Raw genomic sequence first — 72089 nt, 5'->3', positions numbered from 1 at the left:
GGGGGGGAGGAATGAGTGGCAGTTCTGAGGGAGGGGGGGGGTAAGAATTAAGTGGCAGTGCTGGGGAGGGGAGGATGGAATCAGTGGCAGTGCTTGGGGGATGGGGTCAGTGGCAGAACTGGGGGGGGGGGGGTGGAATCAGTGGCAGTACTGAGGGGGGGGGGTGTGATGAATGTCGGGGGAGATTGGATGTGATCAGTGTGGAGGGTAGGATGGAATAAATGGCAGTGTGGGGGGATAGGATGAGTGACAGTACAAGAGGAGGGTGAAATGACTGGTAGTGCTGGTTGGTTGTTGGGATGAGTGGCAGTGCTGAGGGGGATGAGATCAGTGGCAGTACTGGGGGGGATGGAATTAGTGGCAGTGTTGGGGGGGGGTTGGAATTAATGGCAGTGCTGGGGGGGATTGTATGGGATCAGTGGCAGTGTGGAGGGATGGTGGGATCAGTGGCAGTGCAGGGGGGGATAGGATGAGTGACAATACATGGAAGGTGGAATCAGTGGCTGTGCGGGAGGACGAGATGAGTGGCGGTGCTTGGGGGAATTGAATGGGATCAGTGACAGTGCTTGGGGAGTGGGATGAGTGGCAGCGTGGAGGGAGGGGATGAGAGGAGTGGCAGCGTGGAGGGAGGGGATGGGAAGAGTAACAGCGTGGAGCGAGGGGAGGAGTTGCAGCATGGAGGGGAGGGGAGGGGAGGCAGTGTGGAGGGAGGCAGCATGGAAGGAGGGAGGAAAGGGGAGTAGTGTCAGTGTGGACGGAGGGGAGGAGTGGCAGCGTGGAGGGAGGCAGTATGGAGGGAGGGAGGAAAGGGGAGTAGTGTCAGTGTGGAGGGAGGGATGGAGGGGATGGGATAAGTGGCAATGCTGGTGGTGGGATGGGATCAGTGACAGTGTTGGGGGGGGGTCAGTGGCAGTGCTGGGGGGATCAGATCAGTGACAGGGCTGGGAGGGAAGGATTGGATCAGTGACAGGGCTGGGGGGGATCGGATCAGTGACAGGGCTGGGGGGGGAGGGATCGGATCAGTGACAGGTCTGGGAGGGATGGATCGGATCAGTGACAGGGCTGGGGGGGGGATTGGATCAGTGAAAGGTCTGGGAGGGAGGGATCGGATCAGTGACAGGGCTGGGGGGGGGGGGTCGGATCAGTGACAGGGCTGGGGGGGGGATCGGATCAGTGACAGGTCTGGGAGGGAGGGATCGGATCAGTGACAGGTCTGGGGGGGGATCGGATCAGTGACAGGGCTGGGAGGGATCGGATCAGTGACAGGTCTGGGGGGGGATTGGATCAGTGACAGGGCTGGGGGGGATCGGATCAGTGACAGGTCTGGGAGTGATCGGATCAGTGACAGAGCTGGGAGGGAGGGATCGGATCAGTGACAGGTCTGGGGGGGATCGGATCAGTGACAGGTCTGGGAGGGATCAAATCAGTGACAGGTCTGGGAGGGATCGGATCAGTGACAGGTCTGGGAGTGATCGGATCAGTGACAGAGCTGGGAGGGAGGGATTGGATCAGTGACAGGTCTGGGGGGGATCGGATCAGTGACAGGTCTGGGAGGGATCGAATCAGTGACAGGTCTGGGAGGGATCGGATCAGTGACAGGGCTGGGAGGGATCGGATCAGTGACAGAGCTGGGAGGGAGGGATCGGATCAGTGACAGGTCTGGGGGGGATCGGATCAGTGACAGGTCTGGGAGGGATCGAATCAGTGACAGGTCTGGGAGGGATCGGATCAGTGACAGGGCTGGGAGGGAGGGATCGGATCAGTGACAGGTCTGGGAGGGATCGGATCAGTGACAGGGCTGGGAGGGAGGGATCGGATCAGTGACAGGTCTGGGAGTGATCGGATCAGTGACAGGGCTGGGGGGGATCGGATCAGTAACAGGGCTGGGGGGGGAGGGATCAGATCAGTAACAGGTCTGGGAGGGATCGGATCAGTGAAAGGGCTGGGGGGGATCGGATCAGTGACAGGGCTGGGGGAGGGATCGGATCAGTAACAGGGCTGGGGGGGAGGGATCGGATCAGTGACAGGGCTGGGGGGGATCGGATCAGTGACAGGGCTGGGGGGGGATCGGATCAGTGACAGGGCTGGGGGGGAGGGATTGGATCAGTGACAGGGCTGGGGGGGATCGGATCAGTGACAGGGCTGGGGGAGGGATCGGATCAGTGACAGGGCTGGGGTAGGGGGATCGGATCAGTGACAGGGCTGGGGATCGGATCAGTGACAGGGCTGGGGGGATCGGATCAGTGACAGGGCTGGGGGGGAGGGATCGGATCAGTGACAGGGCTGGGGGGGATCGGATCAGTGACAGGGCTGGGGGAGGGATCGGATCAGTGACAGGGCTGGGGTAGGGGGATCGGATCAGTGACAGGGCTGGGGATCGGATCAGTGACAGGGCTGGGGGGATCGGATCAGTGACAGGGCTGGGAGGGAGGGGGGGATCGGATCAGTGACAGGGCTGGGAGGGAGGGAGGGATCGGATCAGTGACAGGGCTGGGAGGGAGGGAGGGATCGGATCAGTGACAGGGCTGGGAGGGAGGGAGGGATCGGATCAGTGACAGTACTCACTCAGGGAATTCAATGTCCATTCTAGGATCTTGGGATCTTCAAGGCTGAGGCTCTCATGGCAACTTTACAGCTAAACAACTTCTTCTTCCCAAGATCCTAGTGAGCTTCAAAGTGGGACACAACGTTGTTGTAGAGGCTAATCTGTGTGACTGACTGTCAAAATAGGGATTATTTTTTGCAGCTGGTGGCAATGTGGCATAATAGTCACTCAGTCACTTCACTTACCTTGCAGGACAGGGCAGGCCTTGGGGTGGTGCGGCGCCTGACACTGTTCCTTCCTTCCCGCCATCAAGCACTGTGCAGAACTCAGAAGGGGTCTCCTCTAGCTCCACCCCCTTCCTTCACAGACAGTGACGAGACTCACGACAAGTCACCTGCTGACCTGACCCCTCGTTTCCAATTCCACTGTGGTACGGTCCACCCCTCCTGACTGGGCTGCCTAGAGAAGGCTGGATGGCTGCGGAGCCGGCCGCAGTGAGCGGCGCTGGGCTCAGCATCAGCCCGGCTGCTCAGTGGGGAGTGGACTGTCACTGGGACATACCCGGCCGGCCACAACAATATGCGGCCGCGGCCCTCTCCGCGGAATCGGCCGCGGAGAGGCCAGCGGCCGGCAGCAAGTGATCGGGAATCAGAGGAGGGACGGTCACGGAAGTGAGAGTGACATGCGGTGCGGGCGGCCCACCGGGCATATGCCCGGTCTGCCCAATGGTCAGTCCGGCCCTGATCTTACTTTCAAGAACATTTCCTTTCAAGTGTCTGTCATCTACCATCTCCACCCAGTCTCTTCAGCCTATCATCACTGTGTTACTATATACATAAGTCACTCTAGGAAACATCTTATTGAGTGTGTGTATTTACTTGCTGAATTGAGATCATCCACACATGATGAGTCATTGAGAGTTGGGATTGGTGTCTCAGCGTTTCTCTACATGACTACTGAAGTGGAATATTTCTGCAGCTGAAAATCCACATCATACGTAAAACGCAGGAGCGTTACAGATTGAACGAACCACAAATGGATTCAGCAGAAATAACCACTCAGATGACACAATTAAAACAGCAAGTAACTGCGTTAATACACACACTTGCTGAATTAAAAGAAGACAATCAGGCTCTGTCGCAGCAGGTAATTAGACTGACACAACTTACCACTGCTCAGTCCCCTGAACCCAAAATAAATCCTCCTTTGGTATTTACAGGCGATCGCAAAAAATTTCGCGAATTTAAAAACGCATGTGAGTTACTTTTCTTGCTAAAACCCCGTACCTAACCTTACTGATCACATTAAGGTTTGTACTATTATTTCTTACCTAACAGGCGATCCTCGGGCCTGGGCAGACTCTCTTTTTGAGAAAAGCGATCAGCTTCTCACCTCCTATGCCCAGAAGACGATCTGGTAATCTCTGCTTGTACTGTGCATCCCCGGATCACAAGATAAACGTCTGTCCCCTAGTCTACAAAAAGAAGGGTGAGTGTTCACATGTCCTCCTAGGGGGATTGACAACTTCAATCACTAACCCTTATCTTTCTGTTTGCTTAACATTACAGTGGGACCAGAACAGGATTACTACTAAGGCCATGATTGACACAGGATCTTGTGGAAATTATATTGACATACGTTTTGCTGCTTTAAATAAAGTTCCTATTATTTCTAAACTTAAATCTGTCTCAGTGAGTCTTATTAACGGTGTTCCTTTATCCTCTGGTCCGATCACTGATCAGACACAGGCACTCCTAGTCACTACTAACGGGTCTCATATGGAGACCACTACCTTCGATCTAATACCTTCACCCCACTTTCCCATTGTTTTGGGACTTCCCTGGTTGCACACACATCAACCAACCATAGATTGGAAGGAACGGACCCTGACCTTCCTCTCTTGCTATTGCGAGGGTACGTGTAACCTCCCGTCTTTCGGGAAGATCCTGTCTGTGGTGACAGATGAGATTGCACCACTATGTTATCAGGATCTCTCTGAGGTTTTTCTTAAGAAAAATGCTCAAGCACTACCTCCCCATCGAGACTATGATTGTAGCATTGATCTACTCCCAAATAGCAAATTGCCGTTCGGTCATGTTTATCCTCTTTCACAGGATGAACTTTCCCATCTCAAAGACTATTTGGATGAGAATTTGGAAAAAGGTTTTATTAGACCTTCCACTTCTTCCAGCAGCAGGACTCTTTTTTGTCCGCAATAAGGACTCAAGTCTCAGGCCTATCATCGACTATAGGCAATTGAATGGTATTACAATAAAAGATTGCTATCCTCTACCGCTTATCCCTGAGCTCATTGAGCAGGTGCGTGGAGCTACCTATTTTTCAAAATTGGACCTGAAAGGAGCATACAATCTCATTCGAATCCGTGATGGACACGAGTGGAAGACTGCATTCAGAACCAGATACGGATTGTTAGAATATCTTGTAATGCCATTCGGGCTATGCAACGCCCCTGCAGTTTTTCAACGATTTATAAACGATATTTTCAGAGACTTACTAGATGTCTGTGTTGTGGTATATCTGGACGATATACTTATATATTCACGATCCCTGTCTGAACACATAAGACATGTAAGACTAGTATTATCGAGATTGCTTGCACACAACCTTTATGTGAAACTGAAAAAATGCTTGTTTCATAAAGAAGAGGTACTGTTTCTAGGCTACATCATATCCAAAACAGGAATCGAGATGGACATGAGTAAGATATCCTGCATTCAGGATTGGCCTACACCAACCACACGCAAGGCGCTACAGCGATTCCTTGGATTTTCGAATTTCTACAGGAAGTTCATTAGAAACTTCTCTGCCATTGTGAGACCCCTCACACAGCTCACTAGCATTAAAAAAACATTCAAATGGTCAGATGAAGCAAATAAAGCTTTTCACCTGTTAAAGACAAGGTTTACTTCTGCTCCCATACTACGCCATCCAGACCCATCCCTCCAATACATTCTGGAAGTAGATGCGTCAAACATGGCAGTAGGAGCAATACTCTCCCAACGACCAACTCACACTTCACCACTTCATCCAGTCGCCTTTTTTTCTAAATCCCTAAGCAGTCCAGAGATAAATTACCCCGTGGGTGAAAAGGAACTGCTTGCTATAAAATTGGCTCTGGAGAATTGGCGACATCTACTCGAAGGCACCCAATTACCAATACTTATATACATGGACCATAAAAATCTCCAATATCTTCAGACTAGCAAGACTCTCTCGCACCGACAGGTACGATGGTCACTATTCTTTCTAAGGTTTAACTTCCTAGTGACCTACACACCTGCAGATAAGAACAAAAAGGCGGATGCACTATCACGACTAACTGAAGAAAACTACTTCGAAATCCCTTCCGTTCCTATAATACCTCACAAACGCATTATTGGAGTTGTCCGTTCCTTGAAGGAAGAGGTTTTGCATGGTATAAGTTTGGATTCACCCCCACCACAACTAAATACTGATGCAGAAGGCTTCCTCTACTACAACGACAAACTTTACATACCACCTACCATACGCACCAATATCTTGGAATTATCGCATGATGTGCCTATGGCAGGACATATGGGTATGACAAAGACTCTTAATCTGATTACCAGGCAATTCTGGTGGCCTGACATGAAAACATCTAAACAAAAATTTGTCTCTTCATGCAATGTCTGTGCCAGGTCCAAAATTGACACTACGAGACCATCCGGTCTACTATGCAGTCTACCAATACCCCAAACTCCATGGGAAGTTGTGTCCTTGGACTTTATAGTGGAATTGCCTCCTTCCAAAGGATTTAATACCATCTTAGTGTCAGTGGACCATCTGACAAAAATGGCACATTTCATTGCTATTCGCAGACTACCTTCGTCTAAACAAACGGCAGAACTCCTGATGAAACATGTCTTTAAGTTACATGGTATCCCAAAAACACTTCTGTCTGACCGTGGATCACAATTTATTTCCAAGTTCTGGCAAGAACTATGTCACATACTACGGATCGAGCGCAAGCTCACTTCTCCTTACCATCCGCAGACCAACGGACAGACTGAAAGAGTCAACCAATGCATCGAGCAATATTTACGTTGTTACACTTCTTACCAACAGGATGATTGGGTGGATCTTCTCCCTCTGGCAGAATTTGCCTACAACAACGCAACCCACAGTACGACCAAGCAGAGTCCGTTCTACTTGAACTATGGGTTTCATCCCTCTATTCTTCCACCACGCATCCTTCATTCAAATAACCCAGTAGCTTCAGACTATCTTACCCAAATAAAGGACTCTCTGGGTTTGCTTAATACTACCATTGCACACGCTCATAGTCAACAAAAGAAGTACTATGATCTTCGCAGAAGACCTTCTCCTCAGTACGCTATCGGGGACCTCGTTTGGCTCTCAACAAAAAATTTAAGACTGAAAATCCCTAGCAAAAAGCTTGGACCTCTGTTCTTGGGACCTTTCCCAATCAAGAAACTTATTGGAAAAGCTGCAGTACAGCTTACATTGCCAATAGACCTCAAAATACATCCCATTTTCCATGTGTCACTACTGAAGCCCCATGTTCCTGACCAAGGAATAAGGCCTACTATCCCACCTCCTCCTCCTGTACAAGTTGAAGGTGGAGAAGAATATGAGATAAAAGAGATTCTGGATTCTCGTATCCACAGAGGAAGACTTCAGTACTTGGTTCGATGGAAGAACTATGGGCCCCAAGACGACACCTGGCTAAACACCTCTGACATACATGCCTCTAGATTAATTCGCAATTTTCATGCGAAGTACCCAGACAAACCAGCTCCAGAGGCCTTCAGGAGCCGGCCTTAATGGGGGGGTACTGTAATGTTCTGGTACCTTTGGGTACCCTAATTACTCTTTCATAAGTGTATGCGCCCCACCATTCTCTTTTGGTAAGGTGCGCATACACCTTTAAGACTGATGCTGTCATCACTGAGCGCCGGACTGGATGGCTATTTAGATCGCCGGCTCTCACTCACATGTGTTCGTTCAAACTGCTTTGTGCCTTGATGCTAACCTGTCTTGAAGCTCTCGTGCTTGCAAGCATACCTCGCTGTCGGAACCACGCTGCGCTGATCCCTGTATCCCGCTACCGGATCATCCGCTCTTGCCGAACCTCTCCTTTGCTACATTGCTATTAGTGATAAGTACCCCACAGGGGAAACCTCTATAACCTTTATACTAAAGCTTACACTATCTAGCTCTGCATACTAAGGACTATTACTACATCTGCATTATCTAAGATTGCTAGCTCTTGAGCCTACTACCACCTGTTCTTGCACTGGGTTGATCTCTCTTGTATGTCCACCTGCTACTCTGTCATCTACTAGCATACATGATTGCTAAACCTATCTGCATCCCATCTGCTACTATCTTACTTTCAAGAACATTTCCTTTCAAGTGTCTGTCATCTACCATCTCCACCCAACCTGTCTCTTCAGCCTATCATCACTGTGTTACTATATACAAAAGTCACTCTAGGAAACATCTTATTGAGTGTGTGTATTTACTTGCTGAATTGAGATCATCCACACATGATGAGTCATTGAGAGTTGGGATTGGTGTCTCAGCGTTTCTCTACATGACTACTGAAGTGGAATATTTCTGCAGCTGAAAATCCACATCATACGTAAAACGCAGGAGCGTTACAGTGACACCCTAAAGTCAAAAATGTCAAAAATTCTATCTTCAAATTAGAGGTGTGGCAATGGGGGCAAAATTTGCCCCAAGCATGGGCAATTTATTTATGGCCAAGTGGGAGGAGGATGTCCTCTATGCTGCCGGGAGGTCCGAATTCATCTTCTGGGGCAGGTATATAGACGACGTCCTCCTCCTATGGAATGGCGACTTGCCATCCTTGACCTTTTTATAGAACAACCTAATAACAATTCCCTCAGAAATTTTCTCCAATTTGAGGCCAGTCACACACATCTTCATGTTCTGGATCTCAATATTGAAATTAAAGATGGGTCCATTGTCACCTCAACTTTTTTCAAACCCACGGACCGTAACGGTTTCATTGGTCAGGGTAGCTGTCACCACCCTACCTGGCTTAGGTCAGTACCTAAGAACCAGTTTTTCAGGTTAAGGCGGAACTGCACCTCAAGAGATGACTTTTTAAAACAAGCAGCCACCATGAAGAAAAAGTTTCAAGATAACAACCCTTATCTTGAAACTTTTTCTTCATTGCGGCTGCTTGTTTTAAAAAGTCATCTCTCGAGGTGCAGTTCCGCTTTAACCTGAGAAACTGGTTCTTGGGTACGGACCTAAGCCAGGTAGGGTGGTGACAGCTACCCTGACCGATGAAACCGTTACGGTCCGTGGGTTTGAAAAAAGTTGAGGTGACAATGGACCCATCTCTAATTTCAGAGAGTGCCTTGGATTCAGTTATCTATGAGGTAGGGCAGAAAGATAGAAGTGAATTATTAACAACAATGAACAACAAGGGTTAAAAGTGATACTGCTTCAGATCATAATTTCTCCTTGGTTACTTCTTATTCACGTCAACACAATGCCATCAAAATAATTATATCCAAACATTGGAATGTTCTCAAAAACAGCAAAGTTTTGGGACCTAGTTTACCATCTAAACTTAAAGTAATCTTTAGGGGGGGGTTACACCTTTGCAGCTCTTTGTCGCCCACAACGTTTTGGATGCTTCTAAGATAAAAGATTCCTACTTTCAACATCAAAAAAGCTTCTTTCCTTGCCGATGCTGTAACATCTGTAAAATCAATAAGATCAAAGACAAAAAGATTTCCCATTTCAAATCCAAGACCAATGCTAGGGAGTTCGAGATCAAATCTTTTAAAACTTGTTCATCACAAAATGTAATCTATATGCTCACGTGCCCATGTGGGCTCCAATACGTAGGGAGGACTGTGAGAACCCTACATGTTAGGCTAGGGGAGCATGTAGCCAATATTAAAAAGGTGTTCCCAAAACACAGCGTTTCCCGCCATTACGCTGAGTGTCATAATAAAGACCCAACGGGTACCTCTTTTATTGGGATTGACAAGTTTACCCCACAATGATGGGGCAGCCATATTCGACGCAAAATATCCAGACTAGAAAGCCGCTGGATCTTTGACATCCAGAGTTACGTCCCCCATGGTCTCAACATCGACTGGGACATTAACTATTTCATCAACAACGGTCGATAGGTATCCAGATTAAGAACTTTTTCATCCATATTTTCCCTAATAAATGTAGGAGCTCCGGGGGAATTCATTGCTTCCGGATAGCTGAGTGGTCCCCGCCTCCTGTTCAGATGTCCAGCAAAGCTATTGGAGATGACTTTGCTCCTTTCTGCCTGTAGAGCACATCTCCGCCTCTTCCTGTGGTGCTGGCTAACAGAGGGAGTGACACTGTGTATGATGTCAGGTGACGCGGTTTACACCCCTGAGTCCTTTCCTACTTGTGGAGCACATCCCTGCCCCTTTCCTTAATAGTGGCTAGCAGAGGGAGGGATGCTATGCATGTTACCAGGTGACGCGCTCTGTGTCCCTGAGTGTCAAATCCACTTCCTATAATAGGCGTGCCTACACTGTAGGAGGGTACCTCAGACCATGGTTCATTGGCCAAAATGCGTCAGCTGACCCTCTTGCAGTTCCTGGGACACGCCATAGAGTCTAACACCGCAGATTTTCGATTGTGAACCTACTGTTTTTATTGGATATACATGTAAGTTACTATAATAAATGTGCTTTTATTAAGTATACTGCTCTATGAGCCTATTCTCTTTTTGGGAAGTGAACTGAATCTACTGTCAACTCCATCGTTATCTGATGCGGTTTGGGATGAGAACTCAATCTCCCTGTATATGAGGATTCAGCTGTCCTTTACCATCTAGACTATTCGCTCCAAAATCAGCGTGCCTGCTGATCACCACTGCCAGGATTGTCTGCTTCAACAATAGTGTGTCTGGTAAGCAGTTCATTTGGACACACTAAGGTGTGGAGTGTTTCCATCTGCACGGCTTCTGCGCGGTGGTGGTTTCTCTCTATTAACCATATTTATGCTGTGAATACTACATTATGTGTTACATTCATTTTTCTTTGATAACATGCCGAGTCTTTCAATTCTGGCATCTGGTCTGTGCTGACTGCTTGTGATAAGAATCCAGTTAGTCGGATGAAATATATATCCATCTACATTGTTTGCAAGCATATTGTGTATGGTAAGCAGCCTGTTAGGACATAACCAGGTGTTGTGTGGTTTTCAAACGGGTTCTTGGTGGTGTCCTCTCTGGATTAATTTACATTTACCAAATATACTACACCATGAGATGCCTTTTTGTTTTTATGTTATTCCACATGCGTCGCTTTCTTCGCTGAGGCGATACAGCTGATATAAAGAGCACCAACACCAGCTTTATTTGATGACAGGCTTGTTATTTCTTTCCTTCTGGTAAGCAGCTTGGATTGCACCTTTCTATGGAAATTGATTGATATTTAAGCGCTGCATGCAAATCCTTTTTTACCACTTTAGACTTACAGAGGAGGTCTGCTGCAATAATTACTGCCCTCGACCTGACATTAACGACGATACCTCACATGCATGTTACAATTGCTGTTTACATATGACACTAGACCGACGCTTGCGTGCGCACTTGCGTGCAAACATAGGGGGACAGGGGTGCTTGAAGTTTTTTTTTTTTAAATATTTATTTAGCTTTTTTTTTTTATTAAACACAAAATTAAGCAGCGCTAGCACTCAGGTGATATGATTAAATAGTACTATTTTTTCAATTTAAATATATGAATAACACTCTAATAATGTATGTGCTCAATTGTGTGATAAAAAAATCCTCATAAAAAAGAAATAATCATAATAAAAACTCCATTCGTAAATCACAATCTAGTGGTGGTAAAGTGAAGTGTTATATAGGAAGTCCATGAAATAAATTAAGTATATAATAGTGTCCTTATGGTGATCCAAAGGTAAAGTGCTCCAGTGCTGATATACAATATAGTGCTCCAAACGTGATAGGTGCCCCTCTCGGTTCCCCACTCACCAACATTTGGAAGCCTTGATATTATTGCACATAAGCCCTTGACACCAGGATCTTTAAACCAGATTCTCCATACGCCCTTCAATATATATGCATGGGTCCGCTTCCGCATCCACCATTAAGAATAAAAAAGGCCATACATAGTGAAGTATGTATATACAGTTTAATCTCGCTGCATAGCCAAAAACATACTTACAGCATAGAAATAGTGTATGGGCATGTACAACACAAAACCTCGTGGTTACGCCGCTCGGCGTGCGTTCCACGGGCAGGAAGTAGCCAACCGGAAGTGACGTGCCGCTCCGTGCGTGGCAGGAAATACGTCTTTCCTGCCACGCACGGAGCGGCACGTCACTTCCGGTTGTCTACTTCCTGCCCGTGGAACGCACGCCGAGCGGCGTAACCATGAGGTTTTGTGTTGTACATGCCCATACACTATTTCTATGCTGTAAATATGTTTTTGGCTATGCAGCGAGATTAAACTGTATATACATACTTCACTATGTACGGCCTTTTTTATTCTTAATGGTGGATGCGGAAGCGGACCCATGCATATATATTGAAAGGCGTATGGAGAATCTGGTTTAAAGATCCTGGTGTCAAGGGCTTATGTGCAATAATATCAAGGCTTCCAAATATTGGCGAGTTGGTGAGTGGGGAACCGAGAGGGGCACCTATCACGTTTGGAGCACTATATTGTATATCAGCACTGGAGCACTTTACCTTTGGATCACCATAAGGACACTATTATATACTTAATTTATTTCATGGACTTCCTAAATAACACTTCACTTTACCACCACTAGATTGTGATTTACTAATGGAGTTTTTATTATGATTATTTATTTTTCATGAGGATTTTTTTATCACACAATTGAGCACATATATTATTAGAGTGTTATTCATATATTTAAATTGAAAAAATAGTACTATTTAATCATATCACCTGAGTGCTAGCGCTGCTTAATTTTGTGTTTAATATTCTTTCTAAGATTTTCTTAGTGTGCAGCAGCTGCACTCTATATACACATTTGTTTACACATTTCTTTATATATATATATATATATATATATATATATATATATATACTTTTCACACATCCTAATTGAAGTTTATAATTGAGTGATTCACCTGAGTATCCATAAGCGCGGGTTATAAATTAGTTTTTTACATAGCTTTTTTTTTTGATTGGCCAAAGTATGCACTCTGACCTTATGCTTTGGCAAATCAAATGATCAGGCTGCCTTTAGCCAATCATGGCTCAGGGGCCAAGTACACGCCCGACACTACATAAAGGCTGCCCGCGCAGTCGCAGCGTGTAGTGTGATTGTGCAGGTGAGGAGACACTGAGAGGAATGCGTTTGAGGCAGGGAGAGAGTAGCTTTTTTTGGAGTTTGTCAGACAGTGCAGAGAGACATTCCTAGAAGGGCAGGGAGGGCCAGGAACGTGTTTGAGGCAGGTAGAGAATCATTTCTTTGCAGTTTGTAAGACAGTGCAGTGCCAGTGAGACATTCCTAGCAGGGAGGGAGAGAGATTTGTGCCTTTTACAAGTTCAGAGATCAGATAGTGAGAAGTATATTCAGTAGTGCATACTATAGACCATATACCATACATAGATCTCTATATATAGGGCTATCAATTACATTATATCAGGTCATTGCGTATACTGTATACCCATTGCATCTTTCCCTATCTATAGGGCTATTGATTACATCATATCAGTGAGAGTATTGTTAATCGGACACTTGCGTACATCCTATAACCAGCACATCTCATCTATAGGGCTATTGATTACATCATACCAGTGAGAGTATTGTTAATCGGTCACTTGCATACAACCTATAACCAGCACATCTCATCTATAGGGCTATTGATTACATCATATCAGTGAGAGTATTGTTAATCGGTCACTTGTGTGCATCCTATAACCAGCACATCTCATCTATAGAGCTATTGATTACATCATATCAGTGAGAGTATTGTTATTCGGTCACTTGCGTACATACTATAACCAGCACATCTCATCTATAGGGCTATTGATTACATCATATCAGTGAGAGTATTGTTAATCGGTTACTTGCGTACATCCTATAACCAGCACATCTCATCTATAGGGCTATTGATTACATCATATCAGTGAAAGTATTGTAAATCGGTTACTTGCGTACATCCTATAACCAGCACATCTCATCTATAGGGCTATTGATTCGATCATATCAGTGAGAGTATTGTTAATCGGTCCCTTGCGTACATCCTCTAACCAGAACATCTTTCCTTATCTATAGGGCTATTGATTACATCATATAAGTGAGAGTATTGTTAATCGGCCACTTGCGTACATCCTATAACCACCACATATTTCCCTATATATAGGGCTATTGATTACTTCATATCAGTGAGAGTATTGTTAATCGGTAACCTGCATACATCCTATAACCACCACATCTTTCCCTATATATAGGGCTATTGATTACATCATATCAAGTGATAGTTAGAGTATTTTAATCACTCACTTGTGTATACCCTATTCCCTTCACATCTCTATCTATATATAGGGCTATTGAATACATCCTATCAGGTCATTGAGTATCTATCGGTCAGTTGCGTATACCCTATATTGATCTGCATCAGCATTGTGTCCGAAAGGCCGACAAGGAGAGGCAGATGCTTACAGGCCACGAAAAGAGGGCAAGCAGCCTCTGTGTCCATTGTGAAAAGTGGTGGTCACAGTTGACACAGTGCATCCTCTGCAGGCGGGGCACGCCCGTCCTTTATTTCCTGTGCTGCCCGTGTTATTCAGCCACAACATGTGAAAGAGTTGGTGGAGTGGATCAATAAGCTGTCCTCATCCTCCTCGTCCTCTGACACCCACGCTCACAGTAGTTTGCCTTCCACCACAGCTGCCAAAGCGGCCCGTTCCACAGGCTCCTTCTCCACAGCTACTCCTTCTGTCGCCCCACCATCATGCACGGAGGAGTCACCTGAACTATTCGATCATAGTGTCAGTGACATGCTGCTGGAGGCTGAAGCATATTGCCAAGTTTTCTCCAGTGACGAGGAGGGAGGGGATGATGAGGTCACTGACTGTACTTGGGTGCATGACAGGATAGAGGAGGAGGAGGAGGAGGAGGAGGGGGAGAATGAGGAGGATGCACGACTCCAACGAGGCAGAATGTGCTCCAGGGGCCGCCATAGCAGTAGCCAACCTATTGCGTCACAGCACAGAGCTCCACAGGTGCAGGGTGCTGCAAACTCCCAGCGGACTCACAAAAGTTCATTAGTGTGGGCTTTTTTCAGCACATGTGCAGTAGACTGCAGCATTGCTGTTTGCAACATCTGTCTAAAGCGTAGTAGAAAAAGGTGTCGTGCTAATCACAGCATCCAAATGTAGTTAGCAACATAAGTCCCCAGTGCAGCTATAGTCCAAAGAGGTGTAGAAAGAGGAGGATCCGCCACCAAGCAGAGTAACTAAATAATCTTAACAACTGATCAGACCCACCAGGGTCATTAAACGCCCAAAATACTGATATGGATGTCACCAGGTAGGAATCACTAGCCCCAAACTCCTCCTGCTGCTGCAGACTGGAGACAACTTCAATGGATCACCGCTGCACTTAAAAGACACAAAGCAAAGAATCCCCTCAAGGTGCAGTATCAAACAAGCATTTTATTAGGATATAACGAAAGCAGCTTACAGTAAAAGAATCAGTTGCCAGCATTCAGTAGTGTGGTATGAAGCGATCATAGGTTTCCCACCATCAAGATGGCCGCCACGTCCCTCGTCTGCACATGCGCCAGCCGTCAGCCAATCCCGACGCGTTTCGTCATACAGTGACATCGTCAAGGGAGTGGCTTAGATGGAGGCGCTAACCTATATATAGCCGAGGGAGGTGGAGCAGCCAGACAAGACCCGGAAGCGGTCGCTCGTGACAAGCGTTCCACCAACAGGAAGCCGCCCAATGACCCACAGCGGAGACCATTAGGCAGCAGCAAATAAATTAATCTTATAAAGTAAAATTTAGAGAAATATATAACCTGATTTTCATTCCAATAAATCAAGGGTCATAATATGTACATGTTAACCTCATTCTGATACTGATGTTAAACATAACCCAGACTGGGAAGCGGCTCCATCTAGTGGTGGGAAACAATAATGCACAACCCCATAATAAATATACATATAACATACATAAAAATGCTAAAACCAAATTAGTCAACCATAAAAATGTACATTAATAAAAAACAGATAATATTACGTATGGATAGAAAATAGATAAAAAGATATTTAAAAATTAGTAGCTGGATAATGTAAATAGAAAATCCCAGAGAGAATAAATATTCAGGAGGGATATAAGGATAGGAGGGAACAAGGAATTTAAGAATTGCTGATAAAAGCATTTATATCCCAGTCAATATTAAGGCCAAGAGGGTTATAAGACTTTATTTTGTATATCCAGGAAGTCTCCAACCTGGAGACCCCCCTGGTCATATTGCTCCCCCTCCAACTGCCCGTAAAGCGATCTATACCTATGAACGTAGTGCCACTGGGGTCCCTGTTGTGGTGTAAGTCATAGTGCCGAGAGACACTATGCTTCAGGAACCCCTTTAATATGTTGGCTACATGTTCCTGCAGTCGGATGTGAAGCTTACGGATAGTTCGGCCAACATATTCCTTGCCACAAGGACACCTAATCATGTAAACAACATGTTTGATACAGCAAGAAATAAACGGTCGAATCTTATGGACCTCCTGTGTAGTCTGTGACTGGAAAGAATCAATCCTCCTACCATCCGCAGCATTTATTTTGCAGATAGCACACCGCCTACAAGGGTAAAAACCCCCCCTTTCCTGAAAAAAGGAAACCCTCCTTGGTGGGTTTAGAACATTCTGGGCTACCTGTAATCGTAAGGGGGGTACTCCTCTGAACACCACAGAGGGTGCATCAGGGAGGGAGGGATCAAGCACACTTTCATTGCGCAATACTCCCCAATGCTTGCGCAAAATATTTTTGACAGAATAGTGCTGTACAGAATATGACGAGAAGAAGGCGTGTTCGAATGAGTCATTCTTAACTTTCGCCCTTGGCTGCAACAAATCCATCCTCTCTCGTTGGTCAGCTTTTAAAAAGGCATTATCTAATTCAACCTCATTGTAACCTTTCTCAAGGAATCTATTCCGAAGCACAGAGGCTTCTCTCAAGAAATCACTCTGATTGGAGCAATTCCGCTTGAGTCTAAGAAATTGACTGACAGGAAGGGATCTCAACCAAGCCGTATAGTGGCAACTGGTTGTTTCAATGAATCCGTTCCTGTCAGTCTCCTTGAAGAAAGTCAAGGTGACAAGGTGTCCATCGACCACCTTAATATTGAGGTCCAGAAAATGTATTTCCGACCTACTATACTCATACTGCAAAGAAATGCCCTTATCGTTGGCATTGAGAGTCGTCATAAATCTACTTAGAGATTCAGAATCACCATCCCAGAGGGGGAGGATGTCATCTATGTACCTGCGCCAAAGCACCAACTCGGGCACAGGTACACCACCGACGACACCCTCCTCCCACCTGGCCATAAACAAATTGGCCATGCTCTCAGTGCCCAGCAGTGCCACCTCTCAGTGCCCAGCAGTGCCACCTCTCAGTGCCCAGCAGTGCCACCTATCAGTGCTCATCAGTGCCGCCTATCAGTGCTCATCAGTGCCACCTATCAGTGCTCATCAGTACGGCATATTAGTACCTCCTCATCAGTGCCCATAAGTGCCACCTCATCAGTGCCCATAAGTGCCACCTCATCAGTGCCCATCAGTGCAGCCTATTAGTGCCCATCAGTGCTTCCTCATCAGCGCACATCAGTGAAGGAGAAAAATGTATTTGTTTTCAAAATTTACTCACAGAAAATAAGAAAAACATTTTTTTTTCAAAATTTTCTGTCTTTTTTCTTTTTTTTTGTAAGAAATAAAAAAGCCAAAGGTGATTAAATACCACCAAAAGAAAGCTCTATTTGTGTGAAAACAATGATAAAAATGTCATATGGGTACAGTGTAGCATGACCGCGCAATTCTCATTCAAAGTGTGAGAGCGCTGAAAGCTGAAAATTGGCCTGGGCAGGAAGGGGGTATAAGTGCCCAGTAGGCAAGTGGTTAATAACCTGTGTAGAGTCACGCAGGAAAGAAGGCGTCTTCAAAACCAGAGGTTGTAAAAAACTGTCAATGTATTTACCCACCCGGGAGGTGACAGAATCAATGCCACTTATAATCGGTCTCCCGGGTGGGTTTACTGGGAGACCGGCGGACAAGGGGGGGGGGCATTGTAATTTTAGATGCCTCCGCCAATGACGCAGAGAAGAACCAACTATTGTCGAATCGGACACATATGTACCTCTGGCCGGAATTCCAACTAAAGAGTATAAGACTGAACTAATATCCTTGATAAATAATGGGTTTGAGAGAAAGCTATTAACTAAGAAGGAAAAGGCATTCTTAATACCTTCAGCACAGCGGATTCCAGTAATCTATTATTTGCCGAAGGTGCATAAGGATCCTTCTTTCCTGCGTGACTCTACACAGGTTATTAATGAATTGGCTCAGGTAACATGGAAGGATAGCTATATCCTGGCAACGGCAGATGTGTCGTCATTATATACCATAATTTTGCATTATCATGGCATGGAAGCGGTTGCCTACTACCTTGAGCAAGATACACTTCTGAGTTTTCTGTGGGACATTGGGCGGCTTCCGGTTGGTGGAACGCTTGTCACGAGCGACCGTTTCCGGGTCTTGTCTGGCTGCTCCGCCTCCCTCGGCTATATATATAGGTTAGCGCCTCCGTCTAAGCCACTCCCTTGACAACGTCACTGTATGACGAAACGCGTCGGAATTGGCTGACGGCTGGCGCATGTGCAGACGAGGGACACGGCGGCCATCTTGATGGTGGGAAACCTACGATCGCTTCATACCACACTACTGAATGCTGGCAACCGATTCTTTTACTGTAAGCTGCTTTCGTTATATCCTAATAAAATGCTTGTTTGATACTGCACCATGAGGGGATTCTTTGCTTTGTGTCTTTTAAGTGCAGCAGTGATCCATTGAAGTTGTCTCCAGTCCGCAGCAGCAGGAGGAATTTGGGGCTAGTGATTCCTACCTGGTGACATCCATATCAGTATTTTGGGCGTTTAATGACCCTGGTGGGTCTGATCAGTTGGTAAGAGTATTTAGTTACTCTGCTTGGTGGTGGATCCTCCTCTTTCTACACCTCTTTGGACTGATTTGGACTATAGCTGCACTTGGGACTTATGTTGCTAACTACATTTGAATGCTGTGATTAGCACGACACCTTTTTCTACTGTTATCTGAAGATTTTGTTTTCATGTCTTTTTGTGTCTGCTGCTTTTCGCAAATAGGTTTTTAAATCTTTGATTTTAGGTTTTGGTTAAGTTTATAGCGCAGCAATTTTATCTTATTTATCTGTCTAAAGCGGACCAAGCTTGGCCAGAACACCAGCCGCTTGGGCACCACATGTTTGACAAGACAGTGCATTGGCAACAGCACCTGAAAGAGGCACCAGATCAAAACAAGCACCTTGCTCCTCATCTGTGATCTCTAACCCTACTTTACCTCATGCCTTCTCAAATACCAGCATTGAGTCCATGACGCGGTCTGACACCAAGTTGAAGTCACCACATATGATCAGCTTACCTACAGTCAATTTCTTAACCTTAGCATACAGTTTACGCAGAAAACGCAGTTGGTGGGTGTTAGGCACATATACATTCACTATCGTATAGGGACAGTTATCCAAAGTACAATTAATAATGAAGTATCGTCCCTCCGTGTCCTGCACCACCCTGGAGTAGGCAAAGGACACAGAGGCACGGAATGCCAGCAATACCCCCCTCTTCTTTTCGTTGGACGAGGCCAGAAAGATGTGTGGGAACTCCTGGTGGGAACATTTGGGGGTGTATCCTAGCTTGAAGTGTGTCTCCTGGGCTGCGAGAACGTCTGTTTTAGAGGAGAGTGCTTCTTGCCACATGGAAAATGTAGGGGCATCATGGAGTCAAATGGGGGAACTTAGATGTGCCAGGGTCAGTGAGGTGAAGCAGTCTTCCGGGGCTTAGATTTGTATCCATCAAAGGTGAAAAGAAGGTGAAGAAAAAAAGGCAAGGCCATGGCACAACGTGTAGGGGAGCAGCAAGATAGAGGAAAGTACCTGAGTGGAAGGTGGTCACTGGAGAGCGGATGCAGGAGACGCAGCAAGCAGCAGAGGGCTGAAGGCCGGGACAAATTCAACGATGAATCAAGGCAGTAGGTGAAGTCCAACAATGTGTGCAGCAGATATAGTCAAAACTGGAGTCAAGTTCTGGAGCTGTAGAGAAGGAAAGAATAAAGGGGACAAACAAAACAAAAAACAAAAGACACAAAAAACAGAGGGGGAAGGGAAGGTAAAAAGGACTTGGTTCGTTAGGACCAGGCGAGCAATCTATATTGCGGAGATTGCGGGGTTCATGGACACGGTGGTGGGTGTCCATTAGAGACAGCGGGGCCCGGTGTACTCGTCAGGTTGAAGACATGTGGTAGTCATTTATGACGGTGAGATGATCTGGACGATCTGGATGTGACGTGCCAATCCGGTTGGACGTGAGTGGGCGGTAGTGGGGCGCTGCTGCTTGAAGAGTCGTCTGGAGGCTCTGGAACTATGCCCTATTGCCGGAGCATACGTATCCCTTGATCAATTGTGGTTATTTGGGACATCGTTCCCTGGTAGGTGACGCAAAGTTTGGCCGGATACTTCCACTTATATATGATCTTGTGATTTCGAAGGGCTTTGGTCACAGAGTTAAGGTTGCATCGTTGTTGTAGTGTATTTTGGGAATAATCAGGGAGTATCTGGAGAGTGGTAGCTTGGTCTGGTAGGGGATTCTTGCGTCGGAATGTCTCTAGAATCTTCTCTTTCGCCTGAAAGAAGTGTACCCTGAGCAAAACATCCCGGGGAATTTCTTGTGGGAGAAAGGAGGGTTTAGGGATGCGATGAATTCTGTCAATCGTTAAGTCCGCATTAGTGAGCTCAGGAACGGATTTCTGGAAAAGATCTCTCACAAAAGAAAGTAATTCCTTAGGGAGAACGGACTCCCGAATACTGCGAATTTTTAAGTTGTTTCGCCTTGAACGGTCTTCAAGGTCTGCCAATTTGGCCTGAATGCGGTGGAGATCATTTTGTTGGGCTGTGTGGGAGTCTACAAGGGTGTTATAAGACGCTGTAAATTCTCCCATTTTGTCTTCAATAGTATGCACTCTGTTTCCTAGCCCATGCAGTTCTCTCTGGCAGTATGTAATCGATGCAGTGATGTTAGCTTGCAGAGATGTATGCATCATGGACATCATGTCTTTTAAAGCCGTATCTGATATAGGCTGACCCGTGGTGTCCAGGGAAGCAAATAGATCAGGGGAGGGAATGTAGGCCTCAGTGTGGGCAGTGTGGCTTGCAGCAGCGCTCACCTCCATATCTGGGTGCTCCAGGGCCAGCAGAGCTTCCTCCCACCTAGGTCGAGACTTGGCCGGGCTTTGTGTGGACGATGTAGAGGGCGAGGAGTCCAAGGAACGAGAGGGCCGCATCCGTAGCGGCTGTGCAGAGAGCCCGGGAGCCGCAGGGGAAGCCGCGTCATCAGTGCGCGCCGCCGCAAGAGGGCGGACGCGCTGAGGCAAAGGAGAGGTGCTGGCGCCAAGAATTCGGAGAGTTTCCGCACAACAGGCTGTTCCAGCTTCCTCCTCGTCATGGCCGAAGGGTGCAGCGCAGGTTCAGACACCCGGATTCGGTGAGTAGAGGCAGTGATTGTCGCTGTGGTAGGCTGTGGAGATTACAATGAGCGGGTACACGCCGGAGCTCAAGGTCTAAGCGGCCATCTTAGCCAGCGGTCGCCACGCCCCCCCCCCCAAATACCAGCATTGAGAGGGATGATGGTATAGCAATGAGTGCTACAGAGACTTGCACCCAATCTGCTAGCAGTACACCACCACTTGATTTGAGCAGCAGGCAAGTTTCACTACCCCAGTTGCTGAACCTTAGAAAGAAATACTGTCCCAGCCATCCATATGCTCAGCGTCTTAATGCTAGCTTGAGCAAATTGCTAGCATTACAATTGCTGCCTTTTCATCTGGTAGACTCTGCTCCCTTTTGCAAATTTGTGGAATCTGTTGCACCACAGTGGTAGGTCCCAAAAAAGCTTTTCTTTTCATGTAAGGCCATTCCGGCTCTCTACCGTCATGTGGAAGGTGGTGTTTTGGCCTTGTTTGACAAAGCAGTGAGCAGGAAGGTGCACATTACTGCTGACTTTTGGTCCAGCAGGCATGGACAGGGACATTTAATTTCTTTCACTGCGCACTGGGTATCTCTGCTGACACCTGGGAAGGATGCAGGATAGGGTTCGGTGTTGCAGCTTGTTTTGCCACCATGCCTCCAAAAAAATGGTGCTGGTTCTGCCACATCTGGCTACTCCACCACCTCCTCCTCCTCCTCCATGTCCTCTTCTGCTCAATTGTCCTCTGAAGCAGCAGTGCTCCCTAAGCGTTCAAGGGGTTACGCAAGCAGTCAGGCTAAAAGATGCCATGCTGTGCTTCAGTTGGTCTGTCTAGGGGATAGGAGTCACACCAGTGCAGAGATTCTGTTAGCTCTGCAAGGGCAGGCTCAGAGATGGTTGACGCCAGGACAGCTTGAGCCAGGAATGGTTTATGCGACAATGGCACCAACCTTCTCTCTGCCCTCTGACAGGGACACATGACACATGTTCCATGCTTGGCACATGTTCTGAATCTGGTGGTGCAGTGTTTCTTGAGCAGATACCCAGGCTGCCAAGATCTCCTGAGGCAAGCCAGAAAAGTCTGTGGCCATTTCCAGCGTTCATTCAATGCCAGTGCTCGCTTATCTGACATTCAACAGGAATTCAACCTGCCCACCAACCGCCTAATTTGGGACATGCCCTCCAGGTGGAACTTAATATTGGCAATGCTGCAGCAGCTGCATGCGCAGCAGAGGGCCATCAATGAGTACCTGTGTGAGTATGGCACAAGGACAGGGTCAGGGGAGCTTGGCTTTTTTTTTCCACACCAGTGGCTTTTGATAAAGGATGCATGCATCGTCCTGTCACCATTTGAGGAGGCCACAAGGATGGTGAGCCGGGATGATGCATGCATCAGCAGGCTACATACATCGTAGACATGCACTACTTTACAGGCACATTCAGGGGACCCCCCCCAGGCACGATATTTGATGGAATTTTTCATTTTTATAGTTTCACTTTAAGCCTCATTAAAATCAGTAAATCACTGCTCCTTTAAAAACGATCGTTTTTAAAAACTTTTTTTTTATTGATTTTTTTTTCATTGTTCCCCAGATCAGTGCTCGGATCCCCATACACTTTTTTGAGCAATAACTTGCATTTAGGCCTTCAAAATCAGGCTGTTTGATTTTCGAGGTTCGAGTCGCATGAACTTCAGTGGGGTTAATTTATTCAAATAAACCTTTCCTCTGTTTGGGACACCAAGTCCCAAACAAACTTGCCACTGCTCTCTATGTAGTCAGGGCAGTTGGGGGGCTCCACATGGCTATCTTTGCCCTCGTAAATCTGTAAACTACATGTATAGCCTGTTGCCCTGTCACAGAGCTTATACATCTTGACCCTGTATCTGGCACGCTTGCTGGGGAGAAACTGTTTGAAAGCAAGGTGGCCAGAAAACTTAATCAGGGACTCATCAATGCAGACAGCTTGTTGGGGCGTATATAAGGCTGCAAACTTTTGGTTGAATTGATTTACGAGGGTCCGAATCTTGTGGAGCCGGTCATATCCAGGGTCATCCCGAGGACGACAGAGTTCATTGTCACTGAAGTGCACGAACCCCAGCATTTTCTCGTATCTAGTCCTGGCCATGGCAGCAGAGAACAGGGTCATATGGTGAATTGGGTGAGTGGACCAATATGACCGCAACCCACTCTTTTTAGTAATGCCCATGAGGAGGGATAGGCCCAGAAAGATTTTAAATTCGGAAACAGTGATACGTTTCCATGCAAATTCTTTGGTAAGGGTCAAATTTGGATTTGCAGTGAATACTTGATCAGCATATAAATTGCTTTGGTCCACAATAAAGCTGTACAGATGTTCCATGAAAAACAGCTTGTAAAAGTCAAGGGAGGTAAAATTGGCTGTTTCCACCTGAATTCTGGGTTTGCCAGTGAATGGGGGAAGTACGGGCACTGCAGAAATGGTGGGCTGCCAAATAGGATTTGCCAGCGCATCAGGAAGGACATGAAAAAAAACCTGCTAGTGCTACCAGAGATCAGGCCTGACTCTGCTAATGCTGCGGTTTTGTGTGTTGTGTATTGGAAGTGACGGTAATCTGTTGATTACTGCGCTTATGGGATGGGCAGATGGGCTAAATGCAGGTGCTGGCAGGTGTCATGGCCGATCCTGCTAACGCTGTGTTTTGGGAACACTAAACTATGGGGGACACTAGTATAGTTCTGATCAGATCAAAGACATTGATCCATTCAGACACTATACTAGTAATGGAGGTGTTTAATGTGTGTGTGTCACTGGCAATTTAAGGGTTAAATTATATTACTAAATATGCGGCGGGGATCTGACGCTGTCCTAGATTGACGCTAACTGGCGTTAACGCTAACTGACGTCACCTGTGACACTAATGTAGTGATCAGAAAAAAGATCTGAACACTATAAAAGTGACACTGTGACAGGGCAATGAAGGGGTTAACTGGGGTTATCAGGGTGTTAAATTTATGTTATGTTAAATTTATATGACACTATTACAGTAATCAGTAAAAATGCTATATAGTGTGCACTGTGACAAGGAGTGAAAGGGTTAACTGGTGGGTGATCGGGGGGATGATCAAGGGGTTAAATGTGTACCTATGTGTACTGGTGTCAGTGTAGTGATTGTGTACTTACTGTTAGGTGCTTTTTTCTCTCACTCTGGAACCGAAAAGAGCTCCATGAGGGAAGAGAGCATAATTTTCTGTGCCTGTGTTTACAAAACACAGGTACAGGACAGTCTGCCATTGGTCAGGACCGATCACCAGGTCCAGGCCAAAAATCAGGTCCCGGCCAATGATTTTTGGCCTGGACCTGGTGATCGTGGAGGGCTCCATGAGGGAAGAGAGCATAATTTTCTGTGCCTGTGTTTACAAAACACAGGTACAGGACAGTCTGCCATTGGTCAGGACCAATCACCAGGTCCAGGCCAAAAATCATTAGCCGGGACCTGATGACTGATCGGTTCTGAACCCAATCAGACCATCGCGTGGACAGAGGGCGTGTTCTCGCGCTCTCCCGAGCCCCGCGTGTGACCGACTATTGCCGTCGGGGAAAGTGTGAGAAGATCCGCCTGCTTGTCTAAACAAAGTAGGTGGATCTTATCTGTGACAGACAGGTATAACTGAACCTGCGATCTCTGTCTGTGTCACAGAACCCCCTCCCCCCTCACACGTCAGTAAGCAGGAGGCATACATTTAACCCCTTGATCAGCAACAGTGTTAACCCCTTCCCTGCCAGTGTCATTATTACAGTAACAATGCATATTTTTAGCACTGATTACTGTAGTAATGTCACTGGTACCCCCAAAAGTGTCAAAAATGTCAGTTAGGGGTCTGATCTGTCCGCCGCAATGTCGCAGTCCTGTAAAAAATCGCAGATCGCTGCCATTACTAGTAAAAAAAAAAAAACAATAAAAATTACATAAATCTTTCCCGTAGTTAGTAAACGTGATAACTTTTGCTCAAACCAATCAAAATATGCTTATTGCAATTTTTTTTACCAAAAATATGTAGCAGAAAAAAAATTTACCTAAAATGTTAAAAAAAAATGTTGGGAATGTTATTTTTTTTATTCAAAATTATTTTTCAAAATTGTTGCTCTTTTTGTTTATAGCGCAAAAATTAAAAATTGCACAGGTGATAAAATACCCCCAAAAGAAAGCTCTATTTGTGGGAAAAAAAGGACGTAAATTTCCTTTGGGTACAGCGTCGCACAACTGCGCAATTGTCTGTTAAAGTAACGCAGTGCAGAATCGCAAAATATGGCCTGGTCAGGAAGGGGATAAAATCTTCCGGTCTTAAAGTGGATAAAAATACGCTCACTGAGAATTTTTTTGTCAAAGACATGTAGCTAAATAAATTTTGGCCTAAATATATGACAAAAATTGAATATATTGGATATTTTTTAACAGTCAGAGTAGAAAATGTAAATTGTTCGCAAAATTTTCGATATTTTTTTATTAATATTGCAAAAAATAAAAAGCGCAGAGGTAATCAAATACCACCAAAAGAAAGCTATGTTTGTGGGGAAAAAAAGGACATAAATATTGTTTGGGTACAGCATTGTATGACTTTGCAATTGTCAGTTAAAGTCACGCAGTGCCAAGTTGAAAAAAGTGGCCTGGTCATTGAGCAGCAAAAGCTTCTGGGGCTAAAGTGGTTAAGGATTCTAGATACCATGATGATCCACTGCTTGTTCAATACATTTTCTTGGTTCTAAATGCTTGAGTGTTATAATAGTTCTGATAGTGTCTCTGCTATGTGTTTCTTTATATAAGAGACCTGTTTTCTGTGCCCGTTTGCTAATGAATTGTAAATAAATCTGTAGAAAAGGAAAGCCACTGGGATTACTTGCTAAAACCAGATAGTTTATGGTTCTGTAATCTATAAAATGGTGCTTCAGGAGAATATAATGGTATTATCAGTGGAAAAATGAAGCTTTGCAGTCTTGCTGATCTAGTTATTAATTCAAAGACTAGGCTCATGAATTACTCCTTTGGTGGAGGAAGGGAGGGGGAGGACAGACTCAATCTTGGACCAATCTTCAGCCGACATCTTTGGCACTATTTCCCAAGTTGCGACTTTTTTTTTGGTAGAGATTTACCATGTGAAGATTAAGGGTAGTGTTCATGTGCCAGTTCCAAAAAGTGTGTCCAGGTTGTTGCTAAAGTTTCAAATTTATTCAGGGTTTTTTTGACTGAAATTGATTTAAATGTGATTCTTAGGCTGAATGGCCATTTGTATACTACCTCTTTCCCTAAGTTAGTTTAGAAGGAGTGTGCATCTATTTCTAGGGTTATAATTGATAGTTCCATAATCAAATTGTTTTGGCAATTGCAGTTGAGAATTTACTCTTTTATGGTAAAATTAGCTGGATAGCAAAAAATTTCTCTTAGTGGTTTTCATTTGATTCTCATGAAAAGAAGTGCAGATAGACAAATCTCCCACTGCAGCTATTGTATTCTGCCAGCTGGCGCTGGTAGCTGTCAGAATACCCAAACAGCGTTTGCACGTGACTGGATTCAGCTTCCGCTGACAATTCTTCATCTGGTCCCTTGGATTTTTTTTTTTCTGTTTTTTGTTTTTTTTTCAAATAAATTTTATTGAAGTTTTCCAAGTAACAAATTATCAAAAAGTACAGTAAACAGTTTAGCAAACGGGTGATATAAATTGCTAAGAGACATGAAATCCAGAATAAACCATTAAAACCGAATAGCATATAGGACTGGGGGTGGAATGGGGGGGGGGTGAGGGTGAGGGGGTGTAAGGGGATCTGGAAGCAAGGACTGCAGGAGGTGGGGGAAAGGAGGGGTTTAGGTTAAAGGTAGGGCAGGTAGTAAGGAGGGGGGGAGGTGGGAAACCTATGAGGAAAGAAAGGGGAAGCACATTCACGTCCAAAGAATATCAAATATATAAACTATTACATTCCTAAGGTCATAGAGTATATATATATATATATATATAGAGAGACATAAATAGCATTCCCAATAACACTCCACATCAAAAAAGTGTAAAGTCCGGGTTCTTGAATGGGCCGAACCGGACTACAGGGCACGGCAGTGTTGAGGCACTCATGCTTAAGGATCGTATCAGCAACTGGCAGTCTCAAGCTAGAAGGGGGGAAACGTAAGAGGGCGATAACACATCAAAAGGACGGTATTACGGAATGGCAGGTGATAAGGTTAGGTAGGTATACTGGAGCCATGGAGGATGAGATCTTGGAGGATGATGCTTGAAAGAAAGAGTCAATCCAGGATGAGCAGGAATATGTGGAATGCATAATGGAGAGGTAAGTGTCCCAATTTTAATGGAGAACCTGCGAGTAAGGCCAGTGAAGATACGAGCATTGATGGTTTCTCTACTGAGAAGCTTTGAGAGTTCCAAGTTAACCTCTTGCATAGTAGGAGGGCTGTATTTTATCCATTTGTGGAGTATGGCTCTTCTGGCCAGCATATAATAGGTTGACAGCCAAGCTTTATTCGCATGGAGAATTGCAGTTTGGGTCTTATCCAAGCCCAGCGAACGACCATCTAGGTATCCAAAAAGCAGTATAAGCGGGTGACCAGTTGGTTTGAGACCCGTGATCCGTAGGGTAAAAAGTTCCAACTCTGTCCAGAATTTCAAGGTGGAGGGACAGGTCCAAAACCTGTGAGATAAAGTTGGTCCATTCGCCAAGCACCATGCAAACTTTTGCGGAGCATTGGAGGTAGGGGAGAAAGTAATGGAAGCATATGCCCTGTGTAATATTTTCAACTGCTGTTCCTTCCAGAATTCATTGGTGATAAAAGAGCATGTGGATTTGTAGCCTGACAGGATGCAGGATGGAAGGTTTCGTTGAAGAGGCTTATAGATATGTGAGATACTGGGCTTGGGAATGTCCACGAGGGTATCCAAGAGAGAAGGACTAAGGTTCCTGGCGATATCTCGGCAGAGATGTGTAGCAAAAGTGATGGCCTGATGAACATGAAGAAAATCAGATTGTGAAACGTGGAACTTGGAGCAAATATCCTTCAGGGGAAGAGGGCGGCCAGTTGACGTATCAAACAATTGGGCAATTGGGCAAAGTTCCTTAAGTTGTGTGATGGCCAGTGCGGAAACGCAGCATATTGGATTGGCTGTTGGAACAGAGGGTGACCTGCTATGGGCAGGTGTTTTGAAAATTTGGGAGATAGATTAAGTAGTTTACACGTTTCACACCAAGCAATTATAGTGTCTCTGAGGAGCAGGTTGGCTTTGAGTGCAGCTGGCAGAGATGGAAGGGAGCAATGCAAAAGAGCTCCCAGAGTGAACGGGGCAACCATTTGCTTTTCAATGTCTAGGTTGGAAAAGTGGGAGTGGCCTGACAACCAATCCAGACCTATTCGGAGAAGACAGGCTATGTTATACAATCTAACGTCGGGGATGTTTGCCCCTCCCCCACACTTAGGCAGGAACAGTTTTTTGAGTGCTATTCGTGGACGCTTTTTCCTCCAGAGGAACCTTTGAAGTGAGTGGTATAGGAGTTGGGTGTCTTTGTGTTTTAGCAATAATGGGATCGTCTGTAAAGGGTATAAGACCTTTGGGAAGCACGTCATCTTAAAGAGATGACACCTACCCATCAAAGATAATGGCAACTCAGACCACGCTTCCAACTTTTTAGTGATGTCCTTGAGAACTGGTGGAAAGTTTAAAGTGTATATAGAAGAAGGGGTCTTGCCTATGTTAATTCCCAGGTATTTGATATGACTTTTGTTAATCTTGAAAAAAGGAATCCAAAGCCCAGGTAGGGGAGTCAAATTGTCCTAGAGGCAGTATTTCTCTCTTGGAAAAATTAATTTTCAACCCTGCGCATGAACGAAAGGTGGTAAAAATGTCGTGGATCAAAGGGATATCAGTGGCCGGTTGCGAGGTAAAGATGAGGATGTCATCAGCAAACATAGCTGACCAAACCTCCTGATCTCCCACTCGCACACCGTGGAGTCCAGGGTGGGCCGTCAACAATCTAGATAACGGTTTGATGGCTAAATTAAATAAAAGGGGTGATAAGGGGCATCCCTGACGGGTTCCCTTAAAAAGGGAAAAGGATGAAGATGGGTGTCCGTTCGTGATGACCGTGGCATTAGGGGAAGAATACATGGATTTTATGAGATGCAGAAAAGGCCCATCTAAGCCCAGTTTTCCCAAAACTTTGAAGAGCCAAGTGAAGTTCACATTATCGAAGGCCTTCTCTGCATCTAACGTCATAATGGCCATGTCATGTAATGGGTTCAATTTTGCCATTTCCAGTACGGAAAGGACCTTCCTGATGTTAGAGGTGGCCGAACGTCCTTTCGTGAACCCTGCTTGGGCCGGGAGAATGATGTCTGGCATAATTTTCGCTAATCTGTTTGCAATGATTTTTGAGAGTATTTTGGAGTCTAGGTTTAAAAGGGAGATGGGGCCCTTGGATTTTTTAATTGAAGGATGTTGGGCAGAAGGGTGCTGTCAGGGTGACCTACAAAGCACATTTTGACCAGTTCATTGGAAACTAGATGAAAGAGCAAAGAAACTCTCAAGTCCAATGAAAACCTGGTTTGGTATACACACATGACCTGTGTTGTGTGATGGGAACAAGGCAGATGCATGGTCATTAATAAAGGTGACACAGGTAGCTAGCAACAAGAAGTAGTCAGTAGTCAGAAAAAATTGGTTACACAGGTAGCAGAAGATGAGCTTGACAGCAAAGCATCCACAAGCTCAATATGTTATGGTGATCAGGCAGGGAGCTCTCCAGGATTTCAGTTGACTGTGAGTTAAGCTGCAGAAGTTTGCAGTTTTGATTACCAACACTGCTGTTTATTTCATCAGCTAAAATGATTCAAAACCTTTAATTAAGTTTAAATATAAGTATTGTAAATAATGTAAATAACCGGCATAAATCAGGCTTTAAATTTTTGTTCAACTTTTTTAAAACAAATGCTTTATTTCTAGGTGCGTCTATTCCACATAATTTTTAAAGGACTTGAAGACAAAAAGAAACATTTATTCAATAAATTGTTAGAACAGAATAACAACATCTTTGAACAATACAAGGTTAGTGTACGTCTTTTTTAATATGTGGGTTTTTTTATACAAATTCCAAGTGGTTTTCATTTAAGCTAGGGACGAGGTTTGGATTCACCACTCCAATGGGATCACTGTAAATCCTGTGGGTTCAAGGTTCACAAGATTTTCAGATGTACGGGGCATTTTCAAACATCCATAATGATCTAAAATAAGGAACATCAAAAACTGGCCCCAAAAAGGATGCTTCCTACCACAGCGCCAATTGCAGAAAATACAAACTAACAGAATCGGTAAACTCTGGTAGTAAAAGATAAATTGAACCGATGCTAGCTAGCATTAAATATCAATAATAAAATACAGATCAAATTCTAAAATAAGAAAAAGACATGCAGCGCATCACAAGAAATCCCAGATTAGAAAATGGAATCAGTGGAAACAGTAAAGTCGAATCAATGGAAAAGTCCAAAAGTGAGCAGAATTCCTCCAGTATATTAAGGTCCACTCCAAGCAGGATAATCCAAACAGATTGCCATCCACCACACCCAGTGAGATAGGAACAGCACTCCCCCAAGGTAATGAACTTACCAGAATGCTGGCAAATTCCTGCACAACAAGCCCACCTCTTAGAGAGCTATATCGTTGGACAATCCTTAGATTAACAGCAGCTTGTATCCATATGAAAAATACAAAATAGGGAGGACCATAGCGTAATATTGCAAACACTAACATTTATTTAAAAGGAAGAAAATGGTTTCACTCACATGTGAACAACATAAAAGCGCATAGACTGATAACCACCAACAGCTGGGACTGAATCCAGGCAGCAGAGAAACATCAGAACGTCATAAGTCACACACTCGTCAGCTGCCCGGGGACCGCACGTCACTTCCAGTCAGGCGCAGTGTGTCTGTAATCACTTCTTGTTGCCGCACAAAGCCAATCCCGACATGTTTCGTCATACAGACTTAATCATGGGACTGGCTGTATGGACTAGCGGTGTTAATTTATCTGCTGAGGGAGGGGTGCAACAAACCAATTACCTGGCTCGTGTCCCCGCTGCCTGGATTCCAGCAAAACCTGCAAATAATGCCAGTCACAGCTATATTTATGGTCAAAAATTAGTGTTAGTTTTATATTATATCATTATCAGATAACATATACAATAACAATTGAATGAATAAATGGCCAATGACATTAATAACTTAAAACACAATAAATAATCCATAACCAAAGTGCAAAGCATATAAAAATATAAGCATAAATGGCAGAATATGTGTCAGTGCCGTTTCACACTATTGTGATGACAGACATCGCATGTGACTCGGAGCACACTGCTCCTAAAATCACATGCGATGTCTGTGCAGTGCGAAATCAGCCACACAGTTTGTATGGCCGAATTCGCACCACGATCGCAGTGAAATCGCACAGGACCCTTTTTTATTTGGTCCGTAACTGTCAGATCGCACCGCGACATGCGATCTGATCCGGGGGTGACATTAACTTTGAATTGACACCAGTGCGATCCGACTCATGTGCGAACTGTCAGATCGCACCGCGTAATGCGATCTGATCCGGAGGTGTCATTAACTTTGAATTGACTCCCTCAGCGACTCGCACAAGGCAGTGCGAACTGCCTGTGAGCAGATGCGATTTGGGAACACGCAGTCGATTCGCAGTTTTCCCGCATCGCAACAGTGTGAACCAGGACTAAAAACAACATCTTAAATTGATTTAGTAATGATAAAAACAATAATAAAACACACGGATAATAATATAGCAGGACAAAAATTCAAAAGCATATCAGGGTATCAGTAATTGCTAATAAAGCAATTTAAATCTAGTTCAATATTTAACCCTCTTGGCATAAGGCTTTTTAACAAAAAAATCTATTTTGTCTCTCTCTGTGACAGGTCCCTAACCCGGTTAGAACCCCTCCACGGGGGATAAACGCAATCAATGCCACAGAACTGCAAAAGTGACGGATCCCTATTGTGTTTCCCTAAAATGTAGGGAGACACTATGTTTCTTAAAACCTTTTTTAATGTTCGCAATATGCTCAGATATGCAAACCCTCAGAAGTCTTTGTTCTCCCTACATAATAGAGTCCACATTTCTGCGCACTGTCCTGCAACAAATACATTTGCAGCACGGGAAGAAGCCCTGTAGATTTAATTGAATTTTTTGGAGGCCAGGGGAGTCAAGAATCTTTTGACCACCTGGTCACCAAAACTAGGGGCCTTCCTATATATAAACCTTGGATTGGTTGGGATGACTGATCCCAGGTCCTTAGCCAAGGTTAAGATGTGCCAGTGTTTTTTAAAAATGTTTTCAATGTCCTTGTACTGATGGTGAAAACCGGAAATAAAATCCCATTGATGTTGATCATTAGATGCATTAGATGCAATATTTGGATTCTTTTTTTAACAGCGAGACAGTCCTTTCATGGAACCAAAGCTACTTCAGCAATGGTCCTGTCCAGGAAATCCTCCCCATATCCCCTCTGTAGGAATTTTTTCTTCAATATTCCTGATTGCTCTAAGAAGGTTTCCTGGCTAGTACAGTTGCGCTTAACTTGCAATATCTGACCCTTAGGGATATTGGGAATCCAAGATGGGTGGTGACCGCTGCTAGTGGACAGATAGCTGCTCCTATCTGTGGGTTTGAAGTACACACTAGTGGTCAAAAATGTTCCGGTAACTTCAATTATTACATCCAGGAAATGGATACTGATTTCACTTATTTGATAATCTAACTTGATGTTATTGGTGTTACAATAAAGGTGAGTGAGGAAGTCAAGTAGTGATTGTTGATTACCCTCCCAGATAATCAGCAGATCATCTATATAACACCTGTAAAGTTTAATGTGGGGTCTGTATTCATTAAACACAAACCTGTCTTCCCACTTCGCCATAAACAGGTTGGCGAGGCTAGGGGCAAACTTTGCCCCCATAGCAACACCAACATGCTGAGAATAGAACTGATTCCTACCAAAAGTAATTGTGAGTAATAAAGAAATCAAGTACCTGTCCTAAAAACGTTTTCTGGATGAAAGGGATGCCATCCCGTTTGCTCATTGCCCAATTAAGGGACAAAAGTGCATCGTCATGTTGTATTACAGTATACAACAAGGCAACATCTGCTGTCACCAGAAAAGTAGTTACCCCAGAGTTCAATCGAATATTATTCAAGGTGCGTAAATGATTTTTTTGTTTTTTTTTTACACAAAGTTGTCACTAAATGATATATTGCTCACACATGCCATGGGTATATGTGAAATGATACCCCAAAATACATTCTGCTGCTTCTCCTGAGTACAGGGATACCACATATGTGAGACTTTTTGGGAGCCTAGCTGTGTACGGGACCCCGGAAATCAATCCCCACCTTCAGGTTTTCTAATGGCGTAAATTGCTTATTTTACCTCTGCACTAACTGTCACAGTTTCAGAGGCCCTAAAATTCCAAAATAGCACAAAACCCCAACAAATGACCCCATTTTGCAAAGTAGACACTCCAAGCTATTAGCTGAGAGGCATGGTGAGTCCATGGAATAGTTTATGTTTTGCCACAAGTTTCGGGAAAATTATTATTATTTCTTTTTTTTTTTTACACAAAGTTGTCACTAAATGATATATTGCTCACACTTGCCATTGGAATATGTGGAATGACACCCCAAAATACATTCTGCTGCTTCTCCTGAGTACAAGGATACTCCATGTGTGAGACTTTTTGGCAGTCTAGCCGCGTACACAACCCCGAAAACCAATCCCCACCTTCAGGCTTTCTAAGGGCATAAATTGTTGATTTCACTCCTTACTACCTATCACAATTTTGAAGGCCATGAAATGCCAAGATAGCACAACCCCCCCCCCCCCCAAATTACCCCATTTTGCAAAGTAGACACTCAAAGCTATTTGCTGAGAGGCATGGTGAGTATTTTGCAGCTCTCATTTTTTTGGAAAATGAAGAAAAAACAGGAAAATGCATTTTTTTTCCTCTTTTTTCAATTTCCAAAACTTTGTGACAAAAAGTGAGATCTGCAAAACACTCAACATGCCTCTCTGCAAATAGCTTAGGATGTCTACTTTCCGAAAAGGGGTCATTTGGGGTGGGTTTGTGCTGTCTTGTCATTTCATGGCCTCCGAAACTGTGATAGGTAGTCAGGAGTGAAATCAATAATTTACACCCTTGGAAAGCCTGAAAGTGGTGATTGATTTTCTGGGTCCTGTACTCGGCTAGACTGCAAAAAAGTCTCACACATGGGGTATCCCTGTACTCAGGAGAAGCAGCAGAATGTATTTTGGGGTGTCATTTCACATATACCCATGGCATGTGTGAGCAATATATCATTTAGTGACAACTTTGTGTAAAAAAACAAAAAAAAACATAATATATTTCCCGGAACTTGTGGCAAAATATAAAATATTCCATGGACTCGCCATGCCTCTCAGCAAATAGCTTGGGATGTTTACTTTGCAAAATGGGGTCATTTGGGGGGGGGGGGGGTTTGTGCTATCTTGGAATTTTAGGGCCTCTGAAACTGTGACAGGTAGTGCAGAGGTGAAATGCACAATTTACGCCATTAGAAAACCTGAAAGTGGTGATTGCTTTTCAGGGTCCTGTACACAGCTAGGTTCCCAAAAAGTCTCACACATGTGGTATCCCTGTACTCAGGAGAAGCAGCAGAATGTATTTTGGGGTGTCATTCCACATATACCCATGACATGTGTGAGCAATTTATCTTTTAGTGACAACTTTGTGTTAAAAAATAAATAAAAAAAAATTAAATTTTCCCGAAACATGTGGCAAAATATAAAATAATCCATGGACTCCCCATGCCTCTCAGCAAACAGCTTTGGGTGTCTACTTTCCAAAATGGGGTCATTTGGGGGGGTTTGTGGTATCTATACATTTCAGGGCCTCCTAAACCGTTCTAGGTAGTGAGAAAATGCAATGAAAAATGTACGCCCTTTGAAATTCTGATGGTGGTTATTGGTTTTCGGGGTCCCGTACACAGATAGGCTCCCATAAATTCTCACATACTGTATGTGGTATCCCTGTACTCAGGAGAAGCAGCAGAATATATTTTGGGGTGTAATTACACATATACCCATGGCATGTGTGAGCAACATATCATTTCAAAGGCAAATTTGTGTAAAATGTTGTGTGAAATATTCAATGAGCTCAACATGCCTCTCAGGACATTCCTTAGGATGTCTACTTTCCAAAAAGTGGTAATTTGGGGGGGGGGGGTTGTACTGCCCTGCCATTATAGCACTTTGTGAAATGAGATAGGCAGTCAGAAATTAAAGCTGCGTAAATTCCAGTATTTACACCATAGTTTGTGGACGCTATAACTTTTGCGAAAAACCAATAAAAATACGCTCATTGAGATTTTTTTTTGTCAAAGACATGTAGCTAAATACATTTTGGCCAAAATTTATGACATAAATTCAGTATATTGGATATTTTTTAAAAGACATTTTTTCTCAAAATTTTTGCTCTTTTTTTATTAATATAGCAAAAAATAAAAAGTGCAAAAGTGATTAAATACCACCAAAAGAAAGCTCTGTTTCTGGGGAAAAAAAGGACGTAAATTTTGTTTGGGTACAGCATTGCATGACCGCGCAATTGTCAGTTAAAATCACAAAGTGCCAAGTTGAAAAAAGGCCTCTGGTCTTTGAGCAGCCAAATCCTCTGGGGCTTAGGTGGTTAATGTATAAAATGGTGCATCTGTAGCATGCATAAAACATGCTAAAGCAAAAATGAAATTTCTAAAGAAAAAAAAAAAAACAGTCAAATCCCATTTAAAATGACTAGCTGTTACAATTGCCAAAAAAAAAAAAAAAAAAAAAGTGACGAAATCCATACCCCAAAATGCATAGCAGAAATAGTGTCCCTTGATGTAAATCCATTGCCATTGCCCGCTGACCCCCAAAAATAAAAAAATTAAAAATGCTCTTGCCTACTGCAGGCGTCATGATTGTTTTATGCAATAGATTTACATTGAAGGACACTATTTTTTTATTTTTTAATAAAGGACTTGTCAAAAACTGTTATTGGTTATTACTTTTTTGACACTCTTTTTTGGTGAATGGTTAGGGGTACTATGTCCATTCACATAAGGAGGGGCCAGGATCTGGGCCCTCCCTTGTTAAAGGGGGCTTCCAGATTCTGAAAAGCCCCCCACCCACAGACCCTGACAACCACAGGCCAGAGTTGTCGGGAAGAGGCCCTTGCCCCAATCAACATGGGGACAAGGTACTTTGAGATGGGGGCAGAGCCCCCCCTGTCCCAAAGCACCTCCCTCCCCATGTTGAGGGCATGTGGCCTGGTATTGGTCAGGAGGGAGGTTCCCTCGTCTCCTTCCCTTTCCTGACCTGCCAGGCTGCATGCTCGGATAAGGGTCTGGTATGGATTTTGAGGGGGACCCCACGCCATTTTTTTTTTTTTTGGCATGGGATTCCTCTTAAAATCCACACACAAGAACCGAAGGCCCCCATGCTGTTTTTTTTTTTTATTTTTTTATTCAGCTGTCAGCAGGGGAAACCCATTGACAGCTCATGACTAATCAGTTGTTAAGGACACCGCGACCGGCTTCCCGGCGCCGCTCCTTAAAAACCAGCTTACACTGCACCCTAATTGGGCAAAGCTGTACCAAATCAGGGCACAGAAAGCACTGTGCAGCACTCATGGAATTGTAGGGTGTTCAACGGGGTGAACAACCTGAAACTACAGTTGTTCAGCGAGCAGCCGAACAGGCAAATGGAACTGTTTGCCTATCCCTACATGTCAGTTTTATTGCTATCTGTGTCCCACATTAAATAGATTCCCCCTCTCTATTTGTCCTGTTTACCATTATCATTGAAAGTAAAAGAAAATCCTAAATTTTGGGTTATCCCCAGAAAAATAATAATTACAATAGCGGGGTTATCTTCCAATAGGGAATTCTAGTGACCTGTGGGTCCCCAATTAATTCCTTGAATTTGCTGGGATTTCCTCTCACTTCCTGTTTGGCTATGGAGCAGGAAGAGAAGGGAATATGTTTTATAACCCTCCCTTGCTCTATTCAAAATGAGAAAATACGTTTTACCTATAGTTCTACTTTAAAGCGGAGTTCCGGGCACAAAATCGATATTTTTTTTTGTGCCCGTCCGCTAGTTCAGCATAACCTGAAAAGGAATTGGATAGTTAGTTTTTTTTTTTTTAAAAACTCACCTTGTAATTGACGATCGTAAATACTCACCTCAGGGTACTTCCTTCCTCAGCGCCGCGGCTCCGCTGTCACTTCCTGCGCTGCGATGATTCCTGGGAGCTAAACGTCATCGCTCCCAGGAATCAATGCGACGGCCCCAGCCCCGCTCTTCACTTCCGGGCGACGCCACATTCCCCTGCTAAACAGCTTCTGGGCATGCCCAGAAGCTGTTTAGGAATGCGGCGCCGTACCGGAAGTGACGAGAGGGGCCGGTGCAGGCGCATTCTGGGACAAGAAGATGCGGAAGAAGACACAGAAGAGGACCGCGCTGGCTTCAGCTGCCCACAAGAGAGATGGAAACGCTGTGGAAGAAATTTTATAAGTAAGTATTTCTTCTAAAAGGTAAGTGCGAACCGGGACAGATCAGAGGCTAGCCATTGTGGAATGTGCTAGCCCTGACTGTCCCGGGGGTATGTTTGTTAAAAAATGACTTCTGTGCCCGGAACTCCGCTTTAAGTTGGTTTCCACTGCCATCAAACTTCTGAGGCACTCTGTTTTTTTTTTTATTCGAACAGAAAACTAAACAAAATGTTTTTTTGGTGCTTCAGGCTACAAAACCACTTTATGAGTGGTACATATTCTTGCCACTGCCAAATTTTATTGCCACTAGCTAATTTTTGCACACCCAAACCTAAAGTAGTAGTTCTACATTCTTTAGGAAAACAGATGTTTTTAACTTTGCCTTCAAACTGTATTGACACTGTCCGAATTTCTGGCCAACAATGCCTATGGGCAGCAATACTCATGGGCGGTAATTTTCTTTTTTTTTTTTTTCAGAAGTATTAGGGATATGGTAATTGTGAAAGAAAAAACAAACTGTAAAGTTCCAAAAGACCATGTAAACCTTCAAGGCATCTATTCCAAATGGAAGTTTAAAGAATGTTTTCATATTTTCCACGCTACTCTCAAAGATATCTAAAATTACCCCTGCCCGCAATTTTTTTATTTTTGTTTTTTTTCATTTGTTTGCTTTACCAAAGGTATTCCACAACCCTGCCCATTTATTGCAATTTATTTGAAAATCACTTATCTAGCAGCCCTACAAAGATTCAAATGAATATCAACATTCAAGGAGATCCACAATGTTAACCCCCACATTCCTTTTATGACAGTTGATTCTAAAAACAATATGAAAGTATTCTCGTGTGTAGCCTGGTGTTTAGTGTGTGTTTTCTTTCTTTGATAGGTCTCTTTTTGCACATACACAATATTTATTTTATTTGTAAATGAAAATGGTTTAAGAAATATAATTATATTCTTTTTCTTCTTTAAAGAACATTGTAATTCATTTCTACCATGGAAAGCTCAATACCTTTCTGAAGCCAATGGAACTTACTGTTTCACTGAAGTTTGTTGCACAAGCCATTATTGATAACTTGACTGATGCACAAAAGAGGTAGGTTTTATCACTGTGTGTGTGTGTATAAATGGTTAGTAATTCATTTCTGAAATTATAAATCTGCCCTTGGTCTTGCTGACAGGATTCTGTAGGCTTTTTCTATGTAACAGGTGAACAACTATCAGCTCACTGGGAGGCAGGCCATTAGGTCAATTCACCAGACTTGATGTCTGTATTTCAGCAGCAGGGAGAGTTTATTTCATGTTAGGACACCACACTGTCTGTGGTGAATACTTATTTTCTAAGGATCAGAGGAAGTATTTTTCATCTCTCATAATATCAAAAATATTAGTTGTGAGAGATGAGAGTTATTCCTTCTGATAGTAGGAATTGTGAGCTGTATGCAGATACCAAATGGCTTGTCTTGGCTCATGGAACCACCTATGGACCAACTAAACAATTATATGGACCCTGTCCACAACAGTCAGGCCATGTTTGGACTTGCTACATAAGAAGCAAAATAATTTGCAATTCATATATGGACTGTTGCATTGTATTATTTGTGCCTACATGCTCAGTTGTAAGTTCACTGTTAATGAGTGTTAGATTGCATTGTGTGACTGCACTGTGTTCTCTATAATTGCAATGGGTGGCTGAGAGAGAACAACACAGCCATTCTGATTGCATGCAGATTGGTGTCAGTGTGTGGAAGCCATCCAATCTGCCATATGCATAGACATATTTCATTGCCAACAACAGGGATCTGTATGAATGTGTATAGTTGCATAGCAGACAACCAGTAGAAGTTCTGTCCTGTGAATTGTGTGACTAGTGTGTGCTGTTTCAGTTGCTGGCTGTGTCTAGCTTGGGGAACTTTGGGTTCCAATAATAATTTGCCTGTTGATTTTCAATGACAATAGATGGATGGCGATACGTTGTGTATCCCCAGGCTTCCATCATCTTAGTACCTTCTTCCCCTGTCCAAGACACTGAGGAAAGCCCTATGTATGTGAAAGAATCTTTTATGATCAAATAAATGGAATTGTGTTTGACATTGGCAGTGTCCTGAATGCATGTTGTGATTCCTTTGAATATCACACTAGGTATATGGGCAATATAAAACGTCCTTTCAATGAGAAGGCACTGGAAAAACTGATGGATGAAAGCCAAAAGGCAAGTCTAAAATCTGTTATATTGGAGAAGAACTACAAAAAATGTTCCCTTGAAGAAGCAAAGAAAAGCGTAAGTAGGCCAGCTTCAGGCTGTACAGTTTTTATATAATTTTCCTGCAAATCTTATATATATATATATAGTATATAATAAAGTGCAAAAAAAAAATGATATATATATATACACTCATACTATATTGTCTAAAGTATTGGGACGCCTGCCTTTACACACACACATGAACTTTAATGGCATCCCAGTCTTATTTCATAGTATTCAATATTGAGTTGTCCCACCCTTCGCAGCTACAACAGCTTCAACTCTTCTGGGAAGGCTGTCCACAAAGTTTAGGAGTGTGTCTGTCGGAATGTTTGACCATTCTTCCACAAGCGCATTTGTGAGGTCAGACACTGATGTTGGACGAGAAGACCTGGCTCGCAGTCTCCGCTCTAATTTATTCCAAAGGTGTTCTATCAGGTTGAGGTCAGGACCCTGTGCAGACCAGTCAAGTTCCTCCACCCCGAGCTCGATCGTTCATGTCTTCATGGACCTTGTTTTGTGCACTATTCCAAATCATTTGGTGGAGGGGGAATTATGGTATGGGTTTGTTTTTCAGGGGTTGAGCTTGGCCCCTTAGTTCCAGTGAAGGGAACTCTTAAGGTGTCAGCATACCAAGAAATTTTGGACAATTTCATGCTCCCAACTTTGTGGGAACAGTTTGGCGTTGGCCCTTCCTGTTCCAACATGACTGCGCACCAGTGCATCAAGCAAGGTCCATAAAGACATGGATGAGCCTTCTCGTCCAACATCAGTGTCTGACCTCACAAATGCGCTTGTGGAAGAATGGTCAAACATTCCCATAGACACACTCTCTTAAACCTTGTGGACAGCCTTCGCAGAAGAGTTGAGGCTGTTGTAGCTGCAAAGGGTGGGCCAGCTCAATATAAACCCTACGGACTAAGACTGGGATGCCATTAAAGTTCATGTGTGTGTAAAGGCAGGCGTTCCAATACTTTTGATAATATACTATATATATATATATATATATATATATATATATATATATATATATATATATACATGTATTTCACAAAAGTGAGTACAACCGTCACATTTTGTAAATATTTTATTATATCTTTTTATGTGACAACACTGGAGAAATGACACTTTGCTACAATGTAAAGTAGTGAGTGTACAGCTTGTATAACACTGTAAATTTGCTGCCCCCTCAAAATAACTCAACACACAGCCATTAATGTCCAAACCACTGGCAACAAAAGTGAGAACACCCCTAAGTGAACATGTCCAAATTGGGCCCAATTAGCCATTTTCCCTCCCCCTTGTCATGTGACTCGTTAATGTTGCAATGTCTCAAGTGTGAATGGAGAGCAGGTGTGTTAAATTTGGTGTTATCGCTCTCACTCTCTCATACTGGTCACTGGAAGTTCAACATGGCACCTCATGGCAAAGAACTCTCTGAGGATCTGAAAAAAAGAATTGCTGCTCTACATAAAGATGGCCTAGGCTATAAAAATATTGCCAAGACCCTGAAACTGAGCTGCAGCATGGTGGCCAAGACCATACAGCGGTTAAACAGGACAGATTCCACTCAGAACAGGCATCACCATGGCGGACCAAAGAAGTTGAGTACATGTGCTCAGCATCATATCCAGAGGTTGTCTTTGGGAAATGGATGTATGAGTGCTGCCAGCATTGCTGCAGAGGTTGAAGAGGTGCGGGGTCAGCTTGTCAGTGCTTAGACCATACGCCGCAAACTGCATCAAATTGGTCTGCATGGCTGTCGTCCCAGAAGGAAGCCTCTTCTAAAAATGATGCACAAGAAAGCCCGCAAACAGTTTGCTGAAGACAAGCAGACTAAGGACATGGATTACTGGAACCACGTCATGTGGTCTGATGAGACCAAGATAAACCTATTTGGTTCAGGTGGTGTCAAGCATGTGTGGTGGCTGCCCGGTGAGAAGTACAAAGACAAGAGTGTCTTGCCTACAGTCAAGCATGGTGGTGGGAGTGTCATGGTCAGGCCCTGGGGAGCTACAGTTTATTGAGGGAACCATATATCCCTCATGGTCCCCTCCCTTCGGAGACTGGGCCGCAGGGCAGTATTCCAACATAACGACCCCAAACACACCTCCAAGATGACCATTGCCTTGCTAAAGAAGCTGAGGGTAAAGGTGATGGACTGGCCAAGCATGTCTCCACCCTATTGAGCATCTGTGGGGCATCCTCAAATGGAAGGTGGAGGAGCGCAAGGTCTCTAACATCCACTAGCTCTGTGATGTCGTCATGGAGGAGTGAAGGAGGAAACTTTGGGCCCAATTTGGACATTTCCACTTAGGGGTGTACTCACTTTTGTTGCCTGTGGTTTAGACATTAGTGGCTGTGTGTTGAGTTATTTTGAGGGGACAGCAAATTGACACTGTTAGGCTCCTTTCACATGAATGATCCGATCAGATCAGTTTTTTTAGGCAGATCTGATTGGATCCTCCATGCATCCCTATGGATGACATGTCCACTGACACCCGCTGCCATCCGCATCCGATCCTGTCCGTGAAATCCGGACAGATGGAAACCCTATTTTCCATCTGTCCAGGGCATAGGTCTGCAACCCGCGGCTCCGGAGCCACATGCGACTCTTTTGAACCGTTGCCCCGGCTCCAGGGCGGATGATAGCGAGGGGAGGAGGCGCACTGTGTGCCCCGACACTCCCCACTGTGGTGCTGTCCTGGCTGTGACATCGCGTGGGGGGTGGTGCGTGCGTTAGTCACGCACCGCCCCGACGTCACCTTCCCGCCCACTGTCGGAGAGGAGGGCAGCGGCGCACATGGAGGACGAAGAAGACGTCAGCAGCAGCACGCCAGGCACCAGTGTGAGGCAAATGAAGTGATGCCTCAGGGGGGGGGGGTCGGGGGCCACACACTGCTTTGAAGGGGGCACGCACGCACGCTGGTCTCTGCATTGAAAGAGGGCATGTATGCTGGTCACTGCATTGAAAGGGGCATGTATGCTGGTCACTACATTGTAAGGGGGCATGTATGCTGGTCACTACATTGAAAGGGGGCATGTATGCTGATCACTACATTGAAAGGGGCATGTATGCTGGTCACTACATTGTAAGGGGCATGTACGCTGGTCACTATATTGTAAGGGGGCATGTATGCTGGTCACTACATTGAAAGGGGGCATGTATGCTGGTCACTATAGTGAAAGGGGCATGTACGCTGGTCACTACATTGTAAGGGGCATGTACGCTGGTCACTACATTGTAAGGGGGCATGTATGCTGGTCACTACATTGAAAGGGGCATGTATGCTGGTCACGGCATTGAAAGGGGCATGTACGCTGGTCTCTGCATTGGGATATGATCATTGGGCATGGCAAATTTTGCTATGGGTCCCTGTGATTTCTAATTACGTCCCTGTTTTCGACCCCCCGGTAGGTTTTTGTAGGTTTTGCGGCTCCCAGATTTTTTTTTCCTTCGGAAACGGGTCCAAGTGGCTCTTTATGTCTTAACCTCCCTGGCGGTATGATTCTGTCAGGAATTCTGTTCCAAAAGCGGTACAATTCTTTTCATGGAAATTTGGCGTTATGTATTATAGGCCTACAATTCTTAGTAATTACTGACTTAAACCTGACCAAAACAAGACTCTAGTAGACATCCCAGATGTGATAAATTTGAAACACAAACAAGTGAATTATAATCGAATCAATAATATTATTTTATTATTTAATATATAATATATATAATAAAATTATATTATTGATTAGATTATAATTCATGCGCTATATATTATATATATATATGTGTGTATATAGATATATATATATATATATATATATATATGTGTGTGTGTATATATATATATATATATATATATATATATATATATATATATGTGTGTGTGTGTGTATATATGTATATATATATATATATATATTTGCATATATATATATATATATTTGCATATATATATATATATATATATATATATATATATGCATATATATATATGCATATATATAATATAAAATGTGTTATGTGTTTTGTGCAACGTTTTTTTTTTTTTTTTTTTGAATTTCCCTCCCTAGTTCCGCTCCCATGCAGCATTGCTGCTGCAGGGAACGGAACTAGGAAGTCATCAGACCGACAGACGAGCGGCGGAGATCTCGCTGGCGGTCACAGCAATGGAAGATCATCGCTGGATCGCCAGGATAAGGTAAGAGAAGCTCCGCTGCGCTGTCTGCACGCTCTGCCCATTGACCCCGAGCGTGACTCGGGGATACCGCTAATACCAGAAAATTCCTACCCCGAGTCACGCTCGGGTTTACCGCTAAGGCGGTTAAAGGTTGCAGACCCCTGGTCCAGGGGATCGGATCGGGTTGGATGGGATCAGAGGAGAGCGGACAGGCGGTCCACTCTCATCCAATTCCCCCATCGAGAGCAGCAGGGCTCTGACACCTCCCTCTCTGCACACAGAGAGGAGAGGGAGCTGTTACCTGCCTGCTCGGCGGGGATCAGTGTATCGATCCCCCGCTGAGCAGCACGGAGTCCGCTGACGGAGCGGACCACGTGAAAGGAGCCTTATACAAGCTGTACACTCACTACTTTACATTGTAGCAAAGTATAAGTTGTCACATGAAAAGATATAATAAAATATTTTAAAAAATGTGAGGGGTGTTCTCACTTTTGTGAGATACTATACATAGATACACTGCCTAGCCAAAAAAAAAAAGTCGCCACCAAAAAAAAGTTCACACACGTTTGACTGCCTTTAGATTTGATTACTGCATGCATTCTGCAATGTCATAAGATTTATTTCCGTCCACATTCATTTTTCACCAAGATCTTGTATTGATGATGGGAGAGTCGGACCAGTGCTCAAAGCCTTCTCCAGCACATCCCAAATATTCTCAATGAGGTTAGGTTCTGGACTCTGTGGTGGCCAATCCATCTGTGAAACCGATGTCTCATGCCCCCTGAACCACTCTTTCACAATTTGAGCCAGATGAATCCCTGGTATTGTCATCTTGAAAGATGCCTGTGCCATCAAGGAAGAAAAAATACATTGATGAAATAACCTGGTCATTCAGTATATTCAGGTAGTCAGCTGAACTCATTCTTTGGGCACATGCAGTAACTATCCAATAGTTGCTTAGTTTAGTCATTTGCTTAGTTAATTCCAAGTGGCGACTTTTTTTGGGCCAGGCATTGTATATATACACACACATGTATATATATCTTTAGTGAAAGTCTGTTGCATAATCATGATCTCCCTTTTAGTCCATATTATGTAATAAACCTTCTCTCAAATCAGTGCTCTTGTGTAACAAATTGGAAACACACTTGGCTCAATAAATTATCCCATTGGTTCTCCACACTAGACAGTATAACCATGGTATATGGTTATAACCAGGTAATAATGTTTCACCACTCCTCCTCTTTCCACCAAATGGCTAAGATCTCGTATAGCAATTTCAGATAAATGCTGCAAAATAAACGTCGTAATAAATGTTATATTGCATAGATTAAGTTTCAAATGCTATCAAAACAATATAAAAAGTTCCACTGACATGTAAAAAGTGCATACAGCAGTATAACAACTGCTTGAGCAAATAGATACACTGGCTATGGCTCATCCAAATGTCCTTTGTCTTTCTAATAATAAGGTTTACCTGTAGATACTGTGAATATCTCATAAACTTGTACTGTTTAAGAGAAATTCACACTGCATGCAGCTGGTGATGTCACTGGCGCATTGTAATGTTCTGGTACCTTTGGGTACCCTAATTACTCTTTCATAAGTGTATGCGCCCCACCATTCTCTTTTGGTAAGGTGCGCATACACCTTTAAGACTGATGCTGTCATCACTGAGCGCCGGACTGGATGGCTATTTAGATCGCCGGCTCTCACTCACATGTGTTCGTTCAAACTGCTTTGTGCCTTGATGCTAACCTGTCTTGAAGCTCTCATGCTTGCAAGCATACCTCGCTGTCGGAACCACGCTGCGCTAATCCCTGTATCCCGCTACCGGATCATCCGCTCTTGCCGAACCTCTCCTCTACTACATTGCTATTAGTGATAAGTACCCCACAGGGGAAACCTCTATAACTTTCATACTAAAGCTTACACTATCTAGCTCTGCATACTAAGGACTATTACTACATCTGAATTATCTAAGATTGCTAGCTCTTGAGCCTACTACCACCTGTTCTTGCACTGGGTTGATCTCTCTTGTATGTCCACCTGCTACTCTGTCATCTGCTACCATACATGATTGCTAAACCTATCTGCATCCCATCTGCTAGTATCTTACTTTCAAGAACATTTCCTTTCAAGTGTCTGTCATCTACCATCTCTACCCAACCTGTCTCTTCAGCCTATCATCACTGTGTTACTATATACATAAGTCACTCTAGGAAACATCTTATTGAGTGTGTGTATTTACTTGCTGAATTGAGATCATCCACACATGATGAGTCATTGAGAGTTGGGATTGGTGTCTCAGCGTTTCTCTACATGACTACTGAAGTGGAATATTTCTGCAGCTGAAAATCCACATCATACATAAAACGCAGGAGCGTTACACGCATGCGCTCTGAAGGGAAGGCATACCCGTGCCCTCCCTTCAGAACTCCTTGCCGCAGTCTGTGACTGTGTGCGGGAATCACGTCAACTCAGCCTGGCCAATCAGACGGCTGGAGGTCGCGAACCTTGAAGGAAAACTGGGTGAAGATGGAAGCGCCTTCAGCTGTGAAAGCGCACAGCTGGAAGGCTTTGCTCTAAGGTAAGTATTGTATAATGTACTAGTATGCGATGTGTACTAGCACATCATGCATTTGTCTTACAGGGTTTAAAAAGAAAATGCAGTTTCCTACCGCTTTAAGAATGTCCTTTGTGATGAAACCTCTCAGGAGAAGGATCCTGTGACGTCATCATGTTTGGTCAACTGCATTCGAAAATGGATCTGTAACATACACTGAGGGAAATTCATCAAAACTGGAGCAGTCAGAAGCTGGAGCAGCTGTGCATGGCAACCAATCAGCTTCTATCTTCCACTTGTTCAATTATGCTTTGAAATTAAAAGATAGAAGCAGATAGGTTGTCATGCAAAGCTGCTCCAATTTTGATAAATTAGCCTCAATGAGCTTTCCAATACTGTTGCAAGTATTGTACCAGCAGGTGTTAGTGTGGTATCTGTTTAATTCATAGTTTTTAAGGAATAAATGGTGTTAACGCTTTAAGAGCATGTTATGTGTTTTAATTTGAGTGAAGAGTCTTCTATACAAAGTCACCCTGAACATAAATTAGGAGAAAATCTATACAGTGATTGGGATTATTCTACTAAAATAGATATTAGCCCAGGTTAACACTTCCACATTGCAATCATGCACACCACAACACATGATAACCAACATAATGTGTTTAATGGCACTCTGACGTACTAAGGCAACTGTAGCTGCTTTGTATACATGGCAATATGCTACAATGGGGAAAGTTTATAAAAAGGGTTATGTGTGATTTTAAGCACCATATGGGTATATTGCAAAAAATGATTTTCTTCTGCATTGTTGTGGTATCCTTGCCAAAGTAACCCTTCAGAGACAATTTTTACAACATTTTCTGTCCATGGGGACCAGACTCTTGTGCCATCTCTTTATGCAGCATGGTGGCCAGTCCCCTCAAAGCCTCTAGAAGTTCAAGTTAGGCAGCACTGATATCATAACACGCTGACACTGTAGTAGTAGGAGTATTTGATTGTTGCAGATAGACAGCAGATGCAGCGCTCTGAAAAAGGGAACCTCTAAATAAAGTTCCTGGATAGAGTCCACAGATGGGTGCAGAAGTGAGCAAACAAATCCAGTAAGTGAGCCGGCAACTCCAAATCTGTATAAAAAATGTGTTAGTTACATGAAAAGAGTATACAAGAAGTCTGTTTCGGCAAACCACTTTGATCGCAGCACAATATTGAAGTGAGATATATATAGTGCAAAAAATTCCAAATACCCAACAAGCAATCAGACAATTGCCTTAATTAAAAATACTAATTTCTTAATTGGTAAAACAGGCATAACACTGAGAAAACGTATAGACATGAACACAATATTAGGAACAAGAAACAAAAAAGTTCAAAGAAATCAATCAACTAATGAAAAATAAATGGAAATATAAATACATATATAGGTATACATTGAATATGTTGCCAGGTGTCAAAGAATTAAATGCACCACATCCCTTAATAATCAAACATATTTGAGAAATTAGAAAAATGGGATTTTATCGGTGCCAAAGAAAAACCAATGTTGTATAAAGATATAACACATTTTTTTATTGAAACAATTAAATTAAATCAGTTTTGCATATGATAAAAACATGGCACAATTTTCATACAATGCATGCAGTAACTCACAACATGTTTCATCAGCCTATGGCTTCTTCAGGAGACTTTTATGAGTACCGCATACAAAATCGGTATGAAATTGAAGAACAACATATGAGTCACAATAAAAACACTACCATAAATAAAGGTAGATTTCTACAATAGTACAAAATATTATTTTCTCAAAAATGCATGTGAACTGATGATCATCATTATGAGGCCCTCTTACCTAACTGTACATCTAATAATAGTGATGTGCTGCATATCAGGAGGATGGTCAGAAGGAGATATCAGTGAAACCACAGAGAGGGATAAAGAATCCCCTGTAAGGTCTATACAAAAAAGAGGAAATAATGAACTTCTAATAAAAAACAAAAGAATATAAATGTATTCGCTGTGATTATGATGCATGTAAGGCCAGGACATTGAAAAAAATAACCTACCAGGAATATCAGGTCTAAACCAGTAAAAAGTGCAACCAAAAGGGACAGGAGGAGCAATAAAGAAAGATTGCCAGAAAGTATACAAATCAGGTCGATTCTAAGGATATATCTTCAGTTTAGGTTTTCAGTAGATGACTTTATGACAAATATCTCTCCAAGAAATTAGAGACTCCTATTAGCTGGCATATGGGCCTGTACCATGGTTTCCAAGCATCCAAAATGACATTTTTTGCTTTAGAATATATACCCAAACACAAGAGAGGATGGGATGTGGATAGGCAGCTTTTGCTGTGTGAAACTAAGTGGATCCACACTTTGGCAGCGACTAAATATTTGGGCCTAAACTAATCGATCAGTTTTAAGCCCTTTCTGTGATTTAGCCATGCTCTAATAATATTTGTTTTTTGTTTTTTCATTTTACATTTTACATTCTAGATTTTCTTTATTATTTATTGTATTTATAAATCTATAAATACATTGTTAGTATATAGTTATTGATTTCTACTATATGTATTTTACATATTTATTTTCTTTTTTGTATAGCACATATTCACAGATTGGTGTCTGTTAAAGTGTTTCTCTTTTGTACTGATTGGTTGTAACTCAGAGATTCATCTGACCCATAGATGGTATCAGGAAGCCCCCTTAATATTTATACAGTTGGTTAATGTTTACAATATTTTTTGCATACGATTAGATGGATAAACATTTAATTAATTCCACTAGATGGAATTTGCAGTGCATCAGAGTGGCCATGGAGGGGATGGGTGACTATATGGGCATCCAGAGCGCCTCCAGCCAGGCAGTTAACTCGGATCATCTGTTCTGACTCTGTTTCCAGTTTTGGTGCCACCGGGTTTAGGCCACCTCTATTGCTGCTTCCCAGGATGTTTCTCCTCTTTAACATAGTGCCCCATTTCTTTTGGGGCAGTGAGCCTGAGGAGCTGTACAAGAGGCATCCTCTGTTTAGGAGTCAATTCTGTAATGCTTTAGCCTCAACCTCCAAATCTGCCTGACGGCTGCAATTTCTTTTCAGCTGTAGGTACTAGCTGTATGGTATACTGGAGATTAGAGGCAATGGATGAGAACTACCAGCATGTAAAATGGTATCCCCTGCAGATGGCTTTCTATATCAAAGTCAAAGCTACTTTATTGTCAATTCTTCCACATGTACAATACATACATACAGAGAATCGAAATTACGTTACTCTTAGACCCCCGGTGCATGCAGATAACACTAACAATACAGCCTAAAAATCTAAAAACATAAAAAAAAAAAAAAATAAGGTTAAATAAAAACAGCGCAATGCACATGGCAAATAAAGTGCAGACCAATTACTTCATTTCTTGGATTAATGAGGTAATGAGCAGACCAATGCTGCCAAAGTGACTGGTGCAAGTCATCAAATGCTAGTGGGAGGAGAGGGTGGAAGGACCTAAGGATATGGAATCTAGGGGAGGGGAGGTGCATAGTTCAGTAGTGCCTGTGGCAGAAAAGGGGCAAAGGGGCAAGTTCGGGAAGAAGTATATAGGGAAGAACCCATACTACCATCCTCATTGATGAAAATTTGAATGTCCAAAAAGTTGATAGATCGTTGGTCACAAGTCATGGTTAATTTGAGAGGGGAATTTTGAGGGGTTGTTGAGGAGATGTACAAGAGGCGTCTTGTTATGCCCCAGTCCGGCCTGCCTGTGGGCAGATTTTGCAACATGGCGCCATTTGTCCATAGCGCACACGGCCTTTTTGATGCCGTGCCTTCATCGGTGCCATTAGACACCAATGCAGGTGGGGAGGGGTATAAATGGCCCCCCAGAGTGGTACTTTTTGCAGTGGCCTGCCCAGGAGAGACCTATGAATGCCAGAGTGTTAACCAGAGGAAATTAGATCTGTTAGCTATGTCAGAGTAACATTACTTTAACCTTATGTTTTGACCAGCTTGGTGGGAGGATGTTTTTAACTATGATTTGTCTATTTTCCAACCAACCTGTTGGTAAGATTTCTTTAAATCAGTACTGTGTATGCTTTATCTCTAAACTTAGGTGGAGAGATATTTGTCATAAAATTATGTTCTGAAGACCTCAATTTAGGTCATATCCTTAGAATTGAACTGATTTGTATACTTTCTGGCAATCCTCCTTTATTGGTCCTCCTGTCCCTTTTGGTTGCACTTTTACCAAGTTTAGACCCTGCACTCCTGGTAGTTTTTTTTTTTTTTCAATGTCCTGGCCTTACATGCATCATAGCGAATACATTTATATTTTTTTGTTTTTTACTCGCAGTTCATAGTTTCCTCTTTTATGTATAGACCTTACTGGGGATTCTTTATCCCTCTCTGTGGTTTCACTGATATCTCCTTCTGACCATCCTCCTGATATGCAGCACATCACTATTATTAGATGATAGTTAGGTAAGAGGGCCTCAAAATGATGATCATCAGTTCACAATCATTTTTGAGAAAATAATTTGTACTGTTGTAGAAATCTACCTTTATTTATGGTAGTGTTTTTACTTGACTCATATGTTGTTCTTCAATTCCACAGCGATTTTGTATGCGGTACTTATAAAAGTCTTCTGAAGAAGCCATAGACTGGCGAAACATGTTGAGCGGGAGTTACTGCACGCATACATCAATCGTGTGACTATTGTGCTATCTTTTTATCATATGCAAAATTGATTTTAATTTAATTGTTTCAATAAAAATGTTGTTATATCTTTAATACAACATTGTTTTTTTTGGGCACCAATAAAATCCAATTTTTACCATTTCTCACATATATAGATACATAAAGGCAATACCTGTGTGAAAATATATGGCCCCAATACATATAAAAGAGACAGGGGTAAATAATCACAGCCCAATACAAACCAAAAAGTTAATTACCTCCTGGCTATTTGTGAGACCACACTGGGTCTGCTCATTCCTGCAGACATGTTCCATCACAGCCTTCTTAATAATAACACTGATCATCCCAGGAATAATACAACTAACTGTATACCCCAGGTAGGGGAACAGATGTGGCTAGTGCTTGAAGTGTAATAAATAATAAAAATATATAATAATTACATTGCATTACATTACATAATTGTGATTGAATGTTATTAAAAATTACCTTTCCTTTTCAATCTGCAGTGTTGTAATCTTCTATAAAATGCAATGCAATATAGCTAGCTTTAGGTGTTCTGTACACATATTTCCTGCTTGTGTGATTGGCCTACTGATTTTGACAGAAGTCTGCACTAAGATACAAGTCAGATTTTGGGCAATGTTATTTTTGGTGAGATCCTACTAAAATGAAATCACGTCTAAAGGGATATAGACAGTGCCATTTTCCTTATTGAAACCCTGCAAGTTTAACAGCTAATTCATAATTATAAAATCACTCCCATTCACATTAATTTTGTACATGGTCACAGACAAAAAGCTATTTGTTCAGAATAACAAAAGGTAGGCAGGCATTTCCAACAAAGTTTGTTAAAATCCTTCCCAACAAAAGTAGAGTTACTCTTCAACCCCCTGTATACTGCTAGAAACCTAAAATAATGCCGCAACCTAGGCACCAGGTAAACTCCGTTCACGACTCCCTGGTTAGAATATTAGATTTTATATATATATATATATATATATATATATATATTTTTTTTTTTTATTATTTATAGCAATGTTATGTAACCATGAAATGTCCATTCACGAATGGCAGCCTCCACAAGGGGATTAGAAGCAAAATCCATCAGGGGCTTAGGAGCTACAGTGTATAAAAGAGATGAGCCTGTAAGAGTAGCAATATGGTTACATTTAATGAAGGTACAACATTTAGCAACTCACATGGCTGATGATTAAAACAGGCACATCTAAGTATGCAGGAATCCGGCGTAAAGCTGTCCACATAGACCATTCTCGGCACCGTTGACTCTCTTAGCTGTCAGTCTGCAATGGTGACCGGGAAGACTACCCTGCAGTAGAGGGATCTGAAAGTGAGGCTTGGAGCGCAGTGTGGAAGGGATGACGTCAATGGCAGTGCAGAGAATGGTCTACGTGGAGAGCTTTACCCCGGATTCCTGCATATTTAGATGTGCCTGTTTTAATCATCAACCATGCATATACAGTCAGGTCCATAAATATTGGGACATCGACACAATTATAATCTTTTTGGCTCTATACACCACCACAATGGATTTGAAATGAAACAAACAAGATGTGCTTTAACTGCAGACTTTCAGCTTTAATTTGAGGGTATTTATATCTAAATCAGGTGAAAGGTGTAGGAATTACAACAGATTGTATATGTACCTCCCACTTTTTAAGGGACCAAAAGTAATGGGACAATTGGCTGCTCAGCTGTTCCATGGCCAGGTGTGTGTTATTCCCTCATTATCCCATTTACAAGGAGCAGATAAAAGGTCCAGAGTTCATTTCAAGTGTGCTATTTGCATTTGGAATCTGTTGCTGTCAACTTTCAATATGAGATCCAAAGAGCTGTCACTATCAGTGAAGCAAGCCATCATTAGGCTGAAAAAACAAAACAAACCCATCAGAGAGATAGCAAAAACATTAGGTGTGGCCAAATCAACTGTTTGCAGACTTGTATAAAGTACTCAAAATTTCTACTTGAGTAAAAGTACAAGTGCTCGATCAAAAAATTACTTGAGTAGAAGTGGAAGTGCTCGCAGAAAAAGTTACTTAAGTAGAAGTACTAAAGTATTCAACATTTTTTTTACTTAAGTATTGCAAGTAGTTTTTTCAAAAAATTTGCTACTTAAGTACTAAAAGTAAAAAGTACCAGTAGTTTTGAAAAAAAAATTCTACTCAAGTACTGAAAGTAGAAGTAGAAGTACTGTGTTATGTAGTTATTAAAGAAATAAGTCAAAAGTTTGAACATCATATTGTTTTTATTATTTCAAATGATTTATTCAAATGATTAACCTGTGTTTGTTAGTAGTTTCTTGATGCACTTTAAGCGCTGTAGCACCATTTATTTGTTTGTTTCATATTTTCTTTTTATTGGAAAGATTTGGTATAGCAGCTTTTATTATACACAGCCTTTATTTTCGTATGCGCTGATTTACAAATGACATTATACACATTTTTTTGAGCTTTATGCAACCTGCCATCTACTGTTCTGGCAGTGGTAATTTTTTTAAAAGTAACGAGTAACTATGCAGCACAAAAAAAAATACTTGAGTAGAAGTATTGAAATCATCGAAAAAATGTAGTGAAGTAAAAGTAGAAGTAGGAGAAAAAAATTCTACTCTAGGAAAGTACAGATACCGCATTTCGGTACTTAAGTACAGTACTTAAGTAGTTCTACTTCGTTACTATACATCTCTGACTGTTTGGAACATCCTTAAAAAGAAAGAACGCGCCGGTGAGCTCAGCAACACCAAAAGACCCGGAAGACCACGGAAAACAACTGTGGTGGATGACCAAAGAATTATTTCCCTGGTGAAGAAAACACCCTTCACAACAGTTAGCCAGATCAAGAACACTCTCCAGGAGGTAGGTGTATGTTTGTCAAAGTCAACAATCAAGAGAAGACTTCACCAGAGGGTTCACCACAAGATGTAAATCATTGGTGAGCCTCAAAAACAGGAAGGCCAGATTAGAGTTTGCCAAACAACATCTAAAAAAGCCTTCACAGTTCTGGAACAACATCCTATGGACAGATGAGACCAAGATCAACTTGTACCAGAGTGATGGAAGAGAAGAGTATGGAGAAGGAAAGGAACTGCTCATGATCCAAAGCATACCACCTCATCAGTGAAGCATGCTGGTGGTAGTGTCATGGCTTGGGCATGTATGGCTGCCAATGGAACTGGTTCTCTTGTATTTATTGATGATGTGACTGCTGACAAAAGCAGCAGGATGAATTCTGAAGTCTTTCGGGCAATATTATCTGCTCATTTTCAGCCAAATGCTTCAGAACTCATTGGACGGCGCTTCACAGTGCAGATTGACAATGACCTGAAGCATACTGCGATAGCAACCAAAGAGTTATTTAAGGGAAAGAAGTGGAATGTTATGCAATGGCCAAGTCAATCACCTGACCTGAATCCGATTGAGCATGCATTTCATTTGCTGAAGACAAAACTGAAGGGAAAATGCTCCAAGAACAAGCAGGAACTGAAGACAGTTGCAGTAGAGGCCTGGCAGAGCATCACCAAGGATGAAACCCAGCGTCTGGTGATGTCTATACATTCCAACCTTCAGGCTGTAATTGACTGCAAACGATTTGCAACCAAATATTAAAAAGTGAAAGTTTGATTTATGATTGTTAATCTGTCCCATTACTTTTGGTCCCTTAAAACGTGGGAGGCACATATACAAACTGTTGTATTTCCTACACCGTTCACCTGATTTGATTGTAAATACCCTCAAATTAAAGCTGAGAGTCTGCCGTTAAAGCACATCTTGTTTGTTTAATTTCAAATCCATTGTGGTGGTGTATAGAGCCAAAAATATTATAATTGTGTCCATGTCCCAATATTTATGGACCTGACTGTATATATATATATATATATATATATATATATATACAGTAATTATATACAGTATATATATTATTATTCTTATTCAGGATTTCTATAGCGCTAACAGTTTACACAGCGCTTTACAATATAAAAGGGAGACAGTACAGTTACAATACAATAAAATATAAGAGGGTTAAGAGGGCCCGTGCTTGTAAGAGCTTACAATCGAATATATCTTTTGTGCATTTTTTTTTTAGTTTATATTTTGTGTAGATTTTTAGACACTATTAAAGTTTAGTAACACTGGATGAGCGTTAGAAATATTGGTCTTTGGCATTTACAAGAAAACTATTTATTTTTGATAGTTTAATACCATAATTGTATTTATGTATGATGTTTTTTCAAAGGTTGCACAATAAAATCAGCGATTTATTTAATTAAAATTTGTTTTTTTTGTTTGTGTGGTTATAGGCACACTGCAATGTCTGCACAATAGTATTGTGTTCAATAATTCAATTAAGCTGATAATCATAAACTTGTAAGTTTTATAGCATTTGAAATTTTGGAAGATGAAAAGAAGACATGGACTAGTGTGAGATCTCTGTAAAGTGAACTTGTAGCAATCAACTGTCATCTATTAATTAACATGTTTTAATGAGTTTATTAAAATCTAGGTAGTTGGCATGACTTCCAACACCTAGCTAAGTACACATGGGCCGAATATCGGCCGGCATCTTCCGGTTCAATGGCTGTGAGCCTTGATCAGTGTGTTCTGGCAGGGTGGGCGGTCCTCATTTCAGAACACAAAGGCACAGCGGAGGAGAATGCCACACTTACATTGCTTAGTTAGTACAGCGACCTCTCCTTATTTTTTTTTGTTCAGCCCGCTGCGTTGAACGAAAAAACTTTACATGTATACCCAGCCTAAGGCCGTGTTCTTTTTTACTTTGCAGTACATTATTAAATAAGTTTATTTAGAAAGAAATACTTTAAATTGGTTGTAAAGGAAGAAGGTTTTTTTTTCATCTTAATGCATTCTATGCATTAGGATAAAAAGCCTTCTGTGTGCAGCAGCCCCCCTTACCCCCCTAATACTTACCTGAGCCCCATCTCTCCTCCTGATTGGCTGAGACATCAGTGGAGTGCCATTGGCTCCCACTGCTATCAATCAAAGTCAGTGAGCCAATGAGCAGAGAGGTGCGGGACCTAGCCTCAGCTCCGTGTCTGAATGGACCCAGGGAGCTGCGGCTTGGCTCATGTGCCCCCATAGCAAGCTGCTTGCTCTGGGGGCCCTCGGCAGGAGGGAGGGGCCAGGAGCACCAAGAAGAGGAGGATCAGGACTTCTCTGTGCAAAAACAACTGCACAGAGCAGTTAAGTACAACATGTTTGTTATTTTTAATCACTTGCCGACCGCCGCACGACTATATACTGCGGCAGTCAGCCCCCTCCAGGCAAAGTGACGTATGGGTACGTCGCTCGCCCCCACTTGTTTCCTGCCTACCCTGCGCATGTGACCAGCGGCTCAAATGTCCGCCAGCCCTCGCGATCTCCCTCAGGAGAGGGAGAAAGACAGACGGCTGATGTAAACACAGCCGTCTGTCATTCTCCCTTAGATCATCACAGAGGCTATGCGATCCTGCTATGTAGGATCGTATGTCTCTGTGATGATCTAACAAGCCACACCCCTTGACAGTTAGAATCATGCCCCTAGGGACACACTTAACCCCTTGATCACCAATATAGTTAACCCCTTCCCTGCCAGTGTGATTTTTACAGTAACAGTGCATATTTATAGCACTGATTACTGTAGTAATGTCACTGGTACTCCCAAAAATGTCAGTAATGGGTCCAATCTGTCCGCCACAATGTCGCAGTCCCACAAAATAAATCGCAGATCGCCACCATTACCAGTTTAAAAAAAAAACAATAAAAATTGTTTATTGTTTTGTTATTGTATTGTTAAAAATACGCTTATTGTGATTTTTTTACCAAAAATATGTAGCAGAAAACAAATTGGCTTAAAATGTTATAAAATTTTGATTTTTACATTTTTTTTTAAATTTCATATAAAAAAATGTGAAAAATATTGTTATTTTTTCAAACTTGTCGCTCTTTTTTTATTTATAGCGCAAAAAGTACAAATCACACAGGTGATCAAATACCACCAAAAGAAAGCTCTGTTTGTGGGGAAAAAAAGGACGTCAATTTCATTTTGGTACAGTGTCGCACAACTGCGCAATTGTCCATTACATTCACGCAGTGCCGAATCGCAAAATAGGGCCTGGTCTTTGAGCAGCCAAATCCTCCGGGGCTTAAGTGGTTAAGCACAAAAAATCAAGACTTTAGTATCACTTTATGTATTAAGTAAGCAAGCCACGTACCTTAGCAGCATGACATCTGGCCTACTTCTCACATCTTGATAAAAAAAGGAATTAATGAACAGTTTTTGCTTTCTGTTTATCTCCTGAAATTTAGACTGAAGATGATATTGAAGAATGCATAATGAAAGTGAAGGATCATTTCATGAAGAAACTGTACAATCTTCACAATCATAGGTAAAAAAAACAAAAACTAAACTGACATATTGTACGTCACAATAAAACTTGTGTTTTCTTTGGGGTTCATTTACTAAAACTGAAGAGAGCTAAATCTGGTACAAGTGCATGGTAGCCAATTCGTTTCTAACTTCAGCTTGTTCAATTAAGCTTTGACAAATAAAAAAAAAAAAATGGAAGCTGGTTTGTATGGTTTCTATGCAGATCTGCACCAGATTTTGCTCTCTACAGTTTTAGCCCTTTGCCTTATAGAGAGGCAACTTGGCACAATAAAGCCACATGTCTCAATGTAGTGCACAGCCTAAATTACATTCTTATTTTATCGCCCTCGCTGAATATAAAGAGCATAATGGCAGCCTCTGATTTTTATTTTTAGTACACGTGTGCTAACAATTTCTTTTACATGTGTATGTAAATTTACAGTGCTAGCTTTCCAGCCGGAGGCTTTCTGCAAACATTATATATGTTTGTATGATAAATTTGCAAATGCGCAGCACACACAAAATATCAAACCAGTTAGACATTACTACAATATAGTTTCCAGGAAGACATTGGCAAAAAAATCTTCTTTGATCAATACAACTGTCATCTGATTGTGGACTGCTGTTCAAAGATCAGTTGAATGGCTAAAGAAGAACACTACAAAGAGTTCAAAAAATTGTTTAGCTAAAAACAATTTGCTTTGCTTGTAGGCAGGTCGAAAAATGTGTACAGTTTAGTTATCCAGCAGCCGGCCTAGGCTGGGGAAAGGGTTAATTGTTTTCAGCTCAGTTCCTAGCTATTGGTCCTGGCAGGCACACCTGTGATATAAAAGAGGGTGCAGCTGAGGTCTACAGAGAGCAGGAACTTGGGTACCGATGGGGTCAAGAGTTGCTGCTGATGGAACCAGCATTTTCAGAGGACATTCAAGCCATGGACAATGCCATAATGGACATTTACCATGGAGATAGAGTACAGTGGGTACGGAAAGTATTCAGACCCCCCTAAATTTTTCACTCTTTGTTATATTGCAGCCATTTGCGAAAATCATTTAAGTTCATTCTTCTTCCTCATGAATGTACACATAGCACCCCATAATGACAGAAAAACACAGAATTGTTGACATTGTTGCAGATTTATTAAAAAAGAAAAACTGAAATATCACATGGTCCTAAGTATTCAGACCCTTTGCTGTGACACTCATATATTTAACTCAGGTGCTTTCCATTTCTTCTGATCATCTACACCTTCATTTGAGTCCAGCTGTGTTTGATTATACTGATTGGACTTGATTAGGAAAGCCACACACCTGTCTATATAAGACCTTCCAGATCACAATGCATGTCAGAGCAAATGCGAGGTCAAAGGAACTGCCTGAAGAGCTCAGAGACAGAATTGTGGCAAGGCACAGATCTGGCCAAGGTTACAAAAAGATTTCTGCTGCACTTAAGGTTCCTAAGAGCACAGTGGCCTCCATAATCCTCAAATGGAAGACGTTTGGGACGACCAGAACCCTTCCTAGAGCTGGCCGTCTGGCCAAACTGAGCTATCGGGGGAGAAGAGCCTTGGTGAGAGAGGTAAAGAAGAACCCAAAGATCACTGTGGCTGAGCTCCAGAGATGCAGTCAGGAGATGGGAGAAAGTTGTAGAAAGTCAACCATCACTGCAGCCCTCCACCAGTCGGGGCTTTATGGCAGAGTGGCCCAATGGAAGCCTCTTCTCAGAGTAAGACACATGAAAGCCCACATGGAGTTTGCTAAAAAACACCTGAAGGACTCCAAGATGGGGAGAAATAAGATTCTCTGGTCTGATGAGACCAAAATATAACTTTTTGGCCTTAATTCTAAGCGGTAGATGTGGAGAAAACCAGGCACTGCTCATCACCTGTCCAATACAGTCCCAACAGTGAAGCATGGTGGTGGCAGCATCATGCTGTGGGGGTGTTTTTCAGCTGCAGGGACAGGACGACTTGTTGCAATCGAGGGAAAGATGAATGCGGCCAAGTACAGGGATATCCTGGACAAAAACCTTCTCCAGAGTGCTCTGGACCTCAGACTGGGCCGAAGGTTTACCTTCCAACAAGACAATGACCCTAAGCACACAGCTAAAATAATGGAGTGGCTTCACAACAACTCCGTGACTGTTCTTGAATGGCCCAGCCAGAGCCCTGACTTAAACCCAATTGAGCATCTCTGGAGAGACCTAAAAATGGCTGTCCACCAACGTTTTATATCCAACCTGACAGAACTGGAGAGGATCTGCAAGAAGGAATGGCAGAGGATCCCCAAATCCAGTTGTGAAAGACTTGTTGCATCTTTCCCAAAAAGACTCCTGGCTGTATTAGATCAAAAGGGGGCTTCTACTAAATACTGAGCAAAGGGTCTGAATACTTAGGACCATGTGATATTTCAGTTTTTCTTTTTTAATAAATCTGCAACAATGTCAACAATTCTGTGTTTTTCTGTCAGTATGGGGTGCTATGTGTACATTCATGAGGAAGAAGAATGAACTTAAATGATTTTAGCAAATGGCTGCAATATAACAAAGAGTGAAAAATTTAAGGGGGTCTGAATACTTTCCGTACCCACTGTATGCCTGGGCCATTACCTTTATTCTAGTTAGGATTAGGGACAGGATGTTATTCATATTGGACTGTATGCCACATCCTGTTCAGTAAAGCCTGGGTCTGTAAAACACTATGGGGTGTGAAGTAAATATTACAAAAGGTTAACTTGGCAAGACAAGAAGAAGAGTGTAGTTGCTATGGGTAACCAAGTGAAGGAACAAGCTGCAGGAAACCAGTCTTTAAGGGTGGCACCTGGTAGGGTGACAGGTCCTCTGGTAGGGGGTTGATGTTCTGGCTCCCTTCCTAGCAGTCAGTTTCCAGTGGCAATTTGATCCAAACCTGCGTTACGGAGATCTATGGTCTGGTCAAGGGGTAGGGGAAAGGGGACAGTAATGAGCACATGCGGTATGTGCTCGATAGCACCCTATTCTGTTATTGGGAGTGAAGTAACAGAGTTATGCTGGACTGGTGGAGTGGACGGAGTGCACATCCTTCCTAATCCAACCATATAAGTTTTATAGCATTTAAAATTTTGGAAGATGAAAAGAAGACCTGGAATAGTGTGAGATCTCTGCAAAGTTAACTTGTAGCAATCAACTGTCATATATTTACTAATGTGTCTAGAGTTTTTTAAAATCTAGGTAGTTGGCATGACTTTCAACACTTAGCTAAGTACACATGGGCCGAATATCGGCCGGCATCCTCCGGTTCAACAGGAATCGGCCGACATTGGGTCAGTGTGTACAGCTGTCCTTCCATCAGAATCCGATCTAGTGACCGGCTTTTGTCAAAGGGACATGCTGGAAAACCAGCATCCGATCAGCACTGGCAGTCAATGGCTGTGAGCGTTGATGAGCAGTGTGTTGTGAGCAGTGTGTTCTGGCGGGGGGGGTCCACTTTTCAGAACACAAAGGCACAGCGGAGGAGAATGCCACACTAACATTGCTTAGTTAGTACAGCGACCTCTCCATTTTTTTTGTTCAGCCCTCTGGGTTGAACGAAAAAATCTTTACGTGTATACCCAGCCTAAGGCCGTGTTCTTTTTTTATTTGCAGTACATTACTCAGTACATTACTAAATAAGCCTATTTAGAAAGAAATACTTTAAAGTGGTTGTAAAGGAAGAAGGTTTTTTTTTTTCTATTCATTCTTTAATGCATTCTATGTATTAGGATAAAAAGCCTTCTGTGTGCAGCAGCCCCCCTCAGCCCCCCTAATACTTACCTGGCCTGGTCAAGAGGTACGGGAAAGGGAAGAGTTAATGAGAACATATGAAGTCTGCAGTATGTGTTCGGCAGCACCCTATTCTGTTACTGGAAGTTACAGTGTGTAATGACATGGGACAAGTCGCTTTTCAGAGGAATTCTGGATTATTATTGCTCACAGAGTAAAGCTCATCTCTAAGTCAGGGAACTGCCTTAATGTTAGATTTTTCACATGACTGCAATCTCCTCCTGGTTCCAGGCATTGCTGAGTGGGCACTGCTCAAAAGGTGCCCACGTGCAGGATGAGTAGACCCCACCCACAACAAAAGGGGGCCCCCGACATAGAACTCTGTGTAGTAGGCAGGGAAGGGGAGGTCGTCCACATGCTAAGTAATCAATTTGTTGCACTCTGAGGAGCCCCTTTACACCCAGTCTAAGGTGGTAGATGATGAAGAGGTTCAGATTATTATGGTAATTATTAATGTCCTAATCCCAACCACTAAAAAATCATATAAGCTTTATATATACATATTAATGCCATTTCAAAAGTTATATTGAATCTTTTTAAATCTATAGATTTAATTCAAAGAATACCTAATGATCCTGCTACAAAGGTCTTTCCATTAGGGGGGTGGCAACAGTCTTCCAGTTTTTTGCCTCCTGTATTGCTATCTTTCCCTGGTGCTGGCTGCAAGCAACCATGCCAAGGCATATAAAATAGGCCTCGCCCACCACTGACACTATTAACAAATCAGCCCAGAGCAATGATGTACAGCTGTAGATGGAGCAAGAACATATTGACCGAAAGTGGTTAAAAAGCAGTACTGATATGCAAAAAAAGGAGAAAACAGAACTGTTTAATCACTTAAGCCCCGGAAGATTTTACCCTCTTCCTGACCAGGGCCTATTTTACGATTCGGCACTGCGTGATTTTAATGGACTAAACTAATTTGACGTCCTTTTTTTCCCACAAACAGAGTTTTCTTTTGGTGGTATTTGATCACCTGTGCGATTTTTAATGTTTTGCGCTATAAACAAAAAAACAGTGTCAATTTTGCAAAAATAACAATATTTTTCACATTTTTATATGAAATTCCCCCAAAAAAAAGTAAAAATCAAAATTTTTTAACATTTTGGGACAATTTTTTTTTTACCATATGTTTGGTAAAAAAAAATCGCAAAAAGCGTATTTTGATTGGTTTGCGCAAAAGTTATTGCGTTTACTAACAAAGGGAAAGATTTTTGTCATTTTTGTTGTGTTTTTTTTAACGCGTAATGGCGGCGATCTGCGATTTTTTTTGCGGGACTGCGACATTGCGGCGGACAGATCGGACCCTTGACTGACATTTTTGACACTTTTGGGGTTACCAGTGACATTTCTACAGTAATCAGTGCTATATATATGCACTGTTACTGTAAAATTACACTGGCAGTGAAGGGGTTAACTTTTTTTTGAGAGGGAGGTGTTATGTGTGTCCCTAGGGGCGTGATTCTAACTGTGATTGGCTGTGGCTTGAGGTGTAGGGACAGTGATCAACGGTCCTACATAGTAGAACCATATGGTCACCATTCCTACACAGGGGAGAATGACAGGTGGCTTGTGTACATTAGCCGCCTGCCTTTCTTCCGCTCTAATGGACAATCGCAAGTGACCGCGCTCGCTCCCTAGACCCTTACAGGCTAGCGACGTAGCCCTACGTCGCTTTGCCTGTGAGGGGCTGACCGCCGACGTAAATAGTCGTGCGGCGGTCGGCAAGTGGTTAAAGAGGTTGTAAAACCATATATTTTTTTTTTTTTTGCAACCTGAAAGAGAAACACATAATGAGCTAGTATGCATCGCATACTAGCTCATTATGAAATACTTACCTTAGAACGAGCCCCCGCCCTGCCGCCCGCTTACCTGTTTGACGGGCGACATGTCCAGTCGCCCGTCTTCCAGCCATCTGATTGGCCGGAGCCGCGGTGACATCGCTCCCACGCACGTGCACCAGTGGCCGTTCCTTCAGAGCGCATGCGCCAGTGACGTCACTGGCTGCATGTAAGGTAAATATCTCCTAAACGGTACATGTTTAAGAGATATTTACAGTACCTATAGGTAAGCCTTATCATAGGCTTACCTATAGGTAAAGGTTGCAGAGGAGGGTTTACTTCCTCTTTAAAAAAAAAAAAAGAAGTTCTAATACTCGGATAGGTAAATTATCTATATCAGCGATCGTTAACTTGTGATCTGCCTGACTTTTTCTGCTCATCAGCTATCCTTATTGTTAGTGTATTTTATCTGTGGCCCTAGACAATTCATCTTCTTCCAGCGTGACCCAGGTAGGTCAAAATGTTGGACACACTGGGCCACAACAATGTGTTCAGCAGCATTTGACTGGTAAGAGAAATATCTGCAGCAGTTATCCAGAAGATTTTGGGCCCAGCTACAGCCTAGTAAGTGCTAACCACTACAGATACAGAGTGCCAGCAAAACAGTCTGTGAAAAAGAAAAAGTCCAGAAAGCATATGCCTTAGCTGCTAACTCTGCTATATCAAAGTTTTCAGTAGGGATGGGTTTGATGTTCGAGTTGCACATAAGTTTGACTCGAACATCGGGTGTTCGTGTGTTTGCTGAACACACAAACAAACAGGGCGCTCAGCGGGAAGATCTCGCAGTGCATTGATTGCTGTTAATTGGCCAAAGCATGCACCTGACCTGTGAGCTTTGGTCAATCACAGCACAATGTACTGTGAGAGCCATGATTGGCCAAAGGCAGGGTGCCTTTGGCCAATCATGGATTATTGGCTAAGTCCACGTCCCACACTATATAAGGTTGCTTACATGGCAGCTGTGTATAGTGTGTGTTAGTGGAGATTAGGCAAGTAGTCAGTTGATTGTGTGTTTAATCAGTTTAGTGCAGTCAATGTAGTGTTGTGATTGTTGTGTAACACAGTGTAGAGATGCCACTGAAGTGTTAGTGTGTACAACATATCTGTGTTACCCCACTGGTCCCTTTTTGTTTTCATTGATCTTTTTTTTTTGCAGCAGCAGCAGCATCAGGTTTCTTTATTGCATTATTAGCACTTTTATTGCATTATTAGGTGCTATTCCTTCTGTGTCAGCAGTGGTTCCCTTCTCTTTTTTTTTTGGGGGCTTTTTGGAATTTTGTTTTTCCAGCAGCATCAAAAAAAAAAATAACCTCCATAATTGCTGTTCCTTCATCTGAGTCTTCTGCTGGAGTCCTTTCTGTGTGCCATTTGGAATATCTCTATTACTCCATAACTCCAAAAATATGGCAAGCTCTCTAATTTGAAAATCTATTTTTAAATATCAGAGGCAATGGATATTGTGCCATTCCCCCCAGCCTCCTTGTCTAGACTACATTCAACTGTAAATTTTAATGGGCCCCCTTTGAACCTAAATACCTAGGCACTATGATTTCACATAGACTCCAAGATACTCACAAATTGAATTTTGCTCCCCTTCTGTGGAAAGTCCATACTTTACTTCATAAATGGACCACAAGACTGTATTCCTGGTTTGGCTGCTGCGATATTTTAAATATAACAATCTTGCCAAAACTTTTATATTCATTCAACTTTCTACCAGTCCATATCCTTCACTCTTTTTTTCACTCCGCTTCCAAAGTCTTTTTCAAATTTGTCTGGGCCAACAGATGTCCTTGGATAAATCACCAAGTGCTTAAATACCCAAATCCTATGGTGTAATTGCAATGCCTGATTTTTTTTTTTTTTAAATAATAGTTTTTGTTGAAATTAAGTCATTACAATAAAGAAATATCAAAGACAAGAGTTGATTTAAGCAAAGGACAAAAACATTTAAAACATTAAAACATCTATTTAACAAGTTAATGCATTTGTGTCTAGTCAACTTAGGCTTTTACAATCAGAACATTGAAGGCTGCTCCGTTTTGCCACATATAAATATTTATCAGGATGGAAACATTGTTAATGACATAACATTGGATATTTCTTTGCACTTTTCAGTGGAGTGCCACACCTTATGGGTCATACACACTATAAGATTTTCAGAAGACTTTTTTCCTCAGACTTACCAAAACCATATAATATGAGGTCAAACCTAAACACTTTCAATTTGTATGCAATCTGGCAGGCCCTTGCACTACATAGAAAAGGTAAATCTGAAGGAAAAAGTCTTCAGAAAATCTTATAGTGTGTATGGCCCTTTAGGAAATGAAAAGGTATAGACCTGCAATGCCTGATTTGACCCTGTATCACGAAGCCTGCCACCTAATACGGCTGATATACTGAAATCAACATGCGTATAATAAAGCCGGGGTGCACCTTGAACAGCTCCATCCCCTTTGGAAAGCCTACTGTGGTGTTGGCAACCTGTTCCAATGGACCTAAAATCCAATTTCTTAAACCAACCTTGATAGCTTGTAGAAAGACCCTAGTGAAATTCAGACTTGCCACATCCCCCCTCTTCCCCGTTCTGGGGAATCCTGAGTTTCTCAAACCTCCCTTTTCAGATACTTAAAGAAGCTGGTATTCACACTGTCTCTCAATTTTTAGTGGATTCAAAGTGGCCACCCTGTCCCAACTGATGTATCCTACAGGCAGATTTCACGTCTCTATGGCCTGCTTTTCAACTACAACACTTTCTACTTTCTTTACTGTCCTCTGCTGAATTCTGACGTAAGCTCACTGGAATTGAAGTAATGTGCTTTGAAAAGGGCACGCTTAGGCATTCCTTTTCACTCATTTACTCTTCTCTGGTCACACCAGAACCTGATGACCAGAATTGGGCGAACGGTTTGAGTCTAGCAAAAGTTCAGCCCGAACATCGCCTGTTCTCCCGTTTGGTGAACACCCAAATTTGTGAGATGTTCACCTGCCGAGCGCCCCACAATGCACTGTGTGCTGCACAGTCCATTCTAAGCCCTGACTAGGCAAAGCTTTGCCCAATTAGGGCACAGTGAATAGTTGGTTGGTAAGGTGCGGACCGGGAAGCTAGCCACTGCTTCCTTAGCAATGGATGAGTCAGCTGACAGCTGAATGAAAAGAAAAAAAAACATTGGCGGCAATATAAAAAAGTGCAAACAAAATGGCGTGGGGGTTCCCCGCTTCAGGGTTTGGTATGAATTTTAAGGGGAACCCCATATCAAAATTTAAAAAAAACAACTTAGTGTCCCCCCCCCCCTAAAATTCATACTAGACCCTTATTCCAGCTTGCAGCCTAGCAGGACAGGAACCATATCAGGCCACATGCCCTGGTATGGTTTCCTCCCACCAGGCCAGATACCCTATATTGATGGGAAAAAGGGCCTTTGGTTGTAGGGCGCACCAGCCTAGCACATTATCTTTAAAACAATTTATTGCAATAGACATGTATACACATTATACTCACAAAACGATTATGAAGCACGGGCAATAAGCAATGAGGGACCACCAGGGGTCTTCAGTGGGCATCCTCAGCTGCCGCATGCCGTGGCAGGATGTAGACCTCCAAAAAAATGCTTACGCGTTTTGGGGTGTTCCCCCTTCATCAGAGCTAGTTGGGGGAATGAGTGGTAGGGCTTTTGTATATTCCAAAAGGTGACCTACCACTCATTCCCCCAACTAGCTCTGATGAAGGGGGAACACCCCAAAACACGTAAGCCTTTTTTTGAAGGTCTTCATCCCTCCATGGCCTGCGGCAGCTGAGGATGCCCAGTGGAGACCCCTGGTGGTCCCTCATTGCTTATTGCCCATATTTCATACTCGTTTTGTAAGTATAATGTGTATACATGTCTATTGCAATAAATTGTTTTAAAGATAATGCGCTAGGCTGGTGCGCCTCCTGTCCATTTCTCTTTTCCAGTATCTGCTTTGGGTTACAACGACCTGTTGAGAGTGGCAGCACAGCCTGAATTTACTACAATTCGAGCTGAATCGCATTTTCAGGATACCAGCCGCAAGGCCACCCCTCAAGCGCAGGAGTCATTTGCTCTTTGTACATCGGTGGTTGTAGGGGTGTGGGGGCAGCGGGGTTTAACAAGGGGGCCCCAAGATACCGCCCCCCATGTGAATGAGTATGGGATACATTGTACCCCTACCCATTCACCAAAAAAAAAGGTGTCAAAAATGAATAAAGACAGGAGGCAGTTTTTGACAATTCACCAACCCAGCATGCAGCAGTCACTGACGTCACAAGGAAGAGATGCCACCAGGTGATGTCACCAAGTGGCCCCGCCCCATACCTATTGAAGAACTGTCAAACGACGGAGTAGGCATTCAGTGGTTAGCCTTTGTCACGGGCAGTGTGGTTGTTTTTCCAGGTGTGGCAGGTGTCATGATTGGCGGTGGATCTACATCGGGGAACATTGTTTTTTTATTTTTTTATAAAGTAATTGTCAAAATCTGACTCTTGTCTTTATTTATTTTTGATGTATTTTATATGTACCCATTACTCATTCACATAGGGAGAGGGCTGGAATCTGGGGGCCCCTTTCCAGATTCTGATAAGCACTCAGACCCCAACAACCACAGCTCAGGGTTGTCAGGAAGGGGTCCTTGTCTGCATCAACTCGAACAAGGTGCTTTTGGGGTGGAAGGGCAGACCCTCCCCTGCCCCAAAGCACCCCCCCCCCATGCTCAGATAAGAGTCTGGTATGGATTTTAGGAGGGACCCTGCACTGTTTATTTTTTACATTTTGGCATGGGGTTCCCCTTAAAATTCATATCAGACCCGAAGGGCCTGGTATGGATTGGGGGAGGACCCCTGCATTGTTTTTATTTTACATTGTATAGTATTGCTGGCAATTTAAATGTCATTTTTTTTTCTCTTTATAAATGTCAGTTTTGCTGAAGCAAGTTCTATAAACAAGGCAGATGCGCCACTTTACCAGCAGACTAAGGGGACCCCCCAGGCACTATTTTTAAAGGAATTTTTCATTTTTATTGTTTCACTTTAAGCATCAATAAAATCCCTGCTCCTGTAAAAACAATCTTAAAAAAAATGTAAAAAAAATTTAAAAAAAATTTGCACTGATACATGTCCTCTAGGGCAATACCCGGGCACCCATACCCTTTATGTGGTCATTAACTTGCATATAACCTTTCAAAATGGGGACTTTTGATTTTTCAAATTCGGGTCGCAAAGACTCCAGTGGGGTTCGGATCTGAACTTTTGCGATGTTCGAGAGTTCTGGCGTGAACCGAGCCCAACTCTACTGATAACTGTCCATTTTTCATTACGTCCTGGGAACACAATCTAAACCTGACCTTCTCTTCAGACTAACTCAGAAAAATATACCTTTTAACTTTAAAATCATCGATCTGCACCAAGATCCAGGAATGCAACTATAACATCATTACTAGCTGGTATAGGACCTTATCACTAATCAATAAATAGCAATACATGCCCTCCATCCCAGTACACTGTTGGAGTTGACGCTACTTCAGTTGTCACACCCAGGGACTCAGCTCACATGGGCTGGAGAGGATTCCGGTATTAATGGCAGACCCACATCAGGCCATAGGCCTGGAAACCTTGCTACATGTATAATAAAACTAATCATGGGTGTTAAAGTCCATAAATGACCCAGAGATGCAGCCTTTTGTGGAAAGAGGTGAACCAAACTTCCATGCAATGGTGTGAGAAGAAACAGCCCATCCACCAAGGCAAACACTGCTTCTCACCTCAATTACTCGACCCTATAAAGGATCACACAGCCTGATTACAGATCCAAAACGATCCACTCCCAGAAGATATTCCCGAATAAAGGAAGGACCTCCAAGTGGCTCCGTGAGGATATGAGGAGAGAAAATAGATCTAATGCTCTCTGTACATTCAACTTGATTTATTTAGATAGAAAAAGTACTCACAAATAAAGCACTATCTCAGTGCATACTGAGAACAAGTGTAATGGCAGAGTGATGGCAGCGGGTGACGTCATAACTCCTCCCCCCGTATGCATTACGTCGGTGGGCGGGACTTCGTCAGCGGGGTTGGAGTAATGTCAGACACACGCTCCTTAAGTAAGCTGTAACCTAACAACAGGACGCCGAGTCCTGTGATTAAGGGGAGGAGAGCGGAAAATGCCCCTCATCCTACCCAGGAAATGAACTTATCCTCAGATAGGACACCGGAAAGACTCCAATATGAATGTCTATGCCAGGCAAAAGCAGCTTAAATCATCACCTGCCCAATAAAACTAAACACAGGTTAAAAGGGAACTCTAATGTATAAAATTAAAAAGAGGATTAATAACAATAAATATATTTAAAATTAAAAACGCATAATAGTAATAGATAAAAGACATAAACCGCGGCCACCATTACAGAGATAAAACATTTTAAAAACAGTATAATCTAATGTAGCACCCTACAAGGTAGGTGCTAGGTAAAGTATAGTAGGCCTTGTCTGCTTATCAGCAGGGCCATGAGGACTCTCATTGGGGCAGTGGAGGAAACCCAGCCAATGGTACATTCAGGCTTGTATCTACCCCAGAAGGGCAGATTCTGCCGCACAGCATTCTGGGAGTGGGTATAAGTTTGAGGGGAGCACATGACGCACCCTCTTTGGCGGGAAGCAGAGTCCCAGGAGGGAGAGTACGGCTGTCTCTCCTCCTGTCAGAGGAATCGGGTGTCCCAGGCGGCTTGCCTGAGGGGACAAAGGGCTGAGCTGAGCTGCAGAGAGGATCCGGTGTGCCGAGGACCAGCGGAGCTGAGAGGGGTTGGGTTTCAGGAAAGCATTCCCAGTTCGTGAGTACTGCAAACTGCCCTGGGGGTCTGCCTAGTGAGAGGGGACCACTCCGGAGAAGGTCAGAGGGACCCAGGAGCTAGCTAGCCGGTGCAGGAGCAAGTGTAAAGGGGGTGCCAGTGTTTGGACCCTGAAGTGTAAAGGGGGTGCCAGTGGTTGGGCCCTGAAGTATTCAGTGTACAGTGGAAGTGTACAGTGGAAGTGTACAGCTTGTAGTGTACAGTGTTGAGAGTTGCAGCAGCAGAAGCAGTTTACTAAAGTCTACCTCAGTCAGGAAGGACTGGAGGGAGCAGTGTTCAGTGACTTTTGAGCTAATCGGAGTGTCAGAAGTCAGTCTACAGTACAGTCAAAAACTTTTGAGTTAACCAGAGTGTCAGAAGTCAGTCTTCAGTACAGTACAGCAAGTCAGTGTTTTTCATGCGCCAGCAAGCATTGGTCGGCATTCAGCCGGCGTCAGGACAGCACTGAAAGGCATTTTTCTTCAAGTGTCCCAATTTGTACCTAGTTGAGCCAGGGGAGTATCCCACTCATTCCCTTCTCCCATCCCCATATAAAATAAACAAAAACAAACCAAAGATGCCGGACTGCACCATACTCCTCTGAAACTGTACTCCATGGGTGTCTGTGACAACGATATATGCGTTCGTTGCCAAAGGGAGATGGGTGACTTGATTCACCTGTTGTGGCGCTGTCCAAAGCTGCACAGGTACTGGACTGAGGTGCGCTCTGCAATTAATAGTACCCTGGGAATAGATGTACCCGGGGACCCTAAACACTGCCTTCTGGGCATCCTAGACCAACAAGTGGAGGACAGATATTGGGGTATATACACACACACATGTCTTTATATATACACCTGCACATATATAGGTGTGAAAGGAGCAGAAAACTATACTTGCGCTAATTAAATAATTAACACCAATATGGTTACGCTCTTATCACACCTATATATGTGTATGTGTAAAATACATATAAGTGTGTGTGTGTATATATATATATATATATATACCCCTATACAGAAGTTCAGATGTTTTGCCTGTCTCCAAAGAACCCAACAAAAATGCCCAAAAAAACGCCAGCGCCAAAAAAAAAAACGCCCAGGTGTGTTTTTGCAGCAGGCATTTTTTTGGGCATTTTTTTGGGGTCTTTGGAGGCAGGCAAAACATCTGAACTTCTGTATAGGGGTATGTATATACACACACACTTATATGTATTTTACACATACACATATATAGGTGTGATAGGAGCGTAACCATATTGGTGTTAATTATTTCATAAGCACAAGCAGTGTTCTGCTACTTTCACATCTATATATGTGTATGGGTATATAAACATATAAGTGTGTGTGTGTATATATACCCTTATACAGAAGTTCAGATGTTTTGCCTGCCTCCAAAAAAATGCCCAAAAAAACCCCTGCACCAAAAAAAAAAACACCCAGGTGTGTTATTGCAGGGTTTTTTTTGGGCATTTTTTTGTGTTCTTTGGAGGAAGGCATGACATCTCAACTTCTGTATAGGGGTATATATACACACACACTTATATGTATATATACACATACACATATATAGGTGTGAAAGTAACAGAACACTAT

Source organism: Pelophylax lessonae (genome assembly GCF_965119305.1).
Source record: "Pelophylax lessonae genome assembly, chromosome: 1".
Lineage (NCBI taxonomy): Eukaryota > Metazoa > Chordata > Amphibia > Anura > Ranidae > Pelophylax > Pelophylax lessonae.
The sequence above is the reverse complement of the archived record's forward strand: the minus strand, read 5'-3'. Positions refer to the sequence as shown.